Raw genomic sequence first — 72,089 nt, 5'->3', positions numbered from 1 at the left:
GTCTATACATATAAATGAATATGTTTTGGTGTATTCATTGACCTTTATCAGACTTGTATGAAATAAAATTATTCTGCTACACTGGAGACTGGCGGGGTTTTCAAGAAAATGAGTGCGGATGGGAATGAGTTTTAGCAGAACAATGCTTCAAGTAAAGGATTTTTTAATTGCGCATGATCTTATATCGATATTTATTGTTTTTGACAAACTATATTTAAAAATCAAATTTTACAAAATTAAATAAATCACTACCAGTATTTATAGACATTTATGTTGACAAAGATTGGTACATGCTGATATGCATATATTTAACATTGGAAATGCACAATAAAAGTTAATTAAATTTTGATAGCTACAGACATGAATTGCCATATAATCTTGATAGTATTTCGTTATATTATTATTATGATGATGTTAGTTGTAAATAATTTAATACTGGCATTCGGTTAATCGTATGTACATGAGGTTTTTGTGAGCAATAAACGCAGCGCGCGTCATGACATCTGTTATCAGCTACACAGTCTATTTGTTAAGTAATGAAATGGATACTCTAGGCCGGGATGAATTTAGTTGGGGGTGGGGGTGGGTGAGGGTCAAAATGTGTAATTGGAGATACACGCAAATTTCTTTTAAAGTTCATGAGATATTCAACCAAATGTACGAACAATTTTTGCTTTTTTAGTGCATACTTTATGTTTGTTTGTTTGTTTAAAAATATATTCTGAATTGAATATTGTGCGCATAGTATTGTTCATGAACAATAAAACGTTGAAGCTGTAGAATGATAACAAAAAGTAGTAACTGGAAGTTACTGTATATCCTGGCACCAGGATAAGCTTAAGTTTTATTAACATTTTAGAAATGCAACACCCAGAAGGACAAATCAAATCCAATATTTATGAAATAAGACCATAATTCCTGAAAATCTGATTTCTCTTTGAAAGAGTATACTTTCTGAAAGTCTAATTGCTTTTATACTTCTTGGTCTTTTCCGTAGGTTTTGCTTTGTAGCAATGTTCTTAGCACCATTTGCTAAAGAATTTTCCGCTGGCTGAAACTATTTCTGTTAGGTCTTGCTTTTTTGCGAATTCTTAAGCAATGTCTGGAAAATTTCTTAACGTTTCTTCTCAGTTTTTCCATATCAAACTGTTGACTTAGTATGCGGCATAATTCGTTGCAACATTAATTGCTTTCACCATGCAGTGTATATCTCACATATCTGAACTGATGGTCTGCTACTTGAAATAATAGCAGACCCATCTCAGTGATATTCCAATTTAATGTTGTTTTTTAGTATGTTGTTCAGTGATTCGGCAATATTGTTTTTCCATACGTTCTCGTTGAAAGTTTCTATTCTTGGTTCATTAATATGGCGTCGATATTTCTTTTCTGCCTGGGCGACATAATATTTACTGTTGAGAGTGTGGTCACGACAACGATGGAGCTGTCCGCATAAACGAACCATATTCGCAAAAAATGTACCTATATTCTCTTCAGATTTACCAGCACGCCAATTTTTCTTTGAAGTTGGAATATGTTTGTTTTCCTCAAATTCTATGTACATTGTACCCGAGATACGTTTGGGGCAGGTAGTTCCACAGCTCTGTTCAGGGCAAGTTAATATTTACCAAATGAAACGTGATTGTATTGTGTTATTGCAACATCCTGATGTTGTTCTCGAGTTTGGCTGCAATATTGGATATTAATTTCATTACTGGCGTCTTTGTCCAAAAAAAAACGGGGCAGAAACAATGGGACATTCGTTGGTAGCTTTCATTACCATGCTCTGGATTTTTGATGTTATTGTTTTGATATAAAGTCTTCCTAAATCAAAAGTCCGGTCCATAGTTTGTCTCGTGTTTCTTTCTGCAAAAAAATATAAATCTGTTATTTGGCTGCCAGTGTATTATGTGATGGATGACACTTTTCTCTGTCTTGTATTATTCACGTTTTAAACACATGTTTCCCCACACATACCAATTACCTCTAACAGCCCATCGGCAACATTTTCTGGGTAGGTGTTTGCTATTTTCTTTTCCATTCTTCTCATTACATTTTGTTCGCTACTAGCTGCAAATTGCGTTGTCCATTTAAAGATTAGTCTATTTTTAATTCGTAATAAACTTTCTTTAGTGTTCAGTAGAGCTGTTTATCTGATATTTTATCCATAGGTTTGGGCTCTTTTACTCACTTATGTCGATTGACTGGAATAAAACACCATATAATGTCGTGAAAAAAATTCAACCGAGTGACCCATGTCTGTCACTGACACTAGAAACGGGTGTAAAAATATGCAGATATTCAGATTATTTTTAGATTCTCAAATATTCACTCTCATTTTATGACGTAAAATTTAATTAATATTGTCACAACTCTATGATTTCAAACTATGTAACAGATAAAGCAAAAACCTATAAAGTTTTGCATAACTTAAACGATTCATTTATCAAAGTTTCAAATGAATACATGAGAGGAACATAGAGAATAATGAAGTGAATCAAAACTAATCTTTATAATGGTCTATGAAAATTTGAAATGGATGAGAGATGTGAGTGACTCCAAAATCGGAATTAAACTGACTGTTGAGTTCCCTCTTTATAAATATTGTCTATTGCTTCTGTACTTCGCAACAGACCCAAAATAACATAATAAACATCTCATTTGGTGTTGAATTTACCTTTGCGTGTTACCGAGCAAAATCAATAGGAAGTTACAGACTTATTCTAGAAACGTCGAAACCCATTTAGATACTGAGTAATTATTCCATAAACACTATTTAAGCCTTATTATTAAGGTTATTATTGATAATTGTCAACACAGTAACGTAAGCATTTATTTATAGATCTTATGCAATACTATACTCGTAAGATACCCGCGTCTAGTAAGCAAAATTTAACTAAACATATTATATAGTAATCACAGCCATGAATGAAAATTATAAAATAATGAACCAGTAGTTAAGAGTTAAAAGAAAAGTATTAAGAGTTAAAAAAAGTATAGATATACTTCTAAATATATTTATAACGTTGTTTTGCGCGTGGTTGGTGGTGGCATGTGGTGGTTTCCAGTGGTTTCCGGTAAATAAATGGAACGGTAATACTGTATTAAATAACATGTAAATGGTGCTTTTAGGTCCTACATTCACTGGATTTCCACCATACTGTCATCTTATTCTTCTGCGTGACAATAATATAAAGTTAAACATACTATTGGTAAAACGTTGTGAAAACGTTATATATTACCTTTGTTGTATATACTGTTACGAGTAAAGCATGTTCGGGTTTTGTGTAACTTACTATATTGATTTAGACCAGTTTGCCGTTAAGTTTATGTCCATGTGTAACGTTTTAGCAACGTTGCTAGAACGTTACGCCCCAGCTTAATTAAAAATGAATTGCAAAAAGACGAGATAGCTGTGATAAGAAAAAAGACTTTGCTTTCTCATGATATGTTGGACAAATAGTCAACTACCCGTCTGGGATGCCACCATCCTTAAAATGAGGTTTTATTTCTATTTGGGTTTGAAGAGGGAGCCGCTGAAGGGATATTTTTAAGAATAGAGTCAAGTATCATGTGAATTTAGGTATGATTTTGTTTTGGCTTTTCATCCACTGTTTCTTTTTGTGCCTTGTTTTGTTATTTAAAATACTTGAAATCACCTTTGCTAATTATTCTGATTGAAAATATTATCAACCGATGGGATTTTGAATTTATTTATAAAATAAATTGGTATAATTTTGCAGACTATTATTTTGTAATTTTCATTCAGAGGCCCATGCTAAATCATGACAAGACATTATTCAAATTTCGAGATTTTCGTTTGCCAGGTTATGGAGATGGACTCTAGGTGTATCTATAAAAAGTTAAATATATCTTGGACTGCACTAAAAGTATATAAGATATTTTCCTTAAATTTAAATTTATTACGAGCCATTGATTCATTTGCTGGACTTGTGACTGACATTGTTCATTCATACTTCGTGCTGAAACATTTTGTACCATGAATGTTCTTTTTGTATGACATAAGGCCAAACTAAGTTTCATCAGAATCGTTGTCAAAACCCACGTTGATTCATTTGGACAATATTTACTATTCGGAATCTCAAAATAATGAAATAGAAACAAATGTGTATATTGCGGTGACAAAATTGTACATTGTTGTATATGGCATTCATGATGCAGCCTTACTGTGGTTCATGTTCTATGTGTTCATCAGGACACAAATTGTATCTGCAAATGGAATACACTCCAGCCCAGTTGATCTATGTTGTAGTGTTCCACAGGGGTCTGTTCTTGGACCTGTTCTCTTCATTCTGTGCACTCATTCGCTCTCACGTGTCATAGATCATCATCCAGTGTCTCACCAGTTTTACGCTGATGACACCCAAATATACAAATCTAGCCACGCAATTGAAGTTGATGCTACCATTCAAGGTGCAGAGAGGTGCATTTCTGATGTGAAATCATGGATGACATGTAACAAGCTAAACATGAATGATGATAAAACAGAGGCTATTCTGATCACAATAAAAACACCTTCTCATTCACATCCTTTAGCTCAAACTATAAATATCAACGACGCCAATATTAAATTCACAAAATCAGTACGAAACATAGGTGTTACTCTGGACAGTACTCTCATATTGCACCAACATGTCACGAACATATGCAAGGCTGCATATCTTGAGCTGAGACGCATTAGCTCAATTCGCAAATACATTTCAGTTGATGCCACTAAAACACTTGTGTGTTCATTAGTACTTTCAAGACTGGACTATTGTAACTCAATTCTGTCTGGTTCATCTCAATATCTACTCCAGAAACTTCAACAAGTTCACAATACAGCTGCTCGGATCATACTTAGAGTACCACGATCAGAGCACACCTCCCCGCTGCTCTGTACCCTACACTAGCTATCCATTCGATCCAGAATCAAACACAAAATTTGTTTTCTGTGCTACCTTTCACTGTCGGTGACTAGTCCAATATACCTATCCGACCTCACCCATGTGTACACACCAGCAAAATACTTGCGCTCCTCTTCTGACAAACCAATACTCATCATTCCCACTATCAAAACAAAGTCATATCGACAGAGTTCCTTTATATTCCAGGGCCCAGCAACGTGGAATGAAATGCCCACTGAACTTAGACACATAGACACAGTGATCACATATAAGAGGGCTCTCAAAACTTACTTATTTCGACTGCAAGATCAAACTTAAAGACCTAATAATTATTCCTACCTGGACTATTCTCAGCAGGTTTTTTTTATTTTTTAACGTTTTTCTAATTTCATGATGTTTGTTATTTTAAATAATATTATTATGAGTTTTATCTTATAGGTGTTGTCTAATGTAGTAAAACGCTTAGAGCTTCTAAATATTAGGCTCTATACAAAGTCCTCATTAGTATTATTCTTATTTTCCCTTTAATTTGTTCATACATGTAAAATCACTAACATGTTCTTGTGTTACTGACTTTTACAGTCAGAATAACTGAATTTCAGCTATTAAAATAATTTAAATCGACCATTTAGTGACTACTTGGTCCTAGTATTTTCCTATTATAATCTTTATTGTTAACCATCTTAAATACGTGGCTCATCTTCAGTGATGCAAGGGAGTCTGTTAGACTCCAACCGTTGAATATACATTATGATAATATTTCATAGGAACATTTATAGTTATCTGCATGTATGTATGTATGTATGTGGGTGGGTGGCTCAATGAGTAGGTAGGTAGGGTGATGACTGTCTGGATAAATTAAAGATGAATCATCAGTATGTCTGATCTCCTAGTTGTCCTTTGTTTGTTTGTGTGTTGTATTTGTGTCATTCTGAATATTGAGTAGAATTATTCTTATTTAAAACAGCTTTCTAAATTCATCAAGATTAAAAATGCAAGAAGTTGCAATTACCCCTTTATGATATTCACTCGCCTGACATCACGAGTTTACACTGCTAGAGATATTTAAGTAACTTGAAATCGTATTAATATAATTTTATTGTTTATTTGATTGTATCAATTTGCCACTACCAAACAAGTAAAGTTATTTGAAACACTTAACATAACATTTCGATTTACATGCAAGCTCTAAGCATCAAGGAAAATGAGAAACAAATCTTTTATGAGTATCTTGTCCAATGAAAAATACATCGTCATCCCAGTCCTCAAAACTATCCCAAACGAATATACATATTAGAGCCAAAATGTAAAAGGGCTGTTAAGCATGCGACTATTATAACTGTATATGAGTTCCTAAGAAAGAAAATCATAGTCGATTAATATACCATTTTTTGGAGTTAGAATATAAAACAATGGGAAAAAGGACAAAATAATCGTATACCCAATCCACTATTTAAATAAAAAACAATTGCTTCAGTTATCAAGCTGACTAACTGACCACAGGTGCGACTTTTATACCCGGCCAGTGCAGCAGAATTGCACCTACTCTAGATGCTTGTCAGAATTAAGCTTTCACAACATGCTGGAATTACAATAGGAATTAAAATTCCAATAGTAAGAAATGAGAAGGAAGAAAAGATCGACAGAGACAAAAACAAAACAAAATATACTTACTAAACAGAAATGTTAAAGATGTATATATGTGAAACACGTGGGAGTGGAGTGCATAAATTTCACTTTAGGGTTTGTGCGGTGTTTCAAGCTTTTAAGTAAACAATTTACTTGGCACTCGATGACTGGATTTTACTGTACTTTGTATCATCAGTGTAATTTGAAATGATTAATGATATGGAATTATTAGTGTTGATGTTTGAACACTGCATTTCCAGTACCTGCCTCTTGTTATCATACCTTACCTTGATAAAAAGATTACTTCAAGGACAAGAAATAATTTAGACATCAATAATCTCGGTCATTCTAATTTTAACATTTTCACCAATCATTTGGAAGGATAAATTTGCCACTGCCCCTTCAACTACATCAAGAGAAATGATCATTTAAAAACAAAAAAAACAGCAATTACGTACTGTCTTTCAGGATTATGAAACCTTTAAATCATAGTAACTGAAGACCAAACAATAAGCTAGTTTCAAAGTACAACTGCTTCATATAGTTTATTTAATGTGCTTCCCCCAAAGGTTCAAACTCACACGTAAGGCCTAGAATTCCAACGGTATACTAACTATATAAGAAGTGAGGCTTTATAACTGAATGCAGAGGATGGCAAACCAATCCAATCTGAATTGTTCTCTATTCAAGTAAAGAAGCAAGCAAAAAAAGACGAAAGAGTTTCATAGACAAAGCATTAACACTGTATAGAATAGGACAAAAATGTGTGACCACAAAGTAACGTTATATTTTGTGTTGAAAAGAGTAAGGTTATTTTTTGTGTTGTCACAAATTTTTTCCCAGTTTTTTATTGATAAAACATCAGACTCATGTGGTTACAGTTTAACAAATACAAGTCACTAGTTACATTTGCGTAATGAATCTGTTGATATTCATGCATGTCAGTTATTTTCAAAAGAATTTAATGTTTCAGACTAACATGTTCTTCTGTTATTGACGTGGACTTTTTCCAGCCAGAATAGCTAAATTCCAACTTTTAAAATTATTTAAATCCAATGATCGTGTGAATAATTGGCTATCAATATTTCTAATTGTGATCGCAGATTTTAACTGTTTTTGTTGTGGGGCTTATTTTAAGTAGTACAAGGCAGTTTCCTGATTTTGGGATGTATGACTGCATGCCCACCTATTAGTCCAGAGTCTGAATCCAAGACCGAAAATTGTTACCGGTCTACCGAGAGTCCCTGTTCCGTATTACTGACCCTAGTACCTTTTCCCATGTTAGAAAAATAAAAGATGATATTTTATATAAAACAAATCCCTAAACTGAGTTGAAAGTCTAATTGAACCGGGTTCAGCCCATGCATTTGAAATGCTTTGTACATCATATATGTTAAACACATACACACACACACACACACATATATATATATATATATATATATATATATATATATATATAATATATATATATATATATATATATATATATATATATATATATATATATATATATATATATATATATATATATATATATATATATATATATATATATATATATATATACATATATATATCTATATATATATACATATATATACATATATATACATATATATATATATATATATATATATATATATATATATATATATATATATATATATATATATATATATATATATATATACATATATATTACATATATATATATATATATATATATATATATATATATATATATATATATATATATATATATTTATATATATATATACATATATATACATATATATATATACATATATATATACATATATATATATACATATATATATATATATATATATATATATATATATATATATATATATATATATATATATATATATATATATATATACAAATTATATATCTATATATATTTATTTATATATCTATATATATATATAGAGAGAGAGAGAGAGAGATAGATATATATAGATACATACATACATACATACATACACATACATACATACATACATACATACATACATGCATGCATACATATATACATTCACACACACACACACACATACATACATACATACATACATACATACATACATACATACATACATACATACATACATACATGCATACATACATAGAAACATGCCAACCATAAGTTTTGAAACTAAATGCAATACTAAACGCGCATACTTTTGTTGCCTAACTGTTTTCTATACATTTATGTAATTTTCATCGAAACATGTAAATGTATGTGTATATGAGCATGTATATAATCTAATTAGATTTACTTGCTAGCTGAGCAATTTATGTTTTTATACAAATTATTCAGATGTCCATTTTGATTGTGTAAAAGGTAGTTTTGTAATGCATTTGTTCTATTAGATGGTGGCTAAAATATATAAATGGTTTTCCGATTTGCCATGAGATGAGTCGAATAAATTCAAGGATTATTAGCTTGATTGCCAGAATAACAGTCACAGCGTAAAAACATATATACCAATAATTGTTTTCTTATTATATCAGTTCAGTACAATAATTGAAAGTTCTAGAAGTTGGATTATACAAAAGATAATGATATTCGTTTTCCTCTTAGCTAAAAGAAGTAGTCTATCAGTGGTAGCCTCAGTTATTTCGAGATCCTGAGCGAACCTCAGATCATGCTGCACGTGGAAATTGCCTGCAGCGGGGAAACCTAAGTACCTAGCTGCGTATATCTGTCACAGCTAGTGTACATATAGGAAAAATTCTCTATAACCAAATCACTTTACGCCAAGTCTTGTCAGGAAGCTTACCTATTTACTGAAGCAAATCTCCAGCTGTAGAGCTGAATAAATGCCATGCCTTGTATATGGCTTGGTGTGGAGTCACCAGCTGTAGAGCTGCTTTATACATGCCTGCTATGCCTTGTACATCGTTTGATGTGGAGTCACAGAACTCTGTGTGGTTTCGTTTGAAGTATACGCTGTGTTATGGTGACGCTGGATGGGAAGAGTGGACTGGTTTTCTCGATACGAAGGTCCAGGGATTCGCGACCATCGGGTCTGTGATGTGAGGGCTCTCTAGGGATCCTTCAACATACTGAGAGGAGCGGGTCATGCGTGGGTGCTTTTCTGGCCATTTACTAGAGCGCGTGGTACTGATGTTAACATCTTGGTCGTCAAATGGGCGCCACGATAGTTATTGTGTTCGATGTCATTTCCACAATTGCATTTCATAATTTCATTTATTCCTATTGCTATATCGTTAAGTGAACGATCGATAGGTTCGTAATTTCATTCTTTCCTATTGCAATATCTTTATGTGAACGATCGATAGTCTCGTAATTTCATTAATTGCTATTGCTAATTTGTTGTGTGAACGAGCGATAGGTTCGTAATTTCACTCATTCCTATGGCTATATCGTTATGTGAACGAGCGATAGATTCATAATTTCGTTCATTCCTATTCCTATTTCAATATTGGTTTACGATCGATAGGTTCATAATTACACGTATTGCTATATCGGCTTCATCCTGTGACAAATGGTGCCAGAAGTGGGATTATTGGATTAGGAGGAGCATCATTGGATTAGGAGGAGCATTATTAGATTAGGAGGAGTAGGTCGTTAGTTTGCATAGGTCTTGACTCCGGTAAGATTTTCAGTTATGTTTCAGATTGTGACCTTCCTGACAAGAGATTATTCAGGCGGGTGAGTGAATTCCACATTCGTATTCCGTTTTTTTATTACCTTTTGTTTATTGTATATACATATTGCATATATTTGAAGGAATATACGGTTGGTTCCTGTAATCCTAAAATTGTATGTGTTATACGATAGTGCACTTAAGATTGGTATTCTTATCAACAGTATTTATTATGTCGTCACTCAAAGATCTAGTGGAGTTGGGCAAACAGTTTGGGTATGAGGGCGAGGCCCTTAGATTATTCGTTCAGGAGGAGCAGTCGATGCTGTCTGTCTTTGTCTGAACTTTACTGTCTGTGATGTGATGTGATAGAGCTGATCAGAAAGCCAGTGACTGTCCATATTTGTTGGGCCACTGTAGAGCTGTTGATGTTTGTGTTTTCAGCTGTGAAACTGTGTTAGAGGGGAGGTTTTAGCCATGATGCTGGTTTGGATGTCGAGTGGTGGTTCTTTGTAACTTGATATGTACCTAGTGGGCTGCAGTCTGTGGTGACGTTATGTTCACACGGAGAGTGTGGTTATCTCGTGTAGAGGAACCAGGGCTCTGAAACCAACGGACTTGCAATGATCAATGGATCCATGGGTAGGCTGGGAGTGGAGGGCCATGCGTAGTGGCTCCTTCACCATTCGACAGTGGTGGGACTGAAGGTACCCTGTGAGTGTCATTTTGGACACCATGTTATCTCCCACCGGTTGGGTTACATATCATAGTCACTACTCGAACATAAAATACCCACCATCATTGCTATAAAACCAGAAATATCATCATTATAGCTATCTAAGCTCACGTCATTATCGCTATTTGAGCGTAAGTTTTTTCTTTATTGTTAACGTCAGTATCGATGTTTGAGCGAAAGTATGTTACCTGTGTACGGAAATTGTTGAATAGCATGAATAACGTAGATAGTTTCGTGGACGATACTTTTGTATATACTCATACCTGGGAAGAGCATTTTAGTTTATTAGTCAATTTGTTCGGCAGACTCCGCAAGCAAATCTCACAGCAAGACCCTCCAAGTATGATATAGCAATTTCTAACTTGGAATGATTGGGAAATGTAGTAAGTGGGTCACGGCAAGTAAAACCACAATATGGCAAAATTGAAGCCATCAATGTCGCGCCTTGGCCAGAAACCAAGAAACAGATACGACTGTTTCTTGGGCTGATAGGATTATGTAGGAAGTTCGTTCCAAATTTCGCCGCTATATCTAGGCTATTGACGGATTTAACTAGGAAGGGACAGCCCAATAAAGTTTCTTGGGGTTCATGTCAGGAAAGAGCTTTTAACGTTCTTAAGGGAGGATTGATCAGTGCACGGATCCTAAAATTGCCAGAATTAAATAAATACTTCATATTGGGAACTGATGCTTCCGACACGGAATTAGAAGCAATTTTGCTACAAGAGCAAGAGGGGGTAACAATACCCATAGCTTATGCCAGGAGGAAATTGCTGCTAGGGAGCAAAATTACTCCGTGATCGAAAAAGGAGTGTTTGGCACTGGTGTAGGGTATAGGAAAATTCCATACGTACCTTTTCGGACGGGAATTACGGACCATCAGCCTCTCATATATTTGAACAAGGAAAAGTTTGCCAACGCCAGATTGATGCGTTGGGCATTGAATCTGCAGCCATATCGTTTCCGGATCGAAGCAATAAGAGGGTCGGAAAACGTAGGGGCTGATTACTTAAGCATAGTCCGATTTTGCATTTTTCGTTACAAATATAAGTAAAGTTTCAGTTATTTTTGACACAATTCCGTGTTTTTCTAAAAGTGTTTAAACTTTTCAAAGGTGGAAGTATTGTCACGAAATTGTTTAGGAGTTATATCAATATGTATATGTTGTAAAAATGTACTCCTGTTTCGTTGCCGCGTACAGCGTCACCCGAGGGTGGTATATAATTCTCGGCTTTGTTATTTCGAGATCCTGAGCGAAACGCTGATCATGCTGCATGAGGAAATTGCCTGCAGCGGGGAAACTGCCTGCGTATATCTGTCACAGCTAGTGTACACACAGAGCAAACTCTGCATAACCAAATCACATTACGCCAAGTCTTGTCAGGAAGCTTACCCCTTTACTGAAGCAAATCTCCAGCTGTAGAGCTGCCTAAATGCCATACCTTGTATATGGCTTGATGTGGAGTCACAGACCTCTGTGTGGTTTCGTGTGACGTATACACTGTGTTATGGTGACGTTGGATGGGAAGAGTGGACTGGTTTTCTCGATGCGAGGGACCAGGGATTCGCGACCATCGGGTCTGTGATGTGAGGGCTCTCTAGGGATCCTTCAACATACTGAGAGGAGCGGGTCATGCGTGGGTGCTTCTCTGGCCATTTACTAGAGCGCGTGGAACTGGTGTTTACATCTTGGTCGTCAAATGGGCGCCACGATAGTTATAGTGTTCGATGTTATTTCCACAATTGCATTTCATAATTCCATTCATTCCTATTGCAACATAGTTATGTGAATGATCGATAGGTTCGTAATTTCATTAATTCTATTACTATATCGTTATGTGAACGAGCGATAGGTTCGTAATTTCATTCATTCCTATTGCTATATCGTTATGTGAACGAGCGATTGGTTCATAATTTCATTCATTCCTATTCCTATTTCAATATCGGTTTACGATCGATAAGTTCATAATTACACGTATTAATATATCGTTATGTGAACGGTCGATAGGCTCATAATTTCATACATTCCTATTCCTATTTCAATATCGGTTTACGATAGATAGGTTCATAATTACTCGTGTTGCTATATCGTTATGTGAACGATCGATAGGCTCATAATTTCATTAATTCCTATTGCTATATCGTTATGTGAACGATGGATAGGTTTATAATTTTAATCATTCCTATTGCTATACCGTTGTGTGAACGATCGATGGGTTCATAATTTCATTAATTCCAATCGTTATATGAACGATCCATAGGTTCGTAATTTACACTGCTTTTCAATATCATTTTATGAACGATACGTTCAAATTTACATTCTTTTCAAAATCGTTGTTTGAACTATAGGCTCAAATTTACTTGTCTTTCATAATCGTTTTTTGAACGATACATTCATAATTACATTTTTTCTTAAACGTTATTTGAAGGATTCACTCAAGACTCTTTATATAGGGGTGTAGATCACTTTTGTTTTGTTGATCGGTGATAGGAATTCACGTTTGTTGATAAATTCTATTTTTTAAATTGATGTTTTGAGTTTTTTTCTCGTTGACTTAATTGATGATAGCTCCATATTAGGAACTTTATAATTTTCCTTATCTTTTTGTTTATAATGGTGTCAGATTTGTTAATATTTAAATTGTGTTTATAAATAAACATCTTGTAAACGCATTTGCTTTTGGCGTCTTCCCTAATCCAGTCCCAACCCGGCTTCATCCTGTGACAATATGCACGTACATACTTGTATGTATGTATGTATGTATGTATGTATGTATGTATGTATGTATGTATGCATGTATGCATGTATGCCTGTATGTATGCATGTATGTATTCATGTATTCATGTATGTATGTATGTATGTATGTATGTATGCATTGATTGCAAAGTGTTTGTTCCATGGAAAGTTCCCACGAAGTTAAGTAGGTTAAGGGTGACATGGACTATAAGAATGACATGTATGGCATACTGAGCATATTGCATGCCAATGTGGAGACATGTAGATACTATAAAAAATGGGATAGTCTTTGAAGTTGATGCGGTTGGCAATCCCGAAATATAAACGTTCCTAGAGAATCCCATGAGTGTCGAGATACAAGGGGTAGACTAGGTAAATGTGAGTGAGGAGTTGTCCAAAATCAGCATTAGCCGATCAGTTAGATCTTCGAAAAATACTCAGATGTATTCACCGGCTGACCAGAATGGATATCATTGGCCTACTCAGGGGCTCCAGTTCCACTCTAAGTGTTACGCCCACCCCACTCACTTCCACAGTAGTACACAAGCTTCCAACTTCGTCGCGATATTGTGGTTTAATTGTTGATACGCAATATTCCGTCCTGTTGTGACTGCACGGTTGGCGTCATTGTGAGCCGGGTGTTGTACAGAAGAAAGGATTACAACACACTCGGGTCGTGTGTTTATTTAGCGTCATAGATACATGAGAAAAGAAAAACAGAAACAAATCCAGGGAAAACAAGGGAACAATAACAGACACGAAGGCCCTAAACATCCAGATACCACAACTTGAATACATCTGAGCGGATTAGGATTAATGGTTACCCAGAACCTTTTAATGCACAAGAGGCGGTGGATGAGGAGTTCAATAACATGCTAGATATCGCCGTGGTAGAAACCCTCTAACTCCCAATATTTGTCTACCATGGGCCCATTCAAGAAAAAGAACAGTACAAACAGCTGTTGTATTGACTTCCGTGAATGAAATCAATAAAATAAAGTCAGTTTTTGATGCCGAACCAATGCCAGATGTGAGGTACGTTTTGCGAAATTGTAGGATCACCGGAACATTTCGAAATGCGATTTGTCAACGGGATATTGGCATGTACCATCGTTGAGGATTCCCGTACATTGAAGGCATTTGCAACCCAGAAAGGGGCTATACCAATTTAAGGCAATGCCATTCGGATTGGTACGTGCCAGTGCCTCATATTGTCGCTGCATGCGCAAGATGCCAAAAGGTTCAATAAGCGTTGAGAGCTACGTCGACGACATTTTTATCTTCACGGGTACTAGGAGCGAACAGAGTGTGTGGGTTATATCATTGGATCAAGGCAGTTAAAACATCACTCCAAACAAGCAGAAGCAATTATAAACTCTTTACACCAATCAATAAGAGTCAGGATCATTTGTGTCTTGGCTTGGTTGGTTTATAGGAAATTTTGCTGCCAGTGCAGTCCATTGTCCAATCTGACAAAGAAGGAGCAACGGTACAGAGTATTGATGAGATCATCACAAGAAAGAGAAAAAGGAAAAGCGGATCAGTACACCGATATTAAAGCTATATGGTGTTAGCCATACGTTTATTCTAAGAACAGGTGTTTCTGATATTGGGCTTTGAGCGGTTTTGCGGAAGAAACAAGAAATGATAAAGATGCCTGTTGCTTATGTGAACGGGATATTGCTGCTCTTGTAGCAACAATACTCGTAATCGAGAACGAGTATATTGCTGTAGTGTTGCGGATTGGGAAACTAAATGTATATGTTTTGGGAGAAATTTTATTCTCGAGACTGATCACCATCCACTGCTGTATTTGAACAAGGCTTAGGTTGGTAACGCTCGGTTGATGCACTGAACCCTTATACTACAACCCCATCGTATTCAATGTGAGACAAGCATAGGGGTTGAAAAGATAGGCGCAGACTAATCGAGAGATCATGATTGGGAACTCCAGTATTTGTATACCCTGTCTATAGTACAAGTCACACGGGTCATGTAGGCATTCAACACCGACTATTTCAGTAACGGGTGCCACTTTTTACAATTTGATTCTACATACCTTTAAGTGACAAGTGTTCACATTCTATAACATCCATATTCCTCTGGAAAGTTATTATGTATATTCCCCGAGAGGTGCAGACAGCAAAATCAATGTTAAAGTACGTAGACATTTTTTGACAAAATGACCCTAAAGGTCTGATCCAGCACAATCTGGATAGAATATCGCGCGCTGTGCTGTCACAATGAAAACTACGCATAGTGATAAACACTTTCATACTCACCTAGATTGCGACGACTCCACTCCACGCGCTCTTATTTTGACCCTAGTTTAGTACATGGCTACCATTGTAAAAATTCATATAGCGATATATAATTTTCCTCTGGAAGTTTCTTGCTGACAGTTAAGGTGCAGAACATTCAATAATTAGGATTGAAAAGACTTTTTTCAAAAAGAAAGTTAGTGTTAAGTTTTTAAAAGAACAATTATTATTTAATTTATAATGAGTATATGAACATATATGACCCATGTGAATTGTAATATAGGTATTGCGAATCAAGAAAGGGAAAGACATATTTTTAATTGATTTTCCGTGATTAATCAAAAATGGGTCCATTTTCTTTTTGTTGTTCTTTTCGTGGTGGGGGAGGGAGTTAATTGTCTCTGAATAAGGAAAGAAAATAACAGAATATAATTTACAATGACAACATCATGAATGGTTTCAATGCAGGAGATAATTTTTATTATCCTTTTTCATATTCCATTATGCAGACTATCCAGACGGAATGTACAGCAAACAATAATAATATATACGAGGTTTATCATGTCTGCATGCTGGACTTCATTCAGTGTTGAACACCTTTACATTATAGAAATTCTATTTCCAGGTACTAACTCAAAGGGTTGGCTTTCTGATGTATCATCGGATATTCCAGGAAGTTATTTAGTATTTCTTGACTGAAAGTGAAAGCAAATATATGCAGAAACGTGAGTTCTGTGTTGTTAGTGTGAACTGTGTAATACATCACTAATCATGTATGAAAGTATGTATGTATGTATGTATGTATGTATGTATGTATGTATGTAAGTATGTGTGTGCGTGCATGCGTGTGCGTGTGTGCGAATGTTTCTATGCTTGTGTTTCCTACTGCCAATCACTAGAAGGCATTTCTTCGCATATTCTAAAAATTACTGCACGACTGAAAAACAAAGAACACTTGCATAATATTTTAGTTAATATCCATATATGGGCCTGTCATTTTTATGAATGAAATGGAATGCAAAACATATTAGTTATGGAAATAAATGGTTAGAGTAAATAACTTTTTAGAGTAAATAAGAGTTTAGCAACATATTTGTATTGGCTTCCGATTATACTTACTAGAAGGATAATGACCTCCAAGACCACCCCCAATGAAGTGATCTCCACCTAAACCGAATCCACCTCCATGACCGAATCCGCCGCTATATCCGCCATATGGGAAATGGCCAATTGCGGATGTGACAGAGCTGGAGCCAGAGTCGCCTACTCCAATTTGGCCATGTGGTGTCCAGACTGGTCTACCTGTTCCAGAACTACTGACCCCAATGTGCTGTCCGCTGACACGAGAACCGACGGCAGTTGCTGCTACATTTTCTATTTCGCCGATAGATGCAGATGTTCCTGCGCCTACTACATCTGGACTAGCTCTAATCCCATGCCCAACCCAAGGACTATGTCCTCTTAAGCCAACGCCATCTCCACCCCATGGACCATGTCCTCCAACACTATATCCTCCAGAAAGACCATAAAGACCACCGAATCCCAAGCTACCGCCAAGCGCAGGATTACCAGAAGATTGGCTGAGTCTGTGTCCTTTTCGATCTAGAATGAACGGACCATGTCCATTAAAAAAGGCAGGAGTAAGGTGATTAGAACCAAGAGGGCTTGTAACCGAGGTGATGGGACCAACCTTGACTACCTGACCAGCATTGTGAGGGGCTGTTCCGATGCCTTTACCTACAGCAGTGGATATTGTACCCCTTGGAGTACTGACGGCATGTCCGCGACCGAAACCAATCGATGTAGGTCCTGCAACCACAGTGGTACCACCGTGATCAAATTCCCCGAACCCAGCACCATTACCAGCCCAGGGGCCGAAACCAAAGGGAGAACCACCAGAACTAAAACTGTAGCTCCATATGCCCTTGGCCAAAGCGATGCAGCATACGATGATGATTGCCTTCATCTTGGGCTCTGAAAAGATCAAAAAGAACCTCAGTGGGCAGCCTGAAAACAGTCAAATCTAACAAGTACTAACATTTTCTCCCCAGAAGATCGTACACCATAAGACGATCTGTAGGGCCGTAAATAGGTGACAATTTTAACCCATACTTTGTAAAGACCGGAATTGTTTAATAAGTTCTTGGTTCTCTATTTCTGTCAAATAGATGTCAATGTCAAAGACAAATGAACAAATAGATAATAATATAAGCCTTTTTCTCTTATGCGAATCTCAACTCTCCGTGATAAATGCATTTACATTATCAAGGAATTTGATAAAGGAATCTAGATACATCTGGTTTGCAATTGCAAAATTATAGGAAAGATGACCAATCTAGTTGGTTTATTTTGATGCTATGAAAGTAGTCACTAAATCTTATAATTAGCTGATTCTTATGCATTAAATATATCTTTTCGACCTCATTCTCGACAGAGTGAGTCTCTTGGAATAAACTATGTCTGGCAATCGACAGGTGCTCCGCTTCCAAACTTTATAATCTGACTTTAGAGTTCCCATAAGCAGTGTATTCGTGCATGTTTTTGATAATGTGCAAATTGCAGATATAAATAAAACCCAATTTTACAGTTTAATCAAAGGAGAACGAAATATAAGTGATGTTCTGTACTTGCACTAAATGGTGATTGCTTATTTTGCATGTTGAAACTGGTTTTATCTTATGATCAAAATGATACAGAATTGGCTCGAGCCCGCCTGAGTTTAGTATTATGACTTTGTCAGGCTTGGTAGTTTGAGGTATTCCCACTTTGACTATCAAGGGTGAAAATTAGAATCATATCAATAATGGGTAGGTTTTGAAAACGCAGTTAAATTTTGATAAATCAATCTCTTTGCGAGTCATTCCGTGTGAATTCTCTTAAAGTCCTTGCAATCGGCAAAAAACCACTTCTCTTCATCAGAGAAAAGGTCAGACAAAAACATTATTTTTATTGAATCAATATTGTACGAAATTTGAAACTTTCAATTGATTTTAAAGTTTTCTTTTCGTTTCATGATATTATAGTCATTCGTTTGTGTGTTAGTTCCTTCAATATAGGAATAATGAACAGTTCAAACTAAATAAATCAGAAACCATTAAGATTTTCAAGAAAATTAAATCAATTGGATAACTTTCTAAAATTCAAGAAACATCAAAATAGTCGAGATAACTAAATGAAAAAAAGATAATGTTTAAAATCCATTTTTTTATAAGACAATGTACAAACATGAGATTTTCAGGAAACTGTCTAAATGACAGCCCCTTTTGATCATCCAACAGCATTCAATACATTGGAGCAGAGGTGATAATACTAATTATCTACATCAGAAGACTAAAATAATCGATCATTAAAGCGTTAGTGGGAACGTTTTGAAAGTAACACTTAGTCGATGATATTCATAAATAAATGAAAGTCAGAATGAAGCACTGCAAAATACATATTATAGAGAATAGTTCGAAACTTTGAAATATCCATCCTGTAGAATGTCAAAAACTTTGTAAAAAGATTAAAGGCCACAGAGTGAAAAGTAAACAAAGTACAACTCGATTCTTCGTGGATTTACATCAACTTTGGTATAGAGGGACTTGTGATTAACATTATCTCAGAAAATATATCAAATTTAAGCCAATTTTTTGTAAACTCTACTGGAAAACAGCAACTTACCTTCTTCTTCGTACGTTGGAGTGGTATGAATGAATGTACCACTGAACTTCCTTATCTACTCCATTATATACTAAGACTTGCGAATAAATTTACATATTAAATACATTATAAATATTCATTTATTCATAAATCGATTAATCATGTCTGACGATTCTACACCAAATGTTAAGTTAAACCAATGCGCAAAAACACATCCCCCGAAAAGAATCAGACCCAAAATCTTTGTAACAACCATAAATTCCAACTTATATTTGGCGTCTATAAGTGGCTGATTCTTGGGTTTGACTTCGTACAGGAAGCACTTTTATGGTTGAAGTTAACTTTACTGGGAATTAACATAACGACTTTCATGTTAACCTTTATTTGTAAAATATATTCAATAGCTACTTCAAATGCTGATAAGAGGCTAATTTTAGTGATCTATATTTGAAAACCATTTAAGATCGTTACGCTTGCAACACGTTATTTCTGACATAGCAAGGGTTTATTCAATAATATCATCATTGCTGAAATTTTAGTTTTTGCAGAAAAGGCTTTCTGTTCAAAGTAATCATACATTTTTCAATTAGAACCCGCCTCACACATGCATACACATACACACAAGCACACATTACCACATCCGCAGAAAAGAAAATCATACATACATACATACATACATACATACATACATACATACATACATACATACATACATACATACATACATACATGCATACATACATACATACATACATACATACATGTATACATACATATATACATACATATATACATACATACATGTATACATACATACATACATACATACATGTATACATACATACATACATACATGTATACATACATATATACATACATACATACATACATGCATACATACACACACACATGCATGCATGCATACATACATACATAAATGCATACTTACCTACCTACCTACCTACCTACCTACCTACCTACTTACCTACCTACCTACATACATACATGCATGCATGCATGCATACATACATACATACATACATACATACATACATACATACATACATACATACATACATACATGCATACATACATACATAGATACATACATACATACATACATACATACATACATACATACATACATACATACATACACACACACACATGCATGCATGCATGCATACATACATACATAAATGCATACCTACATATATGTATAGATACATGCATACATGCATACATAGTCATCTTCCATTTTTTTCCTCTTTCTCCTCTTACGAAGAAAAATCCAACAAGATTTGTAAAATTCAGAAAATGATTTATTCCCTTGATTGCAAACTGAAAATTTAAAAAGAAATTACGGTATTATCAAATAAATCCAAAACGTTTTATCACAAGTCCAAATGTATGAAGTTCTAAATTAATTTCGATGGTATACCAATGAAATTCCAAAAAATAATTCGTTGATGTGCCTGAGGTCTAAAACGTGGTAATGTGTCAATGGCCTGGAATGTGATGAAGTACTAACAATCTTTTGATGTATCAAAATATTATAGTTAAAAATGTTCTTGTCTGAATTCAATATGATTCTCATATTAATGTTTCAGTCCAAGAGTGGTATTGACGAGCACTTGGTACTAATTTGAATAAATAATTCCTTCCCAAATGAAAATCTGAACACAGCAATTAGAGTGATTTTGTTCAAGATGTTACGGCAATATTTAATGATTTATCAAGTAAACAACCTTATTCTTAAGACCTAAGGCTCAATGATAGAACCATGATTAGGGTAAAATATTCATTTCTATAGCATCCTAAGTCGTCAATAAGATAAGATTTATTACAATAATTATAATAAAGAACATGACAAACATCATCCATCGAGAAATAGTTAGGGTATTGTGATAACTGAATACAATGATCAGAGAAGGAGCTAAACTAATTTATACATTTTAAGGTTAGGAAACGATAATACCAAAAAAAGAGTTCTTTTCGATTCTTGAATTATTTCTATGGTTCTTATTTTTTTTTCAGACACAATGGCTCACCGGATAATCTAAACCATTGTCGTCCACCAAGACCAACACCACTTTATTAGACATTTTAAAAGACTGACTGAAATATGGAGCTGAAAAGAACAGTTGTACACTTAAATAGGGTTTGTGACTTGTCAAGTGCCGTTTGACATTTTTCAGACCATTGAAACTGGTCAGAGGTTTATCAATTACGGAAAACTCGGAACGAAATTCCTGACAATATCCAGACATACCCCAAAATCTAACCAGTTACTGTTTACTGACAGGCACAGGGAATTCAGAGATATTCAAACATATATTCAAACACATAACTTATCTTGGTTTTTCATGATCATGTTCAAAAATGTGTCCTAGACATGTAACATAAGCACGGCTAAGACTCACCTTTGGATGAATTGATCAAAGAAGTACCCAATGGTCTCCTGGTGATATTTCGAGGTGTAGTTATATATGAAGAAATCATGGACGTAAGCATCACTGTTCTTTTGACTGGAGGTATTCAAGTTCATTAAACGCTAAAAAGACAAGGCGAACCTTTCATCCCTAATGGCACCAATGTCTAATGGTAAAGTCCATCTGGAGGTAGGAATCGCGAATTTCATCTGTCCTTTTCGTCCTTAAAATTTGTCAAAGTTATTTGAAAAAGATCAAAATTGACGATCATATTCTATATTTCTAATTTTGTCAATACAGTCGTCACTTATTGGCAATGGAATGAATCTGTTTTGATCACTGTATTCGTTTTCCTATAATCGAAACTGATGTGGAAAGTATATGGTTTGAGCCCAAGTATAATTGGCGAACTCCATTCACATTTACTTGGTTCCATGACATCATTCTTCAACTAATACTGAATTCCTTTTTTTCCAAACAATCCTGTTTGTGACAATTCATCCCGCACAAAAGTGTGCAATCGTCAATTTAAGCTTATTGAAGATTTTATTTATTCGTGTTGCAACATTTGGAAACAAGTGCATTGTTTAAAATAAGACCTGTTTTAGTACACGTCTCTTATGGTTTTTAATTTGAATGTTTCTGGTCCAGATTATTCAATATTTCTGAATTTCAAAGATTGGTTACACCAACGTCATGACAGTCCAATTGCATTCCATCACTTCAAGCATCACTGTGTATGCAATTTGCAATTCAATAGACTGAATAATTAACACGGGTTACTATATGAATATACTCCTTTAAAATATGAACACCCCATGAGTATTTATAATGTAATTTGAGTCACTTACTTTCCTTAAAACTTTATAAGAACTATATCACTCAGCTTGAAGAGGATTTTGAGGCATGGGCTAAACAACCAGAATTATATTACCTGCCGGAAAAGTCATTTCCATTGTATTTTTTGTCATACTTTAATTTTATTTTTAACTTGGTCTTAGATAGGAGACCGACATAGTTTACCATTAGTCTGCTAAATAGTTCGTCAAATACAGGAATAGGTTACATATGAGCCTTTGTGTCTTTTGATTGGTTTTTCCTACCATTTTCAAGTCTGACAAGATCTACAATACTCCAAATAGCACTTGTAATTTTTGGACACTAAACGTGATCAAAGCGTTTGCAACAAGTCCAGCTAACCGCTAAACGACCGGCAACGTGCGTTTCATGCGCTGAACTAACAATGTATCTTTAATACAACTGTCATAAGGATACTATTTTAATACAAGCAACAACAACAAAGATCACGGAAACTTTTGTGGTTTCAGTGTTTCAAGTATCACTAGGAAAAAAAGGAGTTTTCAGTATCTTTTGTTTTGTTCGACAATGAGTAATTATCATTTGTCGCCCTTATAAGAATAAAGAAAATTAATAGGTAAAAGAGGATCACTGTGATAAAATCTCTTGATTGGTCCATACTAGGAGCAAACATAACCTCATCCAAAGCCTTACCAATACGTATGTCGGGTAAAGGAGAAATTTCTTGATCAACATCATTATTGTGATCTTTGCTTTGTATAGTTATATTATCAGCACAAAAAGGGTATAAATCAGGAAATTTTTAATGGGCTGGATTTATTATATATTAATCATGGCTTGAAGTTACAGGTTTATTAACCACAACCTTATATGCAGCTAGGTTATTGTCTAGTAATATATGAATTCCAGGCATGGGTAAAGATGGCACAGCTACAACTGTCACGGTTCCCGATCTAAGTCTGATGACAAATTAAAACAATGGAGACGCATATTAACAAAGCCACACTCTACTCATGTAAAACAACGCTTTTATTAGAAAAAGTCATCTAATGAAAACAAAGCAGCTTACCTGATAATAAAAGACTCTGAAAAGCTAATGTTTTCAATACATTATTACTAAGGAAATGATTAGCAGCATCCCAAATAGTGATACATGAATAATTCATAATTCTCCATAATAAACTATGATTACGGTTTGTTTGACCGATAACATATATTGATTTCAATACATTGTCGTGAATTGTGATCTTAGAAATCAGAGCATTTGGAAAAGCTATTGATTCTGCTGTTATTCAATCTATAGCAATCAGTGCAGGTGGAAAGAGAGAAGGATTTTGGTCAGTCTTATCAAAAAATTTGTTTCTAACCTTCGTGCCAGACTGAGAATTTATCCGTGCTTGTTTGAGACTGAAATGGAGTTTAATAACAAAAAAATTTTATGTCGAAGACTTACTGACAAAAAAGACAGTTTAATTCAAGGAATAGTCGTCAGCTGTACAAGTACTAATTTGTAAAGTTTTAACCATTTGCTCATAAAGGTTGGATTAAAACGTCTGTACAAAACAATTTATTAACTATTCATTTTCACTACGTACTTGCATCAGTTCCTTGCTTGCCTGAATCAGAAGCTGTATCGACTCCACTTTAAGGTTCACCATTCAATATGTCCCAAAACCTACTTCCTAAGGATGAATCCATAAAGAAAAATTAAAACCTCTTCTCATCTTCCAGTGAACGAATATTATTGATAAGCACATTGCATTGCCAGTGAATGCAAATTTTATTGAATAATTTCACCCAATATAAAAAGGAACACAACCATGTGATTGAAGATATTGCGGCCAGAAAGAATAATATTTCCAGTGAAAGAAAAACATTCGAGAAGCTAAGACACAAAACAGCTTCAGGATGAGAGTCAAACATTCATTTCTAGAACATCATAAGTTGTCATCCAAATAAGGTATATTACTAAAATTATGATAAAACAACATGGCAAACATCAGGTACAACAGGTTTCCGAACACCAATGTCCTAGACTTAGAATAATCATGTTAATCTCCATTGATAATGAAGCTAATATTTCATATATATTCACAGGAAAATATTAGCTATTCATGATTTGTTTGCAAAATTTGAGTCCCTAGTCAGCTACACACTAAGTTCAGTTACAAAATTACAAATATACATAACATATTATCATGGAGAAATACGTAAAATAAACAATACAAACTAAAAATAAATAACTCTTCTTCTTTTCTTTCATGATGATGATGATGATGATGATGATGATGATCATCATCATCATCATCATCATCATCATCATCATTATCAGCATTATGTTGAAAGTGATGATAGTAATTTAGTATGTTATTTGATTAAAGTTTGTAAGAAAATAATTTTTTTTCAGACTTCATCCTAGAAATGTGCGAAGATGAATAAATTACAAAATCGATATTGAGTGACACAACAATTGAATGAATATTGTGTTGGCAAAACACACATCTCATGAGTAATTTACTCAGTTCTGACTTCTGTTAACATTCTTGTTTTAATTTTACTGGTCCGATTGGGAACTAATACATTTTGAAAATGTAAAAACAAACCACGAGATTATCTTACATTTACAGACAGATCTTTGTCAATTTGTATATCTTACATTATATATATATATATATATATATATATATATATATATATATATATATATATATATATATATATATATATATATATATATATATATATATATATATATATATATATATATATATATATACTCTGTGCAGTAATTGTCATAGAGAGTCGTAAAGTATGAAATTCCGTTACTGGCAAGCCCAACATTAGTTCGCTAGTTGGATAAGGAAACAAAGGAGCATATTCTTTCCATATTGAATTTATATATTCACTTATTAAAATACCACATGACGACACATTTAAATTCATATCGTTGTTTTAATGATTAGTCATAATAAAATTTGTGGGTTCAACAAAAACTTACGTTTGTTTAATAAAGAATCCCATCTTTTTGCTACTTTCTCATTTTCTTTTTACCAGTTAATTCATCAGCTCTCCTCTGCTTATTCAGTCATTCCTGTTTACAGGGCACCCTATTTAAGTAACAAACTGGCTAAAAATGCACCGCATTTAAGTTACAAACAGCTTTAATATCGTTCCATATATATATATATATATATATATATATATATATATATATATATATATATATATATATATATATATATATATATATATATATATATATATATCAATTGCACTATAGATATTTTAAAAACTCGAACAGCCCCTACCATGTTCGGCAGTAAAAGGTAGATGTCATTTCAAACAGTATTCTTGACGAAAATTGAAATTTATAGTATAGCAATTGAGGATTGTGACATTTTGCAAGACAGCTGATATAGGGAACAATATTTTGAAGAACAGACAGAATGATCAGTCATAAATTGTGCATATGATGGATATCATGACGTAAATTTAATTGAAGATTAGCGTGTTACGTTGTCCAAAATAAATGTAACAATGATGAGATACTTATCTAAGACACGTATGGTTTATTATTATGCAAGACGTCTGACCCTTTGATTAATGATGTCCTGTAGGCCGACACGTACATTGTATTTTGAAATTATAACCCCATCAGGCACACTGGTAAGAAGTACCGAGGGGACAATGTCAATTAAATAAAATATTATACTTGACAAAAAATCAGGGAGCAAAATGTTAGGACTTGGATAATATGTGTATTTTTTAAAGGATGAAACCTGTCGGACACATAATAGTCTGTGTGCGCTTTGGATTTTTAAAGTATCTTTAACACATTAAATACCATATCTACTATATCTGCAGTGCGGCAGATTGTTTGTGATTTTTAGCACTGGAGAATCATGTTCCACATAGTCAAATTATCTTGACACCAAACCGACCAGTTCTAACATTAACATCTTATTGCTGAGCGACAAGCGAGACAGCTTAAGGTACCATTTAAAAAAGCCTTTAAATAACTCAGCCGGCGTAGCGTACCCGCAACCTCCCGCATCGGTTTCAGATGCCTGAAGATTAAGGCAAACGGTGCAATTCCAGGAGAACATAATATAATTTCAGGATATCAGTAATAAATGTCTCTGAAAAGTATATATATCTATATCCGTTTAACTGCTGTTTAAACTATTATCATGCAACATTACCACTTCATTGAAAGTTTATTATTTAAAACGTCAAGACACACACATTAAGTTATATGTACACTTATATATGTATATATATATATATATATATATATATATATATATATATATATATATATATATATATATATATATATATATATATATATATATATATATATATATATATATTCACATAGTAAATACCTCATGGCTTTCAAACTTATGATAAATATACACACCAGTGTAGATAAGCATACTAAGTGTTAACCTTACATGATGCGTGAGTGTTAAAAGACAGATTGTATATACTTAAAGGTCAATTATCAAGGTGTTTTACCTTTTGATGATTGACGAGATGTTATAATTTTTAGTGTAGATTTATCATTCTGGTGAATAACGTATGGTTGTAGAACGTCTGGCGCAAGGGAAGTCATACATAAATTTCTCGGTACATTATAATTCTTGTCAATTTGCAAGTCAGCATATATCTGTGTAATCGAAAATTACATTATGAATAGTTATAGGGGATAATTTGGGTACAACATAAACCTGTAGGTACAAACTAAAGTTAACATTATGCCACAATTGTAAAAATTATAACTTTCTAAGACTCCAGATACAAGGAAAATGGAATTTTAGAAAAGTCAGTTGGTTAAACATTATTTCTCTGTTTTGTTTATGGGGAAATATCATGTGAAAAAGTCAATCAATGCCACTCTCTGGACAAAGGGAATGCCAATGTTAGAGATACACAGAAGATCAACATTTTGGACTGTCTTTGAATAAAGGGTACTTTTGTAAGATGTTGAGTATTGAACAACACTACGAACCTTCTACCATCACGCTGTCTTGCGCTCCATTAGCAATAAGTAGTAACCATCACCTACTCCTACTACCCAATGAAGTATTACAACCAGCGAGGATATTTGCTCGCCATCGCCAATACCTATTAACCAACACCCACATCTACGTAAAACACACAGTTGTGCTGAACAGTAGCAGCACCTGCATACCAGCCCCCAAACAAATTAATCAAAGTGCACTTTTAGCAAGCAGCACACACACTTGCTAACAAATACAAAATGTTACTGGTCATTACCTACATCTATTCACCAACACCATACCTATATTTAACATGGAACGCAACCTGCCAAGTGTATGTTTTCTTTTTCAGAACTGAGTAAACTCTGCAAATTTGACTGAAAATTGGAATTGCTACTGTCATTTGGTGATGTGAAATATGCTGCTTCATATAACTGGACTATAGGAAAGCAAGAATGTAAGCTTGAAAGTTTCTGTGAGTTCAGACTTTGTCAGCCCTCGAGTTTCTTCTCAGTATGGTGGGTATCCAGAAACAAAGAACACACAAAGACAACTCTCAAATAAGGTTATCTGTCGATAAGGATTGTGGTCTCTTTTTAGATAGTATTCGAACTTGAACTTGAACGGAAAAGTTGATAATTTACGCTTTTTGCGAAGAATAATTTACGTTTAGCAAAACGACGAAGAACATAGACACTTGATAGATACTCATGAGGTGTGACGCTATTTATGAAGTCAAAATTAGCAGAAAACTATGATGTGAAATGAAAGCTCTGGATGATTTTGTCTGCTTCGATATGGAAGGATACAATTTAGGTTTAGATTTGCACAACTTACAAATCAAAATACTCTTCAAACGCTCAGCAAAATGATATTTGATGACTATGAAATGATTGAGGTTTTGTTGCTGTAAACAAGACCCTTATAGAAGAAAATCGTCTTTACTTTCCAACCAATCATACTAAACGACCATATCACAATACGTGGTCGCATATAGACATGTATCAAAACATTGACACTGCTTTTGTAGATTTTCCAAAATGGCTTCATGAAACTGTACCCAATGTATTACCTTTCACTGGAGTACTTGGATCTCTTCAGCAATCCGTTGTTGACCATTTATTTTCATGCACATGTAGGTGACGCTGGTGGTGGCTAAAATTAACTGGAAATATCCCCGTGTGGTATATCCAAATACAGCTCGGTCAGCTTAATGCGGCCAAACACAATAACACCTCAGTAACATTAAAATGATCCAAGAGGTACCACAAATAGAAAAGAGTGATGGAATATTTCCAGCTTTGTTGGCAGCAACGGCTCAAGTTTTCCAAGACTTCAGTGTTATGGGTTGTCGGAACTGCATCATGATTGGCTGTATGTATATAAACCGAAATGATTACCAGGTACGAGCTGCAGAATAACCTCGGGCAGAGGTTTTCGATTACAAAATTGCAGATGATCACGCCGTTGATGCGAACATTGACCAGTCTTCATCTACTCGAGATGACAAACTTAATCCAACATTTGCATGGTGCTATATGCGAGATGAACTTGCACTGTTCACGTGAAACTGGCATCGTCAGTCTGGATTCATCAACAGGCTCTGGCACAAACTGCCTCGCATACGTGGTAACACCTGAACAGAGTTTGCATTTTGACTCGTATGAACTTGCACCGCCAGTTGATGTTGATTATTAATCCATGTATCGTAAACAACCGTTGTTTCATTCGACTCTTCCATTACAAACAGGATTGGAGGGTACCATATGCGGCCTTTTCGTCATCAAAACGTTGCTTGCATTCGAGCGTACACCAACATCGCAAACACATATTGGTTTCAATGGTGAAGTAGCATTGGCAGACGATTCCACCTCAGTCATGTTCACCATAGAACATTTTTGAGACTAGGCTGGTAGAAATGGAAAGTGAGAAACAGTTGCAAGCGCGAATGTGAAACAACGCGGTTTTACAGGCATAAATTCAAACGATGATCACGCAGAGAACTGGAAATAGATCGAAAACACACTTGCTCGCAGTGTGTGTATACCATCACTAGAAAATGCTTTCCTGAATACTTGTGCTCTGATTTCGATTCTACAATCAAAGCAGAGTAGACATAATTTATTACTCAGATAGTACTAAAATCTGGCGATTTAGTCATTTTTTATATATATATGTATTCATTCAAAATATGGCACATTATAAAATTAATGGAAACAGGTTACAAATGTAATTCACACGAAAATAGATGCGTAAAAGTTTCCTAACTCTGAAATGTGAAAAATGCGGCGGACCAGATGAAATAATAGCCGAAATGATAAAAACACGATACGTGACATATATCCATGCTTAATCAAATTATTTAACTAAACATTTTACGCTGACCACTTCCCTGAACAAAATGGAGTGAAATGATAATCTTCCCCTTACAATCAAAATCGACTTTTTTTGGGTGACAGAGGTTTTTCATGCTATGATCCCATCTTATATTAATATACGCCGATGCAATTTAGGGATATGAATATTAAATTACAATTAAAATGTACATTATAGGTTCAGAACTAAATGTATATACCTCCCGAGTCATACGTACTCCTCTTACCGTAAGGTGCAAATGGAAGATTATCTCGATATTTTAATTGTTATTTTAAATATATTAAGTATTAGACTAGGCTGATTAGAACGGTTGATAGCCGAGTTTTGTAAGTCTATTGTATGACTCGGTCGGGGATCGAACCCACGATCTTCCGCATCCATGGCGGAGGCTCTAACCACTAGGCCACCGAAGCGGTGTTTTTCGAAAGTTAAAAAAACATACGATTTATGGATCGGGCTATATTTGGTTCGCAATATGCAAGTGTTTAAACAAATACTTTTGTCCAGAAGCTTCAGACAACGTCTTAAAACCATTTTTGAAAATTTAATTCAAGATTGGTGTTCAGCTTTAAATAAATCAGTGAAGGCATATCATTCTAATTAATTATATATTTTTTTCTGCTCTGTTGTATATAACCATTAACTTACCTGACCATCTGCAAAACGCATTAAGCATAATATGTTGTTGTTGTGCTCAATAATTTAGATACAGAAGAAGGAAATGATAATGGATTTACCTTTAAGCAAAATTTCAGATTAAATTTTAGCGACTGGAAAAATGCAATAAATGATAAACTTCTTGTACACTTGATATCTCACTCATTGGCACACCAGGCACAAAATTTTCTCTTTGCCGAATAAATACAATACACAATGTCAAATAGCTATACATTTCGTAGTTGTTACTATTTACAGAATATGCTTAAAATGCGCCTTTAATGAAGATAGACTAGTTTCCTAGGATTTGCTTCAAAAGTTCGAAAATATTTCCCCCAACTCCCAATCCTAACAAAAATAGTGCCTTGTTTGGATAGTCAGTTTGCCATTGCTTGTTTTAACAATTATTAAGGGTACAGTTTAAACTTTACGAAATTTTGTAGAATGTTGTATTTGCGTGCTTTTATTTAATGAAACACAGGAAAGCGTAAATTGATGGAGCATATGCTCACTTTATGTGCTATACAGGTGTTATTTTAGTTACTTTCTCTGTGTCAGTTGATGTACATTTTGTAATAAACAAAAAAAAATGCTATTAGGACTATGAAGAAATCTTTCAATATTTCTTGAATTTAGCTAGGCTTAGTTTGTAGCAGAAAGCGATATAGTTTCATCAGTGGCACACTATTGGATGTTTAAACAGGAAATATAAGAACAATATAGGGGTCTGAGGCCAGAGCTAAACAGGAATCATTAACACACATTTCAAGAATGGAAAATATGCTTGATTAATTAAATACAGTTTTAATGGGTTATAAAAGATAAGCACGTAGTGACGCTTAGAAGAAAACACTAAAATTATTGTATAGATATTTTTAAATACAGTTATAACATGTTGGAAAGGATGACACTGGTGTCATAGAAAAAAAAAACTATTTACAACGTATTATAGACTGAAAATATATTGTTTGAAATATATATAAAGCATACAAATCATAAGGCAAATAACAATCCTTTCCAGTGCACTAGATCCAGCAAGGGATCGCGTGTTTCAGGGTTTGATTAAGATATTTGCAATAAATTGAGAACGAACAGTGCGGAACTAGTATCTAGCTAGCCTGAGCGCTTTCGACTCTTTAATGAGTCTTTTTCAAAGGCAAATACAAAACATAGACAAGACAAACAAATAAAACAGAAAAACGGTTATGTTTGCGGTTTGGGAAACAACTCAAATGATTTCGCTTTATTAAGTTTATGGATGGTTATAATATGTCAACATATATCTAGTTTATCACTTTCAAATAGTGCTCTTCATAAAGACACCGTTCTAATTAAGATGTGCACGCTCGTACGATTTAGATTATATAATCAGTCAATGTTATATACAATCCACAACATAAACTGATTACAACCAATTTGTATTTCTCTGCAAATGCGCATCATGCATTAGGCTTGACAGTCGATGCTGCAACGTGTTAAAGTGCTGGGATAAAAATCAATACAGATGTGCTAAAATAGCAAGCATAAATTCGAGTCGTTTTAACTTTTTATTTTCTCATTAGATTTTTCCGTTAGATTTTCACAATGAATTGAAAAACGTGGTAAATTACAACATGATAAATTAAAAGATATTTTGGATTTTAAAGACTGATATGGCAAAGAGAGTTTGCTTTTAGTTCAGTTTTAGAGGTACACATATACTTTCGACTGCACACCTTCTAAGTGGAACATATCTAAATGCTTCAACCAAGTTTCTATCTTTAACAAAGAAGAAGATATATATCTTTTTTAAACATATTCAAACGTTTTCCACCTAGTAAATGATTTATTTCAATTCAAAGACAAATCAGATGATTTAGGGTTTATTGTTGTGTCAAGTTCAGTCATCTAATTTACTTGGAAAGACATGAAAATATGTATGAAATCTATTGGCTAATATGTCGATTTCAGCTTGTGTAAGGAGACCTACTGCGATTCCAAACGCATACAAATATTTCAATATGCAAAGAGACAATACGGTTGTACAATGATAATGATATAATCATGACTAATTTCAGTTAAATTTTTCAAATTTTGGCCATATTAGTCAATAATTAATATGATATGTCCATGTTCAGTAGCACGTAATTTAGTATGGAAAAGCACCCACTGATATGCAGTAGAGAAAATTTAATGAAATATCTGACATTTCTCTTTACAGGAGTAAACAATTTAACGAAGATAATGATTTTTACCGTTACAGTACACACATTTTAATGCGAAAGCACACACTTTAGTGACGAAACTAATTTCTACCGTTGCAGTAGTAAATATTTAGCATCGAAGCGGACTTTTACCCTAGAAGAAGCATGCACTTTGGTCAAGAAACTAATTTGTTACCATAGCAGTAACAAACATTTTAGTGAAGAAACCAACTTTTACCCTTGCAGAGGAATATATCACGAGGACGAAACCGACATTTACCATAGCCGTAGAGTTCAGTTTAGTGACGACACTAATTTGTACCATTAGAGAAGAAGCAAACAATTCAGCAAAGAAAGGCAGTTTTGCTGTTGCAAGAGCACACGATTTAGAGAAACAACTATATTTTTACCATTGCAGAGCATATCTTGATTTGAAAGTAAACCTATTTTACCATTGCACAAGCACACATTTCGCGCCAAACTTACCTTTTCCCCCCTAGTACCATACAATTAAGTGAAAATATGAGTTGTAATGCAGCAGTGGCACACAAAGTAGAGAATATTACCTTTCCAGCAACACAATTTAGTAGAAACGTGTCTGGGCAGGGGTGAAACGCACGTAAACGCGGTTGTTTTGAAAGGGTTATGATTTGCAGGGTGCAGTATTTATATCACAATAGTAATCACTTACCCTCCATTCTGATTGTACCCCACACCCCTATCACCACCACCGCAGATTTTAGAAATTAAAAGCAACAAGGATATAGTAGTAACACTACTTGGTCATTTATTCATCATTTTATAATATCTAACCTGATTGTAGCTTGGTAACACCTAACATTGTCATCATATTCGTGTTTACAACCAAACCGATGCTGTCGCTGTAAACAACAAAGACTGGTTAATGCCCCTTTTCAGGTTTTCTTCCGTTTTTACAACAGTCTATTTTGAGGAAAAACTGTCAGCTGCATCGCATTTTTGTATTATATGGTTCGATATTGTGAAACAAGGTTTAATAAAATTGACAAGTGGAAATTTTACGGTATTCTAAGGGGTCCCAAAGTTATGACAATTTAAGAAATTATTCAGGGCATATCTAAAACAGCGAACTCATTTGCAAATTTTGTTTAAGAAAAATATCCTCAACAACCAACACAAAATTGTAACATGTTTTAGTAAAGAAATTCCCACGTGATTTCAAACGGGCAGAAAAAAATGAAAGTGTTAGGTATCCGCTGGTCACAATCTGGTTAGAAATTATAACTTCATGAATGATTTGATTACGTTTTATGCATGTATATATCGTTTGTTTGGTTTTTAATATCCAGAGTTGGGTACAAAAGAAATGTTATGGTAAGTGAATACTAGAGGAAAAGCAGATCATTCGACCAGGACCTTTCCCATCTGAAATAGTAATGAAAACCACATTGTAGGTGTGTCCCTTTATCTCATAAAGTAATCCCGCAGTAAGAGCAGTCGGACGGACGACAATGTCTCAAGCTCGTATAAACTGACCGCCATGGCGTGCATGGATGAAGACTCTAAATCCACGACAAAAAAGACGAAGGTAGGCAGGTAATTTCATCTCGTCGCAAAGAACTCTGACGATCAGAGGTCTCCAAACTCGTTAACTACATTTCTTTCGCTTGGTACTTTAAGTTGCCAATATATGCCTTAATGACAAAGCAAATGGGAAATAATAATCTAGAAGTATACAAAAATTGTTTTGCAGCAGTGTGTAATGAGTAATTCAATCAATGGTTGCAACTGGAAACGCCAAACCACGCGCATATGTGTACATGTATTACCGTTTACTGGCGAATAAATATCGACATAATCATCCAGAAAGATTGTCAAAACCTTACGGAAGCCTTAATCAACAATTATGTTTGACCGATGGGTAGAATTAAAGATAATTTTGATTGATATCGGGAGGACGATGCGATGCGATGTGGATTGTATCACATTGAAATATTAAAGTTGTACACCTCTGGTAGGCTGGTAGCAACCTTGTTATGGAACGGTGCAGTAATTTGAAAATGTTTCGGCCTTTGTCTGTACTAATGTCATCCATTGAAGAGTAATAGTGCTAATGCAAGTGTTAAGACGATCTTTCCTGCGGCCACATTACAATAGTGTCAGAGAATTTAAGCACACTGCAAGAACTTAACGTTATCGCCGGAGTTTAAATTGTAGGTTGAAGTGATATATTGTACCCATGGTTTGCATTACCCTTCAAGATGAATATAGCATAAATTGTCATTGCTGTACAGCGTGAATACTAAGGTGTACGGTAAACTGCAATTTATGCAAAACATAACACTGATCACTACAACAATTCGTTGTGGTCTGCTATAAAGAAAATATTATCTAGTCAACATGGGCAGAAATTCTATTTTCATAGACATCAAGGAATAAATATGTGTTGACAAGATAAATTCAGCATGCATATATATATATATATATATATATATATATATATATATATATATATATATATATATATATATATATATATATATATATATATCTGTTGATTAAGGCTTCCGTAAGGTTTTGAGAATCCTTCTCCTGAAATATGAACGAAATAATTTAATTTCTGAAAAAAGTTCACGCAAGTGATGAAACTTTGATACTCTTTTTTGAACATAAGATTATGAGACAAGTCAGGGTATGGAAGCACACAACTTCGCCATTGCCTATAGAAGGACGTTTTTTTTTTCTTTTTAAAATCGGCTGGAAAGGTTACCTGAATTATGTTCTTAGCCTTATTGTGTCCTTGGGTAATATATATATCTCACTTGGGGAAGGTACTTATCTCCCATTTTTTCAGCATGATTTAGCCAATAATGTAATAACAGTGATGCTAAAGCCAGCCAAAAAAACTAAAGAAAGCACCTCTCTTATGAGGCCATTTTTCTGTTCTAGAAAGATGGCCTTATAAGAAGGGATCCACTCTACGTATGACGATGTAGAGCTGCATGGCACAAAGGTAAAAATAAAAGTGTGCAATTGTGTTACCAAGAATTAGGACGGAACATGTGGATGGACAACTAATACTCAAAATATATGGGCTTTGTAATTTGCATCTAGTGGAGTGCACCACATTTTACTAGCGATTAGATTAATAATGTTCTTATTTTGATCCTTCCACTGAGATATTGGGTAATATGAACGAAATAAATTCTGAATATAGTTCGCAATGGTGGTGAACTACTTGCAATGTTTCTTTCCCGACTTTGTGGACAAGGTCAAGTATGTTCTGATTTGACATTTTACAGCAATGCTTTAGATAGAAATGCAAGTCATGGCCTTCTTCCTATAAACTTCTATGAAACTAAGACTGAACATAGCATATCATTTTCACATGTTAATCTGTGTCATCACTTTCCCAGCTGAGTTGCTGCAGTTGGCAGTGTTATTTGGTTCCCTTAATCAGCTTGTTGAACAATTTTTTATGTACAATACTGAAACCTGATATGTATATTCATCTTGTAGGGCACCAAGAACCATAGGTAACATAGATGGCCTTTACCTATCATTTACGCTCCGGTGAATATGTTAACTGTTTGCATTTTGCTTAGTTTCTACGTCAACCTTGTATGTAAAGTCATGAAGCTTGGGTGTATTGATCTTGGATGATACCACTTACTATGGGCAAAAACTGATTACTACTTGCTTAAATCTACGTTAAGCTTTATTAAATTCCTAACGTTTACATGTGTATTAATTAATGATGTAATTCATAGCAGTCAGTGGTAGTAGGACGGGATAGGATGGGGTGGGACCTAGATCACTGCGGGCTTACATTTCCCATTAAAGGAACATTTTATATTCGGAGGGGCCAAAGGATTAAGACCTGGGGGTAGAATTTGTGTATATGTCCTTGATAGCAGTGCTTCAGGGGGCCCGGAGTGGCCAAGTGGTCGAAAGCGCTCTCCGTCTCGGATCACTGCCATCTCACCTCTGTCTGCGTGGGTTCGAGTCTCGGGTTCGGCCAATGTGGATATGTAAGAAAGCTTGCCGGTAGCTTCTCTTGGGTCGGTGGTTCTTTCTGGGGTTCTCCCAGGTTCTTCCTCCACCATTAAATCTGGCCGCCATGTATAGCCTATCTTGTGCTGAAAAATGTTGTTAAACCCTATAACAACAACAACAACAGCAGTGATTTAGTATGTAGGAAATGATAATATAATGGAGTTTATATGTTGACATTTTTTCGGTTTTATTATTTATATGCATCTGCATTGTACAAGAATAGAAATGGAATTTATATGTTGACATTTTTACGTTTTGTTATTTCTATTGATTATTTTCTACATGGATAGAAATGGAGTTGATATATCGACATTTTTTAGATTTTATTATTTCTATGGATTTTCATTGTATGTAGATATAATTGGAGTTTATATGTCAACATTTTTCAGGTCATATTATTGTTATGGTTTTATGTTTACATGGATATAAATGGAGTTTATGTGTTGACATAGTTTAGGTTTAATTATTTCTATGCACTTTTTTGTGCATCGATATACATTTTAGTTTCTTTGTTGACATTTTTAGATTTTATTATTTCTTTGGATTTCTTTTGTACATTAATATAAATGGAGATTAGATATGGATATTTTCTCTTTTTATCTGCGGAGCTATTTGGTATATGGACATAAATGAAGATTATATCTGGACATTTTTTACGTTTTACGTTTTCTATGGATTTGTTTTGTACGTGGATATGAATAGAGATTATATGTTGGTAATTAATAGAGTTTTTGTTCTTCTATGGATTTATTTTGCAAATGGATATAAAAAAGATTTTATATGTTGAAATATTTTAGGTTTTGTTTGTTCTTATGATTCGTTTTGTACATTGATATAAATGGAGTTTATATGTTGCCATTTTTTGGTTTTCTTTTTTCTATTGATTTGTCTTGCACATGGATATAAATGGAGTTTATATGTTGATATGTTGTAGATTGTATTATATTAATCTAGGTATTTGTTTTGTACATGGATATAAATGGAGTTTATATGTTGCCATTTTTTGGTTTTCTTTTTTCTATTGATTTGTCTTGCACATGGATATAAATGGAGTTTATATGTTGCCATTTTTTTGGTTTTCTTTTTTCTATTGATTTGTCTTGCACATGGATATAAATGGAGTTTATATGTTGCCATTTTTTGGTTTTCTTTTTTCTATTGATTTGTCTTGCACATGGAGATAAATGGAGTTTATATGTTGCCATTTTTTTTGGTTTTCTTTTTTCTATTGATTTGTCTTGCACATGGATATAAATGGAGTTTATATGTTGCCATTTTTTGGTTTTCTTTTTTCTATTGATTTGTCTTGCACATGGATATAAATAGAGTTTATATGTTGATATGTTGTAGATTGTATTATATTAATCTAGGTATTTGTTTTGTACATGGATATAAATGGAGTTTATATGTTGCCATTTTTTGGTTTTCTTTTTTCTATTGATTTGTCTTGCACATGGATATAAATGGAGTTTATATGTTGATATGTTGTAGATTGTATTATATTAATCTAGGTATTTGTTTTGTACATGGATATAAATGGAGTTTATGTGTTGCCATTTTTTGGTTTTCTTTTTTCTATTGATTTGTCTTGCACATGGATATAAATGGAGTTTATATGTTGATATGTTGTAGATTGTATTATATTAATCTAGGTATTTGTTTTGTACATGGATATAAATGGAGTTTATATGTTGCCATTTTTTGGTTTTCTTTTTTCTATTGATTTGTCTTGCATATGGATATAAATGGAGTTTATATGTTGATATGTTGTATATTGTATTATATTAATCTAGGTATTTGTTTTGTACATGGATATAAATGGAGTTTATGTGTTGCCATTTTTTGGTTTTCTTTTTTCTATTGATTTGTCTTGCACATGGATATAAATGGAGTTTATATGTTGATATGTTGTAGATTGTATTATATTAATCTAGGTATTTGTTTTGTACATGGATATAAATGGAGTTTATGTGTTGCCATTTTTTGGTTTTCTTTTTTCTATTGATTTGTCTTGCACATGGATATAAATGGAGTTTATATGTTGATATGTTGTAGATTGTATTATATTAATCTAGGTATTTGTTTTGTACATGGATATAAATGGAGTTTATATGTTGCCATTTTTTGGTTTTCTTTTTTCTATTGATTTGTCTTGCACATGGATATAAATGGAGTTTATATGTTGATATGTTGTAGATTGTATTATATTAATCTAGGTGTTTGTTTTGTACATGGATATAAATGGAGTTTATATGTTTACATTTTTACGTTTTATTATTTCAGTTTACGGATTTTTTTGTACATGGATATGTATAATAGGTTTTATTATAACTATGCATTAGCTTTGTAAATGGATATAAATGGAGTTCATATGTTGATATTATGTTCCTTTTATTATTTCTATGGATTTGATTTTTGCATGGATATACTGATTTTCTACGTTGACATGTTTTACGTTTTATTATTTGTATGGATTTGTCTTGTGCATGGATATAAATGGAGATTATGTATTGACAATTTTTTGTTTTATTATTTCTCCGGATTTGCTTTGTATTTGGATATTAATGATGACTGTATGTTGACACTGTTCAGGTTTTGTTACTTCTATGAGTTTGTTTTGAACATTGATATAAATGGGGCTTATATGTTATCATTTTTTACGTTTTTTCTTTCTATGGATTTATTGTGTGCATGGACATAAATGGATTTCTTATGTTTACATTTTTTAGGTTTTCTTATTCTATCGAATATTTCGTGCCTAGGAATAAATGGAGTTGATATTGTGACATGTTATGTTTTATTATTTCTATGTATTTGGTTTGTACATGAATATAAATTGAGTTTATATGTTGACATTTAATACGTTTTATTATTTCTTTGGGTGTATTATGTACATGGATATAAATTATTTGTTGACATTTTTTACTTTTTTTATTTCTTTCTATTTGTTTGGTACATATATATAAATTGAGTTTATGTGTTGCTATTTTTGGTTTGATTATTTCTTTTGATTTATCTTGTACATGGATATAAATGGAGTTTATATGTTGATATTTTTTATATTTTATTATTTTAATCTATGGATTTGTTTTGTGCATTGATATAAATGGAGTTTGTATGTTGACATTCTTTACGTTTTATTTTTTCAGTATACAGATGTTTTTGTACATGGATATACATAATAGGTTTTATTATAACTATGGATTTGTTTTGTAAATGGATATAAATGGAGTTCATATTTTGATACTTTTTACCTTTTATTATTTCTATGGATTTGTTTTGTACATGGATATAAATTGATTTTCTTGGTTGACAATTTTTAGTTTTATTATTTATCTTGATTTGCTTTGTATGTCGATATTAATGGTGATCATATGTTGACATTCTATTTTTTTTTAATTATTTTGTGCATGGACATAAATGGATTTCATATGCTGACATATTATATCTTTATTATTTATATGGATATGGTTTATACATGGGTATAAATGAAGTTTATATGCTGAGCTTGTTTGCGTCTTTTTATTTATATTGATTTGTTTTGTACAGAGATATAAATGAAGCTTATATGTTGACATTTTTTACGTTTTATTCTTTCTATGGATTTTTTGTGCGCATGGACATAAATGGATTTCATATGTTGACATTTTTTAGGTTTTCTTATTCTATCGATTTTTTTGTACCTAGGAATAAATGTAGTTGATATTTTGACGTTTTATGTTTTATAATTTCTATGGATTTATTATGTACATGGATATAAATGGAGTCAATATGTTGATATTTTTTATATTTTATTATTATAATATATGCATTTGTTTTGTACATTGATATAAAGGGAGCTTATAAGTTGTCATCTTTTACGTTTTTTTCTTTCTATGGATTTATTGTGTGCATGGACATAAATGGATTTCATATGTTGACATTTTTTAGGTTTTCTTATTTGTATGGATTTTTTCGTACCTAGAAATAAATGGATTTCATATGTTGACATATTATATGTTTATTAGTTGTATGGATTTGGTTTGTACATAGGTATAAATGGAATTTATATGTTGACATTTAATACGTTTGATTATTTATGTGGGTTTATTATGTACATGTATATTATTGGAGATTTATGTTGGCAATGTTCAGGTCTTTATTATTACTATGGATTTGTTTGGTACTTGGTTATAAATGAAGTTTTTATGTTGGCAATATTTACGTTTTATTATTTATATGGATTTGTTTCGTACATGCACATATAAGCAGATTATATATTGACAAATTTTAGATTTAATTATTTCTTTGGATTTGTTAGTTACATGGATATAAAGAGAGATTATATAATGACATTTGTTAGGTTTTATTATGTCTATTGGATTTGATTTGTACATAGATATAATTGGAATTTATATTTTGACATTGTTTAGGTTTTATTATTTAAATGGATTTGTATTTGTAAATGGATGTAAATGATGTTTATATTTTGACATGTATTAGGTTTCATTATTTCAATGGATTTTGTTTGTACATTGATATAAATGGAAATTATATCTTGACATTTTGTAGGTTTTATTATTTCTAGGCATTTGTGTTGTACGTGAATATAAATGAATTGTATATGTCGGCAATTTTTACGTTTTATAATTTATATGGATTTGGTTTGTACATAAATAGAAATGTAGTTTATATGTCAATATTTGTTACGTTTTATTATTTCTGTTGATTTGTTTTGTACATTGATTTATAAGGATTTTATATGTTGATATTTTATACGTTTATCATTTATAAGGACATATTGTCTATATATGCAGATTATATGGTGATAAGTTTTAGATTAATTATTTATATGGATTTGTTTTGTGCATGGATATAAATAGAGGTTATGTAATGATATTTCTTTGGTCTTATAATTTCTATAGATATATTGTGTACATGGATATAAATGAAACATATATATTGACATTTTTTCGGTTTTATTATTTCTATTGTTTTTTTTTTTGTGCATGAATATAATTGAGTTTTTATGAAGACAATTTTTACGTTTTATTATTTCTATGGATTTGTTTTGTAGATGGATATAAATAAAGTTTATATTTTGACATTCTTCAGGTTTATTATTTATATGGATTTGTTTTGTACATGGATATAAATGGAGATTATATAATGCCATGTTGTACGCATTATTATTTCGTTGGATTTGTTTTGTGCATCGATATAAATGGAGTGTATATGTTTAAATTATTTACGATTCGTTAGTTATCAGGATTTGTTTTATACATGGATACAAATGGAGATTATATGTTCTAAATTTTTAGATTGTATTATTGCTATGGATTTGCTTTGTTCATGGATATAAATGGAGTTTATACGTTGACATTTTTTAGATTTTATTATTTCAATATATTGATATATTTGTACATGGATATGCATTATGTCTTTTATTATTTCTATGGATTCTTTTTTTTGCACATAGATATAAATGGAGTTTATATGTAGATATTTTTTTATGTTTTACTATTTCCGTTGATTTGTTTTGTGCACGGATATATTTGGAGTTTATGTGTTGACATTTTTAAATTTCATCATTTCTAATATTTAGTTTTTTGCATGGATATAAATGGAGTTTATATGTTGACATTTGTTAGTTCTTATTATTTCTTTTGATTTGTGTTGTACTTGGATATAAATGGAGATTATAGGTTTGGAATTTTTAGGTTTTTTATTTTTATTAGTTTCTTTTGTACATGGATACACATATATTTGATATGCTGACATTTTTTAGGTTTTATTGTTTGAATCTATGGATCTGTTTTGTACATGGATATAAATGGAGTTTATATGTTGCTAATTTTTAGGTTTTATTTTTTACAATATATGGATTATTTTGTACATGGCTATGCATTTTAAGTTTTATTATTTCTATATGTTTGTTTTGTACTTGGATATAAACGGAAATCATATGTTGATAATTTGTTGGTTTTTTTGTTTCTATGGATTTGTTTTGTACATGGATATAAACGGAACTTACATGTTGATAATTTGTTGGCTTTTTGTGTTTCTATGGATTTGTTTTGTACATCGATATAAACGAAATTTATGTGTTGATTTTTTTAGGTTTTATTATTCCTATGCATTTTGTTTTCTGGATATACATGAAGATTATATGTTTTTTACGTTTTAGTAGTTATATGGATTTGTTTTGGACATGGATATAAATGGAGATTATCTGTTGGCAATATTTAGGTTTTATTATGTCTATTGATGTTTCGTGTATGGATATAAATAGAGGTTATATGTTGACATTTTTGTTGGTTTGATAATTTATATGGATTTCCTTTCTACATGGATATAAATGGAGTTTATATGTTGACATATTTTGGTTTTAGTATTTCAATATATGGATGTTTTTGTACATGGATTTTAATTAGCCATGAATAAAATAAAATTTGGGAGGATAGGTTCAATACATTTCATATACGTATTATACATTCCTCTCGTAAGAATTATTACACTTTTAGTGAATTCATATTTGAGAGTTTATTAGTTAAATGTAAGTGTTGCTTGAATTGCATTGAGTCACTAGATCAAAGTGCAAATTATTTTGTCTAAATCTACATAATTCAAAGAATATACGTAAAAATAGATGCTGAAAACTATTTGTATCCACCTGCTACACAGGTTTCAGTGATTAAGTTAGGTGTTTTGAATTTACTTCATTTTCTTGAACACCGTTGTGTATACTGTCATGAACTCCATTAGAATATGTATATTTGAAATATTAACAATCTTAATTACAAATTAGAGTGAATTATATTTTTGATGTAGTAATTTAGCATTAACTTTAGAATATACTTTTGTAGAGCAGATGTGATATAACATTCTGTGGAATTTGTTGCTTTAAGAGCTACTGCCCTTTTGTGCAGCTGAATGTAGTGTGTGACACAATCTTGACAATGCAACTAATTTCACAGATTTTATTGGATCATCATGAAACATGGTGAATGTTATATTCATCATCTGAAGATGCAAATTATGACAATGCTTCAGCGATTTGTTTTAGTGTTATTGCTGTTTTCGGTTTGCAGCCGAATGCAGCGTATGACAAAATGCAACTAGTCTCAGATTTTAGTGCATTGCCATGAAATTTGGAAATTATTAGGGCCATCATCTGAACATGATCATGCAGGCACATTAATATGCTCCTATGATTTTAGTGCTTTTGTCCTTTTTAGCTCGTCTGGTTTTAGACCAGTGTCTTTCGTCCAAAAGCACAAGGTTGTCATAACAACACTTCTTTAGTTATTTAGTGGATTGATATGAAAACATTCATCATAAGGTCTAGGTATTCCTAAATGATCATGGTGCCCCTGAGACATCCAACATAGCCATCATTCATCGCAAGGTATCGGTATTCCTAAGTGATCATCGTGCCCCTCAGATATCCAACATTGCCCTCATTGCAGCCATATTAATTTTTTTATCACTACTGCTGTTGATCCGGTATTGACATATGATATGATAAATCCTATGATATCAAGTTAGTTGTATACAAACGATACCAATGTGTCATCCTTTACGGTTTGCTAAAACAAACATATTGAATCTTTATCTACTCCACCTGATATGGTGTTTTAGATTGAATACTTCTGATGATACCTTGTTTGAGCCCAACAAAATATGGTTCAGATCTGATATGTGATATGGCTGCCATGACATCGATCTTGAAAATGCTTTTTCTTTTTTCTATTTGTCCTGGATGGATAGTCATATCAACATAAGGTTACACTGAAAGACCTATTATAATACCCAGTTGGTCTTGAAATTGTTGTCTATATGACACACATTATGGTTGCCATGGCAAAAGGTTTATAGTATCTATCGCTAGTGGTGCTGGATGAATGGTATGTTGATATGGGGCTTCACAAGAGGCATCATACTATGTATAACTGAACACGGTTCCTACTGGACATGCCAATCTTAAAAATGTTATTACTACACGGTCTGAATTAATGACTGTATTGACATGGAGTTTTCATTAACATATTTCTTATGATGTTTAGTTAATTCTAAATGAAAACGATATCGATCTGACATTTTTCATACGTTCACCAAGAGATAACGGATTGCTTTGTCGCCTGAACAGTATAAAATATTGACAAGGGATTATCAATAAAATAACTCTTATGATGTCTAGGTGGTTTTAAATGAAAATGTTGCCCCTCTTACAATTGTAAAACCACAATTCCTCTTGTACGGATGGTTGTATCTGCATGGATTTTTAATTAAAATGAATTTATTATGCCTACTTGGTACACTGTACTAAATGAAAATTGTGCCGATCCTACCTCCACCAAAAATACATTGTCTTGTAATACTACATCTCATCTTGGGGTACACAGATTTTCACCAAGTGATTTTTATTTTATCTAGTCGGTCCTGGATGAAAATCAAGCTGACGGAATACCCAATATGGCTGCCATGGTGGCCATCTTGAAAATTGTGTTATGGCTCTCTTCTTGTGGACAATGGATTGCTATGAATAGACATTTTGGGATGTCTAGTTGTTCCTAAATGTAAAATGCAAAACTCTTTCATACAAAATGGCTGCTATAGTGACCATCTTCAAAACATGATAATTTATCCTAACTGACATTCTGTGGGGACGTGGGATATTTTAATCAAGATTTCATTAACATCTATTTGCTTCTAAGTCAAAAGGAATCCAATCAGGCCTCTCAAATCCAAACCTCCTGTAAATATAAAAATTATCATTACATCTGTCCTTAGAAAATGTCGGATCACCAGGTGGCTGAATTGTAAAAAAGCGTTCGTCTTTACTGATTACTGTCGTCTCATATCTGTCTGGTTTGGCTCAGGTCTCGGGATCGTCCAATGTGGGTATGTAAAAAAAAATCCTGTAGCTTTCCATGGGTTGGTTGTTTTTACTGGTGTTTATCCAGGTCATTTCTCTAACTGTTATACTCCCTGCAAACAAACAACATTTTCACAACGTTGCTGCAAGGTTGTAATTTGGTTATATGTCGATATAACGTTCTAGTAATGCTGCTAAAACATTACGCATGAACATAGTTTTAATAGTCCACTGGTTTCACAAAACTTTTAAAACTACAAATGGTTCCCATGTGCTTAGATCATAACATGTACAACAAAAAGTATCATTTTTAAAAAATAACATAAACGTTCATAAAATGTTGTGTCAATGTTGCATTTACTGTTACATTATCAGTTTTGTGGTTTTTATTTTATTTGATAAAGAAATAACTGACTGACGGATTTTTATGAGAAAATACTTTACTTGTTCGGTTGTATTACTACAGATATAATGTGCGATCACTGACTTCAATTTGTGGATGATACGATGAGTTATCTGCTAATTACAACCTTAAATGGATGTACATTAGGTAATTAATCTATAATTCACCTATTTAGTTGCAGAAAGTAACTTTGCTATTGTGGTACAGCGATTCTCTGTTGGCTGATTATTTTATCATATATGTTGATGCATTAATGTACATTTTAACACCATTCCTTGTGGCGGTTCCATTTACAAACAACAACAAAATGTGGTTGGCCGGCCAACATACTCAGTCCATACATAAAAATGACAATGGTTTGAGCATTTCATTTACCTTTATCAGACTTGTATGAAATAAATTATTTTGATACACTGGGGGGGGGGGGCTGGCGGGGTTTTCAAGAAAAAGAGTGCGAATGGGAATGAGCGTAAGTAATAAAATGCTTCGAGTAAAGGAATTTTTAATTGCGCGTGATCTTAGATCTAGTTTTATTGTTCTTGACAAACTATATTTAAAAATCAAATATTACAAAATTAAAAAATCATTACCAATATTTATAGACATTTATGTTGACACCCATGTTTACATGCTGATGTGCATATATGTAACACTGGAAATGCACAATAAAAGGTAATTAAATTTTGATATCTACATACATGAATTGCTATATAATCTTGATATTATTTCTTTGTAGCATTATTATGATGATGTTGGTTGTAAATAACTTGATACTGGCATTGAGTTAATCGTATGTAAATGAGGTTTTTGCGAGCAATAAAAACAGCGCGTGAATGACACATGTTATCAGCTACACATTTTATTTGTTAAGTAATGACATGGATACTCTAGGCCGGGATGAATTTAGTTGGGGTTGGGTGAGGGTCAAAATGAGTAATTGGGGATACACGCAAATTTCTATGGAAGTTCATGGGATATTCAATCAAATGTACAGACATTTATGCGTTATTTGTGTATGCCTTGTCTTTTTTCTTTGTTAAATTTATGTTATATTCTGAATTGAATTTTTGTGCGCATAGTATTGTTCATGAAAAATAAAACGTTGAAGCTGTAGAATAAGAATAATAAAAAGCAGTAACTTCAAGTTTCTTTATATCCTGGCAAGATGATAAGCATAAGTTTTATTAAAAGCTTAGAAATACAACACCCAAAAAGACAAATCAAATCCAATATTTATGAAATAAGAGCATACTTCCTGAAAATCTGATTGCTCTTTGAAAGAGTATAATTTCTGACAGTCTAATTGCCCTTTCACCTCTTGATCTTTTCTAGCAATGCTCTTAGCACCATTTGAAACAGAATTTTCCGTTCGCTGAAACTATTTCTGTTAACTCTTGCTTTATTTGCGAATTCTTAAGCAATTTCTGGCAAATTTTCCATATTAAGCTGCTGACTTAATATGCGGCATAATTCATTGCAAACAGTAGTTGCTTTCACCATGCAGTTTACTTCAGAGGTCTATGAACTGAAGGTCTTCTGCTTGAAATAATAGCATACCCAGCTTAGGGATATGCCAATTTAATGTTGTTTTTTAGTATGTTGTTCAGTGATTCGGCGATATTGTTTTTCCATACTCTTTGAACTTGTTTCTTCTTGTTTGATTAATATGGCGTCGATATTTCTTTTTTACCTGGCCTTCATAATATTTAATGAAGATAGGGTGGTCACGACGACGATGGAGCTGTACGCATGGACGAACCATATTCGCCAAAAAACGTACCTATATTCTCTTCAGATTTCCAGCACCCCAATTTTTCTTTGCAGTTGGAATGTAATTGTTTTCTTCAAGTACTATGTACTTTGTACCCGAGATACATTCGAGACAGATAGTTCCACATCTCTGGTCAGAGCAAATTCATTTTTACCTTGTGTTGCATTATGTCAACATTCTGATGTCGTTCTCGAGTTTGGCTGCAATATTGTATATTAATTTCATTACTTGCGGCTTTGTGCAAGAAACGGGGAAGAAAACATGAGATGTTCATTGGTAGCTTTCCTTACGATGCTGTTCTTTTTGGATGCTATTGTTGTGAGATAAAGTCGTCCCACATCAAAAGAAATGTACATTGTTTCTCCTGTCTATTATTTGGCTGTCGGTAAATTATATGATGGATGACACTTTTCTCTGTCTTGTATTATTCACGTTTAAAACACACGTTTCCCCACACATACCAATTATCTCTAACAGCTCATCGGCAACATTTTCTGAGTAGGTGTTTTGGTTGTGCCATTTTATTTTCCATTCTTCGCATTACGTTTTGTTTGTTACTAGCTGAAAATTCCGTTGTTCATTTAAAGAGTCGTCTCATTTTAATTCGTAATAATCTTTCCTTGGTGTTCAGTAGAGCTGTCCATCTGATATTTCATCCATACTTTGGAGCATTTTTCTCGCTTAAGCCGATTGAGATATGGCTGAAAACCTGTGTAAAAATATGCAGATGTTCAGATTAATTTAAGATTCGGGTGTGACAAGTCATGTCCAAGTAGATCTTTGTTCCAATTACTAATATTAAAGATTCAAAACCATCAATGGGGCATTATTACTGCCATATGAGTGCATTCTCAAATTAAATTAATCCTCAGTACTCCACTGGCAGCAATACTGGGATAAAGGAATATCAGTTTTACGTTAATACAATGCAAATGAATTGCAAATGTCCTACACCGTGATCCTTGAAGCGATGGAATGCAATTGGACTGTGATGACTTTGGTGTAACCAATCTTCGAAATTCAGAAATATTGAAAAATCTGGACCAGAAACATTCCCATCACAAACCACAAGAGATGTGTACTAAACCATTTAAATATATGCACTTAATTCCAGATGTTGCCACACGAATAAATAAAATCTTCAATGAGCTTAAACTGAAGATTCCACACCTTCGTACAGGATGAATTGTCACAAACAAGAATGTTTGGGAACAAAGGAACACAGTATTAGCTGAAGAATAATTTTATGGAAGCAAGCAAAAATGATTGGAGTTCACTACGTATTCTTGTGCTGAAACCATACAATTTCCACATATATATCGATTATAGCAAAACGAACACCGTGACAAAAACATATTCATTCTATTGCCAATAAGCGATGACTGTATTGACAAAATTGGAAATATAGAATATGTCGTCAAGTTTGATCATTTCAAAGAATTTTGACAAATTGTATGGACGGAAAGGACAGATGAAATTCGCCATTGGTAACTCCAGATGGACTTTATCATTTATTTTAAAAGAATTCAATATTTACGTTAGTCATATCAAAGGGAAATATAATTTAATTCCTGATGAATTTTCAAGTGTATAGAAGTATTATATTGATTCATGCATATTTTGTGTCATTTGTTAGAATCAATCTTATGCAATGTTTAAGCACGTTATATTTGACTAATATTTAAATGAAAGTTTTATCGTATTAATCTTTCTTTTCTTTATCATTTTAGGTGTTATGTACATTTAGTTATTTGTTTGATGCCTGTTTGTTAATGATTATAGGTTGTGTAAAATTGTATTTCGTAATTGACCTTATTCAAAATCAAGTTCAATGTGTTCCTAATTAGGGACAATGATTTTGTAAACAACATAATACGTAGAATATTTCTCTGTGAGCGTGAAATATACTGATCATCATCGATAGAGGTAAATATTCTTATCTTAATCTGAGTATATAATATTGGTATTTCCCAGTGGAAAATCTAGTTTACCTGATGTTAGTCATGTTCTTTATTATTATTGTTGTAAAAGATCTTTTCATGTTGACGACTTAGAATGTTATAGAAATAAACTTTTTACTCTCATCCTGAGTCTATTATTGAGCCTTAGCTCTTTTATATTAGGTTGTTTAGTTGAATAATTAGTTCAATCTTGCCGTAACATCTTGAACAAAATCACTATAATTGATGTGTTCAGATTTTCATCTGGGAAGGACTTATTTATTCAAATTTGTACTATGTGCTCAAACAATAATATTCTTGGACTGGAACATTAATATGAGAATCATATTGAATTCAGACAAGAACATTTTTGACTATAATATTGTGATAGATCAAAAGACTATTAGTACTTCCTCACATTTCAGGCCATTTTTACATTACCACGTTTTAGATTTCGGGCACATCAACACATTAATTATTGCAATTTAATTGGTATACCAACGGAATCAATTTAAAACTTCATACATTTGGTCTTGTGATAAAACTTTAGATTTATTTCGTGTTACTGTGAGTTCTTTTTAAATGTTTAGTTTTCATTCTAGGGAAATAAATCATTTTCTGAATTTTGACAAAACTTGTTGGTTTTTTCCTCTTTTCTGTCGCTAAATTTAAGAGCATAGGTTCGTAACAGGAGAAGAGGAAGAAAACAAAATGGAAGATGACTATGTATGTATGCATGTATGTATGTATGTATGCATGTATGTATGTATGTATGTATGTATGTATGTATGTATGTATGACTGACTGACTGACTGGCTGACTTTATTTCCTCTTCAAAAGAGATTACATCAGATTAAACAAATACACGATAATACAAGATCATAAAATAGAACAGACAATTGACAAAAGTACAATTGTAATACTGTGTCAGCTACCGTATTGACAAAACAAAATATCTCAATACCTGCAATTATATAAATCTGCAAACATTTGGCTGAGCATGGCACTGATCTTTTAACAGTTGCTTGATGATGATAATATTTCGAAAAGTCAATACGTCTATAGTGTTATGTGCTTAACATTAAGTTCGACATAGCAACGAAAATGAAATGAAAAATTTATAACAGTGTAATTCTATATGTAGTTTTTTTTCTTCATATGACGCATGTATTTTTTACATATATATATACTTGTTTGCGCGTATGCGTGCGTGCATTCATTTATCAATGACTGACTGTCTAAAGGACTTAGTTACCTCTTCAACAAAGATTATATCAGGTTACTAAGATACATATTATAAATATCATAAGATTATGAGACACATTCTAGACGAGAACGCAAGCATGATATATACATCGTCAACTAATGCATTTACAAAATGAGATATATAAATACAGAAAACCATAAACCATATAGAAATCTCTAGGAAATATACATAAACAAATACATAAACACACACACACAGCTGTCATAGAACACAATTTGCGGATTTGACAAGAAGACTTTGTCCTTTAATTGTTTATTTTTAATGTTAATTTACTACTTACTTTTTATATCATGTTTACGCATGTTAGCTGATAGTAGGGCACACATTTTATTGTAGAATGAAGCTATACTGTTTGCGGTGACCAACATGAGCCTATCTGATACATCATCGTCAATAGACGACATGCAGTCAACCCTGCTTCCAAGAATTGTCTCCAACAATATATCTTCTTCTTGAGAATCATATTCAATTCAGGCAAGAACATATTTGACTATAATATTGTGATACATCAAAAGACTCTTGGTACTTCATCACATTCCACGCCTTTGGCACATTACCACGTTTTAGATTTCAGGCACATCAACACATTAATTATTGGAATTTAATTGGTATACCACCGAAATCAATTTAAAACTTCATACATTTTGGAATTGTGATAGAAATTTAGATTTATTTCATGCTACTGTGAGTTCGTTTTAAATTTTCAGTTTGCATTCTAGGGAAATAAATCATTTTTTAAATTTTGACAAAATTTGTTGGTTTTTTCCCCTTTTCTGTCGCTTAGTTTAAGAGCATAGGTTCGTAACAGGAGAACAGGAAGAAAACAAAATAGAAATTGACTATATATGTATGTATGTATGTGTGTATGTATGTATGTATGTATGTATGTATGTATGCATGTATGTATGTATGACTGACTGACTTTATTTCGTCTTCAGTTAGTCATTTAAAATGTTTAATAAAGTGGTGTTGGTGTTGGGGGACGACAATGATTTAGATCATCCGGTGATCTATTTTGTCTCAAAACACGAATAAATAAGAACCATGGAAATTTTTCAACAATCGAAAAGAACTCTTTGTCCTGGCATTATCCTTTGCTACACCTTGAAATGTATAAATTAGTTTAGCACCTTCTCCGATCATTATATTCATTTATAACAATACCCTGACTTTTTCTCGTTAGATGAAAAACAGAAGTCAGGGATTTGTAAGGTTTCGTTTATTTTGAAGGAATTAGACATTTACCTTAGTCATATCAAAGGAAAATATAATTTAATTCCTGATGAATTTTCAAAGATATAGAAGTATTATGTTGATTCATGCATATTTTGTGTCATTTGTAAGAATCCATCTTATGTAATGTTTAAGCAGGTTATATTTGACTAATATTTAAATGAAAGCTTTATCGTATTAATCTTTCTTTTCTTTTTCAGAATAGGTGTTGTGTATATTTAGTTATTTCTTTGATGCCTTTTTGTTAATGAGTATAGGTTGTATAAAATTGTATATTTCGTAATCGACCTGATTCTAAATCAAGTTCAATGTGTTCCTGATTAGGGACTATGCTTTTGTAAGCAACATATACCATACAATATTTATCTGTGAGTATCAAATATACGGATCATCATCAATAGAGGTAAATATACTTATCTTAATCTGAGTATATAATATTGGTATTTCCCAGTGGAAAATCTAGTTTACCTGATGTTAGTCATGTTCTTTATTATAATTTTTGTAAAAGATCTTTTCATGATGACGACTTAGAATGTTATAGAAATAAACTTTTTACCCTCATCCTGAGTTTATTATTGAGCTTAGCTCTTTTATATTAGATTGTTTAGTTGAATAATTAGTTCAATCTTGCCGTAACATCTTGAACAAAATCACTATAATTTATGTGTTCAGATTTTCATTTGGGAAGGAATTATTTATTCAAATTAGTACAAGGTTCTCATCAATAATATTTTTGGACTGGAACATTAATATGAGAATCATATTGAATTCAGACAAGAACATTTTTGACTATTATATTGTGATAAATCAAAAGACTGTTAGTATTTCATCGTATACCAGGCCATTGGCACATTACCACGTTTTAGACTTCAGGCACATCAACGCATTAATTATTCGAATTTAATTGGTATACCACCGGAATCAGTTTAGAACTTCATACATTTGGACTTGTGATAAAGCTTTAGATTTATTTCATACTACTTTAAGTTCTTTTTAAATTTTCAGTTTCCATTCTAGGGAAATGTCATTTGATGAATTTTGACAAAATTTTTTTTCCCTCTTTTCTGTCGCTTAATTTAAGAGCATAGGTTCGTAACAGGAGAAGAGGAAGAAAATAAAATGGAAGATGACTGTATATATGTATGTATGTATGTATATATGTATGTATGCATGCATGTATGGTTCTATGTATACATGCATGTATGCATATCTGTAAGATTTTATGTTTTGCGCACGTGTTAAAGTGTATTTGTGTGTGTGTGTGTGTGTGACGTGGGGTCTAAATGAAAAATGTATGATTAATTGGAACAGGTATCCAGAGTTTGCAAAAGCTAAAATAACAGCAATTATGATATTATTGAATAAATTCTTGCTATGTCAAGAATAACGTGTTGAATGCGAAACGAGCTTAAATAGTTTTCAAATATGGATAACTAAAATTAACATTGTATCAGCATTTGAAATAGCTATTCAATATATTTTACAAATTATGTTAAATTGGAAGTCCAGTTATGTTAATTCTCAATACAGTTAACTTCAACCATATATGTACTTCCTCTACGAAGTAAAACCCAAGAATAAACTTCTTATGGACGTCAATTCAAGTTGGATTTATGGTGGTTATAAAGATTTTGCTTGGGTGTCTGATTTTTTATGGGGATGTGTTTTTGCGCATGTGGTTTAACTTAATAGTTGGTGTATGGTCGCCAGACATGATTAATCGATTTATGAATAAATGAATATTTATAATGCAATTTATATGCAAATTAATTCGTAAGTCTTAGTATATAATGGAGTAGATCACGAAGTCCAGTGGTACATTCATTCATACCACTCCAAAGTACGAAGAAGAAGGTAAGATGCAGTTTTCCAGTAGAGTTTGCAAAATATTGGCTTCAATTTTATATATTGTCTAAGATAATGTTAATTATAAGTCCCTTTATTCCAAAGTTGATTTAAGTCTCAGTTGAGTTGTACCTTTTGAAGTTTTCGTTCTGTGGCTTTTAACCATTATACAAGGTTTTGAACATTCCACAGGATGGAAATTTAAAATTTTCGAACTATTTTCTATAATATGTATTTTGCAGGTATCTCATTCTGACTTTCATTTATGTATGAATAGCATCGACTAAGTGTTAACTTCAAATAGTTCCCACTAACGCCTTAAGCATCGTTATTTTTAGCCTTCTGATGTCAATAATTATTATCATCACCACTGCTCTAATTTATTAAATGCTGTTGGAGATCATAAGGGGCTGTCATTTAGACAGTTTCCTGAAAATCTCATGTTTGTACAGTGTCTTATAAAAATTGGATTTTGAACTTTATCTGTTTTCGTTTAGTCATCTCGAATATTGTGATGTTTCTTGAATTTTAGAAAGCTGTCCAATGTATTTAATTTTCTTGAATATCCTAAAGGATTATGATTTATTTAGTTTGAACTGTTCATTATTCCTATATTGAAGGAAGGAACAAATGAACGAATACCTATAACATTAAAAAAGGAAAAAGTACTTTACAATAAATTGAAAGTTTCAAATTTCCTAAAATATTGATTCATTAAAAATAATGTTTTTATCTGACCTTTTCTCTGATGAAAATAGTGTTTTGCCTATTGCTTGGACTTTAAGAGGTCAGAGAATTCAAAGAGGATGACTCGCAGAGATATTGATTTACCAACATTTAACTGCGTTTTTATAACCTACCCATTAATGATCTGATTGTAATTTTAACCCCTTATAGTCCAAGTGGGAATACCTCAAAATACCAATGCCTGACTAAGTCATAATACTGAACCTCAGGCGGGCTGGAGCCAATCTGTATCATTGTGATTATAACATAAAACCAATTTCAACATGCGAAAGAAACAATGCCCATTTAGTGAAAATACAGAAGATCACTTATTTTCTGTTCTCCTTTGATTAGACTGTAAAATTGGCTTTTATTTATATCTGCTATTTTCACAGTTTCAAAAACATGCACGAATACGATGCACTTTTGAATACAGAGGGTTGGTCATGGGCACTCTAAATTCAGATTATAAAGTGTTCAAGTGGAGCACCTGTCGGTTGTCAGGTATACTTTATTCCAACAGACTCACTCTGTGGAGAATGTGCGGATGATCATCACGACGTTTGAATCTGTTTTCAGGTTAAAAAGATGTATTTAATGCATAAGAATCACCTAATTATAAGATTTAGTGACTACTTTCATAGCACCAAAATAAACCAAATAGATTGGTCATCGTTCCTATAATTTTGTAATTGCAAACCGAATGTATCTAGATTCCTTTTTCTAATTCCTTGATACTGTAAATGCATTTATCACGGAGGGTTGTGATTCGGATGAGACGAACATTAGATTAATAGGCTTATATTGTTATCTAGTTGTTCATTTGTCTCTGACATTGACCCATACTTGACAGAAATACAGAACCAAGACCGTATTAAACAATTCCGGTCTTTAGAAGGTATGGGTTAAAATTGTCACTTATTTAAGACCCTACAGATCGTCTTATAGTGTAGAATTATTCTGAAAAAAATGTTAGTTCTTGTTAGTTTTGACTGTTTTCAGGGTGCCCACTGAGTTTCTGTTTGATCTTTTTAGAGCCCAACATGAAGGCAATCATCATCTTATGCTGCATCGCTTTGGCCAAAGCCAGATGGGGCTACAGTTTTAGTTCCGGCCCCTGGGCTGGTCCTGGTGCTGGGTTCGGGGAATTTGATCACGGTGGTACCACTGTGGTTGCAGGACCTACATCGATTGGTTTCGGTCGCGGACATGCCGTCAGTACTCCAAGGGGTACAATATCCACTGCTGTAGGTAAAAGCATCGGAACAGCCCCTCACAATGCTGGTCAGGTAGTCAAGGTTGGTCCCATCACCTCGGTTACAAGCCCTCTTGGTTCTAACCACCCTACGCCTGCCTTTTTTAATGGACATGGTCCCTTCATTCTAGATCGAAAAAGATACAGACTCGGCCAATCTTCCGGTAATCCTGCGTTTGTCGGTAGCTTGGGAGGAGGTGGTGATTATGGAGGATATAGTTTTGGAGAATATGGACCAAGGGGTGGAGATAGCGCTGGCTTTGGGGGACATGGCCCTTGTGGTGGGCATGGAATTAGAGCTAGTCCAGATGTAGTAGGCTCAGGGACATCTGCAGCTATCACCGCTAGAGGAAATGCAGAAGCAAATGCCGTCGGTTCTCGTGTCAGCGGACAGCACATGGGGTTTAGGAGTTTTGGAGCAGGTAGACCGATGTGGACACCACATGGCCTAATTGGAGTAGCGGATGATTACGCTAGTGTTTCCTTTATAGGAGGTGGATTTGGTTATGATAGAGGTAACCTTCCTGGTTCTATTCTAGGTTAATATCCTTCTAGTACGTATAATCGGAAGCCAATACAAATATGCTGCTAAACATTTATTCATTCTAAACATTTATTTACTCTAAACATTTATTTACTCAAACAATTATTTCCGCAACTAATATGTTGTGCATTCCATTTCAATCATAAAAGTGACAGACCCAGATATGAATATCAACTAAAATATTGTGCAAGTGATCTTTGTTCTTTAGTCGTTTAGTAATTTTTAGAATAAGCGAAGAAGTGCCTTCTAGTGATTGGCAGTAAACACACAAGCATAGAAACAGAAACACTCACACACACACACACACACACACACACACACACACACACACACATATATATATATATATATATATATATATATATATATATATATATATATATATATATATATATATATATATATATATATATATATATATATATATTTGTGTGTGTGTGTGTGTGTGTGTGTGTGTATGTCAATCATAAGTGATGTATGACACTGTTAACATTAACAACACCGAACTCACGTTTCTACATATATTTGCTTTCAATTTCAGTCAAGAAAAACTAAAACAACTTCATGGAATCTCAGAAGATAAATCACAAAGCCAACCCTTTGATTTAGTACCTGGACAATAACTTTCATACAAAATGTAAAGGTGTTCAACCCTAAATGAAGTCAAGCATGTAATACATGTGAAACCTCATGTATATTGTTCCTTTTTGCTGTACATTCCATTTGGATATTCTGCATAATGGGTGATGAACAAGGATAATAAAAATTATGTCCTGCAATGAAACCATTCTTGATATTGTCATTGTAAGTTACTTCCTGTTATTTTCTTTCCTTATTCAGAGACAATTAAACACCCTCCTTCCACCACCAAAAAAAAAACCACAAAAAAAGAAAGTTTTTTGATCAATCACGGAAAATCAGTTAAAATTATGGTCTTTACCTTTCTTGATTCGCAATACATATAGTACAATTCACATAAGGAATACATACTCATTTTATCATTATAAATTGAAAAAGAATTGTTCTTTTAAAATTTAACAGTAATTTTCTTTAAACAAAGTCTTTTCAATCCTAATCATTGAATGTTATGCACCTTAACTGTCAGCAAGAAACTTCCAGACGAAACGTATCTATCGGTATATGAACCTTTACAATGGTGGCCATGTACTTGGGTCAAAATAAGAGCGCGTGAAGTGGAATCGTCGCAATCACTTAAGGGTATGCAGAATGAAATTGTAAAAAATGACACCCATTACTGAAATAGTCGGTGTTGAATGATTACATGACCCGTGTGACTTGTACTATAGACAGGGCATACAAATATTGGAGTTCCCAATCATGATCTCTCGATTAGTTTGCGCCTATGTTATGAACCCCTATGATTGTCTCACATTGAATACGATAAGGTTGTAGAGTCAGGGCTCAATACATAAACCGAGCGTTACCAACCCAAGCTTTGTTCAAATACAACAATGGCTGGAGATCAGTCTCGAGAATAAAATATCTCCCAAAACATATACATGTAGTTTCCCAATCCGCAACACTACAGCAATATACTCATTCTCGATTAAGCGTATATTTGCTTCCAGAGCAGCAATATCCCGCTCACATACGCAACAGGCATCTTTGTCATATATTGCTATCTCCCATCCCAATATCATAAACACCAGTTCTTAGAATAAAAGTTTGGCTAACATCAGGTAGCTTTAACATAGGTGCACTGATCCGCGTTTTAAGCACTTTCTTGTGATGATCTCCACAACACTTTATACGGTTGCTCTTTCTTTGTCAGATCAGAGAATGGACTGCAATGGCAGCAAAAGTTCCCATAAACCAACCAAGCCAAGAAACAAATGATCCTCAGTCTTGTTGATTGGTGTAAAGGGTTTCTAATTGCTCTCACTTGTTTGGAGTGAGGTTTTAACTGCCCTGATCCAATGATGATATAACCCACACACTCTAAATATGTGCAGCCAATTCTGAGAATCTCCTTGCGGATTCTAAGGAAATGTTCAACTTAAACGGACACCTGTTCGATCCTAGTATCCATGAAAGCAAAAATGTATACGTAGCTGTCAACGCTTACTGAACCTTTTAGTATCTTGCACATCAGGCGACAACATGAGGCAGTGGCACGTACCAATCCGAATGGCATTGCCTTAATTTGGTATAGCTCCTTTCTGGATTGCAAATGCCTTCATTGTACGGTAATGCTCAACGATGGGACATGCCAATATCCCTTGAACAAATCGAATTTCGAAATGTTCCGTTGACCCGACAATTCTGCATAAAGTCCCTCACATCTGGCATTGTTTCGGCATCGAACACTGACTTTATTTCATTGACGGAAGTCAATACAAAAGTTGTTTCTACTCTCCTTTCTCTTTGAATGGGAATGCGGGAGACAAATATTGCGAGTTAGAGGGTTTGGTCACCCCCATATCTAGCATGTTATTGAACTCCTCATCAACCGCCTCTGGTGCATTAAAGGGTTCTGGGTAACCTTTAATCCTAATCCTCTCAGATGTATTCAAGTTGTGGTACCTGATTGTTTATGGTCTTCATGTTTTTTTTCCCCTTGTTTTCCCTTGATTTGCTCCTGTTTTCTCTTCTCTTGTGTATATGATGCGAAATAAACCCACGACGCGAGGGTGTTGTGCTCGTTTGTTGTGTACAACACCAGGCTCACAATGGCACCCACCGTGCAGTCACGACATGATGGAATATGGCTGATCAACAATTTAACCACAATTTGGCGACGCCGTTGGGAGCTTGTGTACTACTGTGGAAGTGAGTGGGGTGGGCATAGCCCTGAGAGTGGAACTGGAACATCTGGTAGGCCAATGTTGTACAATCTGGACTGCCGGTGAATAAATCTGAGTACTTTTTTCCAAGATCGACCTGATCTGCTAGTGCTGCATTTTGGACAACTCCTAAACCAGATTTACTTGGTCTACCCTTGTATCTCGACACTCAAGGGATTCATTAATAACATTTATATTTCGGGATCGCCAACCGCATCAACCTCAAAGACTACCAAATTTGTATAGTATCTATATGTCTACATATTAGCATGCAATATGCTCAATATACCATACATTTCATTCTCATAGTCACCCTTAACCTACTTAACTTCTTCGGAAGTTTCCATTGAACTAAGATTTTTCAATCAATCACACAGAACAACAAGATGACAGCATTGTGGTATTCCAGTGAATGTAGGAGCTGAAGCACCATTTACATGTTATCTGATACATCATTACCATTCCATTTATTTACCGTAAACCAGTGGAAACCACCACAAACCACCGCAAACCACCAGCAAAACAACTTTATAAATATATTGTGAAGTATATCTATATTTTTAATACTCTTAACTCCTGCTTCATGATTTTATAATTTTCCTTCATGGCTGTCATCAGTATAGAATATCTTTAGTTAAATTTTGCTTACTAAACCCGGGTATCTTAAGAGTTTAGTATTGCATAGGATCTATAAATAGATGCTTACGTTACTGTGGTGACAATTATCAATAATCACGTTAATAATAAGACTTAAAAAGTGTTTAATGCTTAATTGCTCAGTCGCTAATGGGGTTTCGACGTTTCTAGAATAAGTCTGTAACTTCCTATTGATTGCGCTAGGTTACACGAAAAGGCGAAGTCGACACACAATGAGAAGTTTATTCTGTTATGTGGGGTCTACTGCGAAACTACAGAAGCAATAGACAGTATATATAAAGCGGGAACTGAACAATCAGTTTAATTCCGCTTTTGGAGACATTAACATTTCTCATTAATTTCAGGCCTTTTTTAAACCTTTGTACAGATTAGTTTGGATTTACTTCAATATTCTCTAAGTTCCTCTCATATCTTCATTTAAAACTTTGTTAACTAAATCGTTTAAGTTTTGTGAAACTTCTTGGCTTTTTGCTTTTCCTATTACTTAGTTTGTAATCGTACTTTTGTGACAATATTAATTAAATTGTACGTCATAAAATGGGAGTGAATATCTGCATATTTTTACACCCGTTTCCAGTGTCAGTGACAGGAATGGGTCAATCAGTAGTAGTTTGTGTTTTTTCAGCCATATCTCAATCGGCCTAAGTGAGAAAAAAGCCCAAACCGATGAATGAATTATCAGATGGACTGCTCTACCTGACTCCAAGGAAAGCTTATTACGAATTAAAATGAGACTATTCTTTAAATGGACAACGAAACTTCCAACTAGTAAGGAACAAAATGTATTGCGAATAAAGGAAAAGAAAAGACCACAACCAAAACACCTACTCAGAAAATGTTGCAGATGATCTGTTAGAGGTAATTTGTATGTGTGGGGAAATATGTGTTTAAAACGTGAACAATACAAGACAGAGAAAAGTGTCATCCATCTTATTATATACCGACAACCAAATAACAGACTTATATTTTTTGCAGAAAAAAACACGGGAGAAACAATGGACCGGACTTTTGATTTGGGAAGACTTTATCTCACAACAATAGCATCCAAAAATCCAGAGCATCGTAAGGAAAGCTACCAATGAACATCCCATTTTTTCTGCCTCGTTGTATGCACAAAGACGCAAGTAACGAAATTTATATACAATATTGCAATCAAACTCGAGAACGACATCAGAATGTTGAAATCACGCAACAAAAGCACATGTCATTTGGTAAAAATGAACTTGACCTGACCAGAGCTGTGGAACTATCTGTCCCGAATGTCTCTCGTATACAATGTATATAGCACATGAAGAAAAAAATGACATTCCAACTGCAACGAAATGTTGGCGAGCTGGTAAATCTGAAAAGAATATAGGTATTTTTTTGGCGATGACGGGTTCGTTCATGCGGACAGCTCCATCGTCGTCGTGACCACCCTCTCTTCAGTACATATTCTGACGGCCAGGTAAAGAAGAAATCTCGACGCCATATTAATCAAGAAATAAGACAAAATGTCAACGAGAACTTATGTAAAAACAATATTGCCGAATCAATGAACAACATACTAAAAATCAACATTACATTGACAGATCCCTGAGCTGGGTCTGCTATTATTTCAAGCAGCTGACATTCAGTTCATATATCTCAGACGTACACTGCATGTTGAAAGCAACTACTATTTGTAACGAATTATGCCACATACTAAGACAACAGCTTAGTATGTAAAAACTGAGGAGAACCGTAAAGACATTTTTCAGAAATTGCTTAAGAATTCGCAAATAAAGCAAGACCTAACATATATAGTTTCAGCCAACGGAAAATTCTGTTTCAAATGGTGCTAAGAGCATTTCTAGAAAGAAAAGCCTACGGAAAAGACCAAGAAGTAAAAAGGCAATTAGACTTTAAAAAATTATGCTGTTTAAAAGAGGAATCATATTTTCAGGAATTATGCCCTTATTTCATAAATATTGGATTTGGTTTGTCTTATGTTGTATTTCTAAAATGTTAATAAAACTTATGTTTATCCTGGTGCCAGGGTATACAGAAACTTGAAGTTACTTCATTATATTACTATTATTCAACAGCTGCAAAGTTTACTTTCATGAACAATACCATGTGCACAATATTCAATTCAGAATATAAAGTAAATTTAACAAAGAAAGAAAGATAAGGCATGCACAAATAACGCATAAATGTTTGTACATTTGGTTGAATATGCCACGAATGTCAAAAGAAATTTGCGTATATCCCCAATTACACATTTTGACCGTCACCCAACCCCACCCCCAACTAAATTCATCACGGCCTAGAGTATCCATTTCATTACTTAACAAATAGACTGTTTAGCTGATGACAGATGTCATTCACGCGCACTGCGTTTATTGCTCATTAATTCCACATGTACATACGTTTCACACAATGCCAGTATTAAATTATTTACAACCAACATCATCATAATAATACTTTAAATAAATAATATCAAGATTATATGGCAATTCATGTCTGTAGCTATCAAAAGTTAATTACCTTTTATTGTGCATTTCCAATGTTATATCAATGCATATCAGTATGTAAACATCGATGTCAACATAAAGGTCTATACATATTGGAAGTGATTTATTTAATTTTGTTATACTTGAGTTTAAAATATAGTTTGTCAAGAACAAGAAATATCGAACTAATGTCATGCGCAATGAAAACATTATTTACTCGAAGCATTTTGTTACTCAAACTCATTCCCATCCGCACTATTTTATTTTGACAACCCCGCCAGCCCCCCCACCGCAGTGCATCAAAATAATTTATTTCATACAAATCTGATAAAGGTCAATAAAATGCAGCAGAACATTGTCATTTGTATGTATGGATTGAGCATGTTGGACGATCGACCACATTTTTTATTTTGTTTGGAAATTGCACCGCCACATGGAATGGTGTTAAAATGTGCATGAATGCATCAACATATATGAAAAAATAATCAGCCAACACATAATCCCTGTACCACAATAGCAAAGTTACTTTCGGCAACTAAATAGGTGAATTTTGGATTAATTACTTAATGTACATACCTTTACGGTTATTATTAGCAGATAATTCATCGTCTCATCCACAAATGTTATTCTGCCTGTACAAGAAAAGCTACAAACTTAGGTTCTTATATTCGTACAAAAGTGAAGCCAGAAAATGCGAACAAGTAAAGTATTTTCCCATAAAAATGTAAACCTTCAGTCAGTTATTTCTTTATCAAATAAAATAAAAACCATAAAACTGTAAGTGTTCTTCCTGATAATTGCACAACTTTGTATGAACGTTTATGTTATTTTTGTAAAATTAACACTATTTGTTGTACATGTTGTTATGATCAATGCATATGGGCACCATATGTAATTTTTATATTTTTGAAACCAGTGGACTATTAAAATTACGTTCATGCGCAATATTTTAGCAGTATTACTAGAAAGTTATATCACCATGTAACCAATTATAACCTTGCAACAACGTTGTGAAAATATTGTGTGTTAGCTGGGGGTATAGCAGTTAGAGACATAACCGGATAAACACCAGTAGAAACCACCAACCCATGCAAAGCTACAGGAATGCTTTCTTACCTATCCACATTGGACGAACCCGAGATGCGAACCAAACCAGGCAGATATGAGATGACAATAATCAGTAAAGGCGAATGCTTTGGACAATTCAGCCACCAGGTGATCCGACATTTTTTAAGGACAAATATAATATTTTTGTATTTACAGGAGGTTTGGATCTGAGAGGACTGATTGGCTTCCTTTTGATTTAGAAGCGAATATATGTTAATGAACGCTTCATTAAAATACCCCACGTCCCTACTAAATGCCAGTTAGCATTAGTTATCATGACAAGGTTTTCAAGATGGCCACTGTAGCAGTCATTTTGTATGTAAGAGTGTTGCATTTTATATTTAGGAACAACTAGATATCCCAAAAAGTCTATTCATCGCAATCCATTGTTTACAAGGAGAGAGCCATAACAAAATGTTCAACATGGCCACCATGGCAGTCACATTGTGTATTCCGTCAGCATGATTTTCATGTAGGACCGACCATATATAATACAAAATCACCTGGTGAAAATCTATGTAGCAATAGGCATACCCCAAGATGAGATGTAATATTGCAAGACAATGTATCATTGGTGGAGGTAGGATCGGCACAATTTCCATTTAGTTCAGTGTACCAAGTAGGCATAATAAATTCATTTTAATTAATAATCCATGCAGATACAGCCATCCATACAAGAGGAATAGTGGTTTTACAATTGTAAGAGGGGCAACACTTTCATTTAAAACCACATAGACATCATAAGAGTTATATTATTGAAAATGCATTGTCAATATTGTATACTGTTCAGGAGACACAGGAATCCGTTATCTCTTGGTGAACATATGAAATGTCAGATCGATATCGTTTTCATTTAGAATTAACCAAACATCATAAGAAATATGTTAATGAAAATTCCATGTCGATACATTCATTAATTCAGACCGTGTAGTAATACAACTTTTTAAGATGACCACGCAGCCATTTTTAATGTACTGTGACAGGTCCAATAGGAACCGCTTTCAGTTATACATAATATGTAGTCTATTGTGAAGCCCCTATATCAACACTCCATTCATCCAGCACCACTAGCGATAGATACTATAAACGGGTTGCTATATCAGCCATGAGGTGTGCCAGATAGACAACATTTTCAGAACCAACTGGGCATTATAATAGGTCTGTCAGTGAGAACCTTTTGTTGATATGACCATCCATCCAACACGAATATAAATAAAAAAATATCATTTTCAAGATCGATGTCATGGCAGCCATATCAGAGATCAGATCAGTACCATATGTTGTTGGGCTCAAACAAGGTATCATAATAAGTATTAAATCTAAAACCCCATATCAGGAGGAGAAGACAAACCGTAAAGGATGACAGATCGGTATCATTTGTATACAACTAACTTGATATCATAGGATGTATCATATCATATGTCAATATGACTACCGGATCAAGAGCAGTAGTGTTAAGGAAAATTTTAATATGGCTGCCATGATGGCCATGTTGGATGTCTGAGGGGAACGATGATCACTTAGGAATACCGAGACCTTGGGATGAATGATGGCTATGTTGGATGTCTCAGGGGCACCATGATCATTTAAGGAATACCTAGACCTTAGGATGAATGTTTTCATAAAGTTTCATATCAATCTACCAAATAACTAAAGACGTGTTGATAAATCGGAGACTAGTTTCATTTTGTCATACGCTGCATTCGGCTGCAAGCCAAAAAGAGCAATAACTCTAAAACAAATCGCCGAAGCATTGTCATCATGTGCATCTTCAGATGATGAATATAACATTCACCATGGTTCATGATCATCCCAAAAAACTGTGAAATTAGATGCATTGTCAAAATTGTGTCACACACTACATACAGCAGCAAATGAAAAGGGCAGTAACTCTTAATGTAATAAATTTAACAGAATGTTATATCACATATGCTCTACAAAGGTATATTCTAAAGTTAATGCCTAATTACTACATTAAAAAAGTAGTTCGCTCTAATTAGAAATTGAGATTGTTTATATTTCTAATATACCTATTCTAATGGAATTCATAACAGCATACACAACTGTGTTCTCGAAAATTAAATATATTCAAAGTACAAAATAATTCCATATAAATAACAAAACCTATAATACATTTCCATGTACAAAAGAATCCATATATTGAAAGAACAAAACCTAAAATATGTCAACATATAAACTCCATTTATATCCATGTAGAAAAGAAATTCATAGAAATAATAAACAAAACCAAATAGTGGAAATATAATCTCCATTTATATCCATACACAAAAAAATCAATAGACATAATACAAAGTAAAAAGTGTCAACATATGATCTCAATTTCTATCCATGTACAAAACGAATCAATAAAAATAATAAAACCTAAAAATTGCCAACAGATAATCGCCATTTATATCCATGTCCGTAACAAATCCGCAGAAATATTAAAACGTAAAAAAGTCAGGATATAAATTCAATTTATATCCATGTACAAAACAAATCCATATAAATATTACAACGTAACAAGCATCAACATATGATTTCCATTTATATCCATCTACATAAAAATTCCATAGAAATAACCAAGCCTAAAAAATGTCAACATATAAACTACATTTATAGCCATACAAAAAATAAATCCTTAGAAATGATAAAACCTAAAAAATGTCAACATATAAACTTCATTTCTATTCTTGTACCAAACGAATCCATAGAAACAAAAAAACCCAACTATTTGTCAACATATAATTTCAGTTTATATCCATGTACAAAACAAATATATAGAAATAATAAAATTTAAAATGCATACATATGTACAAAACAATCCAGATGTTGAAATAAATAAAACCTAAAATATAGCAACATAGAAAATCCAATAATACCCACTTACAATAAAAATCCATCTATTCAAATAATAAATTATAACAAATGTCATCATATATAATCTATTTTTATCTATGTATAAAACAAAACAATATAACTAATAAAACCTAAAAAATGTCAACATATAAACTCCATTTATACCAAAGTACAAAACAAATCCATAGAAATCATAGAACCTAAATATTGCACACATATAAGCTCCAATTATATCCATGTAAAAAACAAAACCATATCAGTAATAAACGTAAAATGTGTCAACATATAATCTCCATTTACATCCAAGTACAAAACAAATCAAAATAAATAATAAAACCTAAAGAACTGTCAACATATAAACTTCATGTATATCCATGCAAAAAAAAAAAAACAATAGAAATGAGGAAACGTAAAAAATGTCAGCATATAAACTCTATAATTATCCATATACAAAACAAATCAACGGAAATATTTAAAAGTAACAAATATCAACATATGAACTCCATTTATATCCATGCATAAAAATACATAGAAATAATAAAACCGATAAAGCATATTCATGTACAAAAAAAATCAATGTAATGAAATAATAAAAAAATAAATGTCAACATATAATCGCCGTTTATATGCATGTACAAAACAAATCCATAGAAATAATAAAATCTATAAAATGTCATCATATCAACTCTTTTATTTCCAGGTACGACTCAAATCCATATAAATAATAAAACCTAAAAAATGTCAACATATAAACTTCATTTATATCCATGTACAAAACAAATCAAAATATATAATAAACGTATAAAATGTCAATAAGTAATCTACATTTATATCGATTTACAAAACAAAGAAATATAAATAATAAAACCTGAAGAATGTCAATATATAAACTTCTTTTATATCCATCTACAAAACAAATCCAAAAAAATAGTAAACCTAAAAATTGTCAACATATAATCTCCATTTATATCCAAGTACAAAACAAATCCATAAAAGTAATAAAACCTAAAAAATGTCAACATATAAACTCCATTTACATCGATATACACAGCAAATCCATAGAAATATTACAACGTAAAAATGCCAACAAGTAATCTCCATTTACATCCGTCTAGAAAACAAACTCATAGAAATAATAAAACCTATTAATGGCAACATATAAACTCTATTTATATCCATTTGCAAAACAAACCCATAGAAAAAAACAAAACCTATTAATTGCAAACATATAATCTCTATTTATATCCACGTTCAAAACAAATCAATATAAATAATAAAACGTAAAAATATCAAGATATAAACTTCGTTTATATCCATGAACGAAATAGCTCCGTAGAAACAAAACCGTGAAAATGTCAACATCTAATCTCCATTTATATTAAAGTACAAAGAAAATCCAAAGAAATAATATAATCTAAAAATGTCAACGGATAAAAGCCATTTACATCCATGTACAAAACAAATCCATAGAAATAATAAAACCTATAAAATGTCAACAAAGAAAATCCGTTTTTATACATGTACAAAACAAGAGCATATAAATAATTAAACCTAAACAATGTCAACACCTAAACTCCATTTACTTATTTATCATGCAATCTGAGCCCTCAATAGACAGGCAATCTGGACCCCTAATGGACACGTATTCTGTACACCCAATAGGCACAGGCAATTTGGAATCCACAATGGACACAGATAATCTTTAAATCCAGTGAGCACAGGCAATCTTAACACCTAAAGGGCACAGGCAATTTTGGCACCCAATGGGCACAGGCAAAATGGTCACCCAATAGGCACAGGCTTTGTTTATTCCTAATTCCTTGATAAGAATATCCTCAAAACCTTGACATGAAATATCAAATTGGCTCCTACCTCTCAGACAGCACCATGTGTGCCATCGTTAACAGATCCTTCTGCACAGAATCAACTCTTTAAAACAGATATCCTTGGATAACCTTTCTTATATCATTATTGGCAAATTCCATACTTAATAAGTTCCTTAGTTCCACAAACAACACACAAGTCAGATGTTTTTATTTAAAGGGTTTCTTAATTTTGCATAAAACTGTATACTTCCTCTGTTAGAAACCCTTACTCATCCACCAGTTTTGCCAGTACATCTACATATATCATCCAGAAATGGATGATGTTACTAAGCATGTAATAACATCAACTTAAAAAGTCGTCACATACAATATATTTTTGTGATGGGTTATTCTGTTTAGGTTATAAGCTACTACATCTGTTAAACTTTTTGATCAACCGTCTTGTATATGAATTTGCAGATGACCTAATTAGGCTGTTCAACCAAACCATTGGGCCCTGGGTGGCTGAGTTGTCAAATGTGCTCGCCTTTGCAGATAAGATCTCACCTGTGTCCGTTTGGGTTGAGTCTCCTACTTGGGCAGCATTGGTATGCGACAAAGATTGCCAGTATCATAATAGTTTTGTGGCAATTCCCGGGATTCTCCTAGGTTCTTCCTCCACCAAATATACTGGCCACCATGTACAACTGTCATGTGCTGACAAATGGCATTAAATCCATAATCACAAAACACATATTCAACATTTTAGAAACTTTTGGAGCATTCTATAATCTGTAATTTTGTATGAATTCCTTGTTAGCACAACTGAAAAAAATATACTTTAGGCAATCACATGAAATGGTAGGAAATGTCTGTATTTAGATGTAGATGACTTGGCGTTTAGGACATTATGACAGTTACACCTTTGAGTAGACATTTCGCAATGTGACTATTGTGACAAAACAAATATTAGCTGGATTAAACATGCACCACTTGAGGAAAACGAATACAATATTTGTCAGTTATTCTTAACAGAGACCTTGTTTGAAGTATCAAGCAAAATCAAGTAAAAGACAAATCAAATTTAGAAGGTATAATTATATTTATGCATATGTTGAATTGCAGATATTACAATTTGTTTTCTAGTTTTTCATAACTTATCATGCTTGGACATGTTTGGTTTTCAAATGATTAAACTAACAATGCTACAGAACTGGTCATATGTCTTTTACAAACACAAATTCTAGTCACTTCATACTGTTTACTTGGTACTTTCGAGACAAGATTGTGTTTAAGTGCCTCATACATAGATACATACATACATGCATACATACATACATACATACATACATACATACATACATACATACATACATACATAAATAGAGATCACAGTTTGTTTTTTCTCTTAATAGCGAATGCATAAGAAACCCAGCCAAAATCCTGTATTTTTTGCACGGATTTCAGAAACATTTATGTGCAAGAGACAATACGTAGTGTGCATTTGCATGCAGTGCTCAAATAAAAACATTTTTAGACACAGGCCCAGGGCTGGTAACTTTAAAAAAAATCACAAGCCCAAAATGTTCCGTTTTTGAATGTTATTTGTCACACAATGTTGCAATTGCTACAATTCGAACATAAATTCAATATAGTTCAAAGGGGTTTGAACCTAATGCATGTTATTAGTGCTCATCACTGCATTCACTAGAGACTGGAGTCTCCTGGTGTTCAAACATTTTGCTCACACCTTCCCCTTTCTGAAGCATGAAATTAACACATTCATAAAATACACGGTATGCTCTATTCTTAAGACATTTGTTTTTCGGCATTATGTTTAATGATAAAGTCAGTGTTTAAGGCACGTGTACACTTTATTAAAGCTTAAACAGTGTTTATGTACTAACATTTGGGTCAAGTTTGAGAGACTAGGACAGATCTTGCAACTTAGAATCCTGTTGTGTATGTATGTATGTGTGTGTGTGTGCGCGTGTGTTTGGACTTTTAACATAGCTTTAACAATTTTCCAGTCTTATCGCTAAATGATGATGCAGACATGCAGCGTGATGTCTCTCCCAGTCACATTATCCTGACACCAGGCTGACCAGTCCTAACACTAACTTCTTAATGCTATGCGCCAAGCGAGGCAGCTGTTAGCATCATTTTGTTAAAAAGTCTTTATTATAACTCCGTCGGGGTTCGAACTAGTGACATCCCGCATCATAGGCAATAGGTTTAACCACTAGGCCACCGGAGCGGTCTAGAAACCTCGTAATATGTAATATAAAGGAAATGATCTGATCACAATTTATGTTGCACTTCGCTACACAAGGATTCAAGGGTAATGAGTAATGTCAACAACATCACACTGACATCACTGCACGAGGATGCAAGGATAATGAGTAATCTATTCACAACATCACAGTCACATCACTACACATGATCCAAGGATGATGAGTATTCTCTCCACAACATCAACAGTGATTTGTCAAGAAAATGATGCAAGGATATTATATAATCTCTCAACAGCATCACAGTGACATCACTACGCAAAATGAGTGGATACTGAGTAACCTCTCCATAACATCACAGTGACATCACTACAGAAGGATGCGAGGATAATGAGTGATCTCTCCACAACATCACAGTCACACTACTACACAAGGATGCAAAGATAATAAGTAATCTCTTCACAACATCACAGTCACATCACTACAGAAGGATGCAAGAATAATGAGCAATATCTCCACATCATCACAGTCACATCACTACACAAGGATGCAAGGATAATGAGTAATCTCTCCAAAACATCATGGTCACATCACTACACAAGGATGCAAGAATAATTTGTAATTTCTCCACAACATCACACTGACATCACTACACAAGGATGCATGGATAATGAGTAATCTCCCCACAACATCAGAGTGGCATCACTACACAAGGATGCAAGAATAATCAGTAATCTCTTCAAAACATCACACTAACATCACTACAGATCGATGCAATTATAATAATAACTACCCTGGCTCCAGCTCTTAATTTTATTATAATCATGAAAGGATGCGAGAGGAGAGCATACTTTCTGTGCAAAGAAAGACAAAGTTCTTCATAATTCGTTAGATCAAAGATGAAATAGACGAATGTGGATGAAAAACGTGCAAACATATTTGAAGTCAGTTTAAAATAAACATTTTAGGAAACCAATAACAAGGTTTATGTGGCTCCAGGTACATTATAAGTGATCCTCCATAGACTGTAAAAGATTGTATATCTATATCTATATCTATCTATCTATCTATCTATATATATATATATATATATATATATATATATATATATATATATATATATATATATATATATATATATATATATATATATATATATATATATATATATATATATATATATATATATATATATATATATCACTCTAGCAGAGATGATTTATTAATTGACATGAATATAAATACATTTT

General features: G+C 33.3%; 2 protein-coding genes across 2 annotated transcripts; one reads left to right on the top strand and one right to left on the bottom strand.

Annotated features, from left to right (window-relative positions):
- Nucleotides 1–16,368: 16,368 nt before the first annotated feature.
- LOC149782182 (uncharacterized) lies at nt 16,369–19,608 on the bottom strand. The gene is made up of 3 exons (XM_089934844.1): nt 19,575–19,608; nt 17,031–17,885; nt 16,369–16,606 (listed from the first exon to the last, which is right to left on the bottom strand). Exons 2-3 carry the CDS (start codon nt 17,875–17,877, stop codon nt 16,593–16,595), a joined length of 861 nt encoding a protein of 286 aa, XP_089790970.1. The 5' UTR covers nt 17,878–17,885; nt 19,575–19,608; the 3' UTR covers nt 16,369–16,592.
- A 34,744-nt stretch (nt 19,609–54,352) lies between these two features.
- Nucleotides 54,353–57,686, top strand: LOC149782181 (uncharacterized). Its single transcript, XM_089934843.1, has 3 exons — nt 54,353–54,386; nt 56,139–56,873; nt 57,444–57,686. The coding sequence occupies exons 2-3, from the start codon at nt 56,147–56,149 to the stop codon at nt 57,455–57,457; spliced, it is 741 nt and encodes a 246-aa protein (XP_089790969.1). The 5' UTR covers nt 54,353–54,386; nt 56,139–56,146; the 3' UTR covers nt 57,458–57,686.
- Nucleotides 57,687–72,089: the final 14,403 nt, after the last annotated feature.

This window comes from Sinohyriopsis cumingii, chromosome 15, assembly GCF_028554795.1.
Source record: "Sinohyriopsis cumingii isolate HCF-2022 chromosome 15, ASM2855479v2, whole genome shotgun sequence".
Lineage (NCBI taxonomy): Eukaryota > Metazoa > Mollusca > Bivalvia > Unionida > Unionidae > Sinohyriopsis > Sinohyriopsis cumingii.
Note: the sequence above shows the minus strand (reverse complement) of the source record. Positions and strands in the feature narration are given on the sequence as shown.

Bases quoted from the DNA above. Each gene is read 5' to 3' on its own strand.
- LOC149782182 (XM_089934844.1), bottom strand. From the start codon at position 17,877: ATGAAGGCAATCATCATCGTATGCTGCATCGCTTTGGCCAAGGGCATA.
- LOC149782181 (XM_089934843.1), top strand. From the start codon at position 56,147: ATGAAGGCAATCATCATCTTATGCTGCATCGCTTTGGCCAAAGCCAGA.